This window comes from Eubalaena glacialis, chromosome 10, assembly GCF_028564815.1.
Source record: "Eubalaena glacialis isolate mEubGla1 chromosome 10, mEubGla1.1.hap2.+ XY, whole genome shotgun sequence".
In the NCBI taxonomy this organism is placed as follows: Eukaryota; Metazoa; Chordata; class Mammalia; order Artiodactyla; family Balaenidae; genus Eubalaena; species Eubalaena glacialis.
In genome coordinates, this window is record NC_083725.1 from 112,839,060 (window position 1) to 112,910,403 (window position 71,344).

At 46.8% G+C, this 71,344-nt stretch overlaps 2 protein-coding genes across 3 annotated transcripts; one reads left to right on the forward strand and one right to left on the reverse strand.

Moving 5' to 3' along the window:
* The first annotated feature begins 19,676 nt into the window (after positions 1–19,676).
* On the forward strand, positions 19,677–27,970 carry BEST1 (bestrophin 1). 2 transcript variants are annotated; one of them, XM_061203486.1, is made up of 10 exons: positions 19,677–19,828; positions 21,059–21,153; positions 21,750–21,983; positions 22,593–22,747; positions 23,148–23,225; positions 23,573–23,725; positions 23,945–24,025; positions 24,318–24,469; positions 26,243–26,887; positions 27,952–27,970. In XM_061203486.1, the coding sequence occupies exons 1-10, from the start codon at positions 19,677–19,679 to the stop codon at positions 27,968–27,970; spliced, it is 1,764 nt and encodes a 587-aa protein (XP_061059469.1). The 2 variants fall into 2 exon arrangements, with proteins under 2 accessions (XP_061059469.1, XP_061059468.1); XM_061203485.1 differs by lacking the exon at positions 27,952–27,970 and having other exon boundaries at positions 26,243–26,918.
* A 460-nt stretch (positions 27,971–28,430) lies between these two features.
* On the reverse strand, positions 28,431–30,992 carry FTH1 (ferritin heavy chain 1). The gene is made up of 4 exons (XM_061201862.1): positions 30,669–30,992; positions 29,287–29,433; positions 28,848–28,973; positions 28,431–28,751 (listed from the first exon to the last, which is right to left on the reverse strand). Exons 1-4 carry the CDS (start codon positions 30,780–30,782, stop codon positions 28,587–28,589), a joined length of 552 nt encoding a protein of 183 aa, XP_061057845.1. The 5' UTR covers positions 30,783–30,992; the 3' UTR covers positions 28,431–28,586.
* Positions 30,993–71,344: the final 40,352 nt, after the last annotated feature.

Genomic DNA, 71,344 nt, shown 5'->3' on the forward strand with positions numbered 1-71,344 from the left:
GGAATAATCTTCTGTCATTCACAGTTCCAGCCTCTGCATCCTTGGCTCTGATTTCTAGGCCTGAGGCTCTGCCCTCTGGGCCTGAGGCTCTTCCCTTTGAGTCATTTTTCCTTTTTCTTAAAGGCAAGCAAATGGTTGAAGCTGAGTAGTTTTATAAACCTATCTCCTGCCTGTAGAATATTGGGAGTCCAACAGCCTTCCTTCATTTCATTGCCTCTGTTCCTTTCAGTTCAAGCTGGCAGCATTTCTGCTAGTATAACATTCTCTAAGGCCTTATGGGTCTCCTTTGTATGTCACAGAGACTCACATCATTAGAGTCTCCCACAGATCTTTCCTGGAAAATATCATCTTTTATCCCTGGCTTCTGCTGAGATGGTTGAGTGGATCCATGGGTCATGCACCTAATATCCTCAACACCAGCAGAAGGCTGTCCAATGACACCCATGGCCTTCTCTCTAGAGCACAGTTTTCTAACAGTAAATCACCTAATTTAACATCTTTTGCAACCTGGATAGGCTGCAAATTTCCAAAACCAAGTACTGGTTCCTTTTTGCATAACAGTTCTTTTCTCAATATATTTTTTTCTACAGTTTACTATAATCAGCAAGAAGAAACCAGGCCACATCTTTAAAAGTTTTGTTCAAAATTGCCTCAGCTAAAATCCAAGTTCGTCACTTAAAATGCTGCTCTTCACCACTGTAGGACACAATTCAGCTAGACTTTTTCTACTGTATAACAGAGATCACCTCTCCTTCGGTTTCCAGTAACATTTTCCTCGTTTTGGTCTGAGCCCTCACTGGCAGAGCCTTAAACATCCATATTTCTACCAATAGTTTGTTCAAGGCAATCTAGGCTTTTTCTATCATGCTTCTCAAAATTCTTCCAGCCTCTACCCATTACCCAATTCCAAAGCCATCTCCAGATTTTTAGCTATCTGTTACAGCAGCACCCCACTCTCAGTTCCAAAAATCTGTATTAGTTTCTATGGTAACTGTAACAAATTACCACAAACTAGGTGGCTTTAAGCAACAGAAATTTATTTTTCACCATTTTGGAGGCCAGAATTCCAAAATTAGTGTGAGTAGGCCAAAATCAAGATGTTGCTAGGTCTGTGTTCCTCTGGAGGGTCTAGGGGAGAATACGTTCCTTGCTCCTCCCAGCTTTTGGTGGCTGCAGACATTTGTTGGCTTCACTCCAGTCTCTGCCTCTATTGTCACATTGCCTTTTCCTCTTCTGTACATGTCAAATTTCCCTCTTCTTCCCTCTTAAAAGGACACATGTGGGCTTCCCTGGTGGCTCAGTGGTTAAGAATCCACCTGCTAATGCAAGGGACGTGGGTTCAAGCCCTGGTCCAGGAAGATCCCACATGCCGCGGGGCAACTAAGCCCGTGCGCCACAACTACTGAGCCTGCGCTCTAGAGCCTGCGAGCCACAACTGCTGAGCCCGCATGCCACAACTACTGAAGCCTGCATGCCTAGAGCCCGTGCTCCACAACAAGAGAAGCCACCGCAATGAGAAGCCCCCGCTTGCCGCAACTAGAGAAAGCCCCACACGCAGCAACGGAGACCCAACGCAGCCAGAAACAATTAATAAATAAAATAATAAAATAAATAAATTTAAAAAAAAAAAAAAAAAAAAGGACACATGTGATTGCATTTAGGGCCCACTCTGATAATCCTGATAATCTCCACATCCCAAGATCCTTAACTTAATCATATCTGCAAATACCCCATTTCCATATAAGATAACATTTACAAGTTTCTGGGATTAGGACCTGATATCACTGGGGGGGACATTTTTCGTCCTATCAGAGTTATGTTCTTATGATGGAATATTATACAGCAGTAAAAAGGAATGAATATTTATATGACTCTTATTTCTCTCCCTTCTAGAATATAAACTCCATATGGGTAGGGTCTTGTTTTACTCATTTTTGTATACTTAGTCCCCACAGAGTGACCACCAGGTAAGTGGTACCCAATAAATATTTGCTAAATGATCTACTAAAATGGATAATAATGAAGAATAATACAGGTAAATAGAAATATTTATGGTATAACGTTAAGTGAAAAAGATGCAAAAAACTTAAATACCAAATAATTATTTTTATGTAAAAATATTCTGTGCTTTAAAAAAAAAAAAAGACGAGGATGTCAGTGAAAATGCAGTAGGGAACTCCAAGAGTTCATCTCTTCACAAAAGCAACTAATAACCTGCAAAACTGTCAGAATCAACTTTATCAGAACTCTGGAAACAAAATAAAGTTTACAGCAACAAGGTGAACACTTAATCAAGAAATAAGTAGCTAGGCTTCCCTGGTGGCGCAGTGGTTAAGAATCCACCTGCCAATGCAGGGGACACGGGTTCGAGCCCTGGTCTGGGAAGATCCCACATGCCGCGGAGCAACTAAGCACATGCACCACAACTACTGAGCCTGCGAGCCACAACTACTGAATCCCGTGCGCCTAGAGCCCGTGCTCTGCAACAAGAGAAGCCACCGCAATGAGAAGCCTGCGCACCGCAACGAAGAGTGGCCCCCGCTCGCCGCAACTAGAGAAAGCCTGGACGTGGCAACGAAGACCCAACACAGCCAAAAAAAAAAAAAAAAGTAGCTGAATTTCAGTAAGAGAACTTTATGATATTTTAACTTACCCTGGCCCATCCCCCACTCCCCAGCTCTGTGGTAGCCTTGAAGACAACAGCCTGCATTCCTGTTCCTAGCATTAGAGGGAGTGGAATGGACCTTCTACTGAAAGAACTGTGGTTGTTTGTTTTGACCTCTCTGGTGGTTCCCTGGAGGTCTGGCTCAAAGGGCTAACCTTATTTTTCCCAATTCAGAACTCTCTTAGTTACCTTGGGGGCATTTATTGAAAGTATATAAAGTCTATTGTATTAGATGCTGTCATCTGGGTAACATTTGGAGAAAACAACAAACAAACCAAAAAAGCTTAGGAAGAAAGGCTGGGGAATGAGATGCTCTAGGGATAAGGGTTTTGAAAAGCACCTACCTATTCATGGGACTAGAAGTCCACATGCCTGCCCAGGGCTGGAAGCATGCTCAGAAAAGACACGAGAAGACCCTAAGATCTCACCTCTAGCTGATCTTCAGGCTCTGAGCAAGCAGGAAATGAAGGCTAAAGCAGTTGTAAACTGCCTGGCTGAGTATTAAAGGTATGTCCCAAAATACATACAGAGCTCATCTGCAAAGACTGGGAGATTTTTATGGCTGTCGTTCCAGGCATTTAAGGAAATCTCTGTCAAATCACTAGCTGACCACTAAGCTAATGGACAAGACTTCAGTGGCCACAGACAACAAAAAATAAACTTTACAAAATTAGTTCAGAAACGTTAATCAACTAACAAACACTTTCTACTACAAGCAGCAAGAACAAGGCCTCACATGGTAAAGAATCTGATTTCCAGAGTTGTTACATTATAATACTAAAAATGTCCAGTTTAGAACCAAAGTTATGATGCACGCAAAGAAACAAGAAAGCACGACCTATACATGGGGAAAAAAAACTGTCCTTGAGGAAACACAGATATTGGATTTAGTAGACAAAGACTTTAAATCAACTATTTAAAATATTTTCAAAGACCTAAAGGAAACTATGTGCAAAGAACTAAAGGAAACCATGAGAATATCACACTAAATAGAGAATATCAATAAAGAGACAGAAGTTATAAAAAGGAAACAAATAGAAATTCTAGAGTTGAAGAATACTGATTGAAATGAAAAATTCCCTAGTGAAGTTCAACAGCAGATTTGAGCAGGTAGGAGAAAGAGTCAGCATACTTGAAGATAAGTCAATTGAGATTACCCAGTCTGAGAAGCAGAAAGAAAAAGAAAAAAAAGAATAAAAAAAATGAATAGAGCCTAATCTGTGAGACACCACCAAGCATATGTTATTAACATATGCATAATGGAAGTCCCAGAAAGAGAGGAGGAAGGGAAATGGGGGAAAAGAATATTTGAAGAAATAATAGCTGAAAACATCTAAATTTGATGCAAGACATAAACCACACATCCCAGAAGCTCAATTAACCCCAATTAAAATAAACTCCAAAAAGATGCACACCAAGACATATTCAATGGCAAAAGACCCAAAACACAAAGGGAATCCTTGAAACAGCAAGAGAAAAGTGACTAATCATGTGCAAGGGAACCTCAATAAGATTAACAGTTGATTTCTCATCAGAAACCTTGGAGGCTGGAAGGTAGTGGAATGAATTATATTGAAAGTATATTTGAAGTTCTGAAAGGAGGGGGGAAAATGTCAATCAGGAATTCTATATCTGGTGAAACTATCCTTCAGGAATTAAGAAGACATTCCCGTATACCCGGATGAGACTATAATTCAAAAATATACATGCATCCCTATGTTCATAGCAGCACTGGGAACACAATAGCAAAGTCATGGAAACAACCTAAATGTCCATCGACAGGTGAATGGATAAAGAAGATGTGGTACATATATACAATGGAATACTACTCAGCCATAAAAAAAGAATGAAATAATGCCATTTGCAGCAACATGGATGGAACTAGAGATTATCATACTAAGTGAAGTAAGTCAGAAAGAGAAAGACAAATACCATATGATATCACTTATGTGTGGAATCGAAAATATGGCACAAATGAACCTATCTACAAAACGGAAACAGACTCATAGACATAGAGAACAGACTTGTGGTTGCCAAGGGTCGGGTGGGGAGAAGGATGGACTGGGAGTTTGGGGCTGGTAGATGCAAACTATTATATTTAGAAGGGATAAACAACAAGGTCCTAGTGTATAGCACAGGGAACTATATTCAGTATCATGTGATAAGCCATAATGGAAAAGAATATAAAAAAAGAATAATGTATGGGTATAACTGAGTCATTTTGCTGTACAACAGAGATTGGCACAACATTGTAAATCAATTATACTTCAACAAAAAATAAAATAAAAAAAGACATTCCCAGATTAACAAAAACTGGGAGAGTTTGTCACTCAGACTTTCCTTACAAGAAATATTAAAAAGAGTGCTTCAGGCTGATATAAAAGGACACTAGACAGTAATTCAAATTCACATGAAGAAATAAAGAACACTGGTAAAGATAAGTACATAGGTAAACATAAAAGTCAGTATTAATGTGTTTTTAGAACACAACTCTTCTTTTTTTCCCACATGATTTAAAAGCTAACTACAGGGACTTCCTTGGCAGTCCAGAGGTTAAGACTCCATGCTCCCAATACAGGGGGCCCGGGTTCGATCCCTGGTCAGGGAACTAGACCTCACATGCCACAGTTAAAGATCCCACATGTCACAATGAAAGATCCCTCACACCGCAACTAAGACCCAGCACAGCCAAATAAAGAAATAAATGTTGGACTTCCCTGGTGGCATAATGGTTAAGAATCCGCCTGTCAATGCAGCGGACGTGGGTTCAAGCCCTGGTCCAGGAAGATCCCACATGCCTTGGAGCAACTAAGCCCGTGTGCCACAACTACTGAGCCCATGTGCCACAACTACTGAAAGCCCGCGCGCCTAGAGCCTGTGCTCTACAACAAGAGAAGCCACTGCAATGAGAAGCCTGCACACTGCAATGAAGAGTAGTCCCCGCTCTCCACAACTAGAGAAAGCCTGTGGGCAGCAACGAAGACCAAACACAGCCAAAAATAAATAAATAAATAAATAAATGTTTTTAAAAAAAGCCAACTACAATAACCATAAAACTATGTTGATGGGAATACAATGCATAAAGATGTAATTTGTGATAATAACAGCATAAAAGGCAGGGAATGGAGCCATAGAGGAACAAAGTTTTTGTATACTATTGAAACTAAATTGATATTAATTTGAACTGGATTCTTAAAAATTAAGATGTTAATTGTAATCCCACTAAGAAAATAACTAAAATATATTTAAAAAGAAACAAAAAAGGAATGAAAATTGTAGACTAGAAATCACCTAACATGAAAGAAGACAATAACGGAGGAATTGAGGAGCAACAACATCAAAAAAGATATGACATAGAAAATAAATAGCAAAATGGCAGAAGTAAGTCCTTATTAGTAATTACATTAAATATAAATGGACTAAATTCTCCAGTTAAAAGACATTGGTAGAATGGATTTTACTTTTATTTTTTTTAAGTCTTTTTTTTTTTGGCCACACCATGCAGCTTGTGGGATCCCCCATCAAGGATTGAACGCAGGCCCTCAGCAGTGAGAGCATGGAGTCCTAACCACTGGACTGACAGGGAATTCCCTAGAGTGGATTTTAAAAAACACATATGATCCAACTATATGCTGTCTACAAGATTCTTAGCTCAAAAGACTCAAATAGGTTGAAAGTGAAAGGAAGGAAAAAGATATTGCATGAAGAATATCTAGCAACAACAACAAAAAGAGATGAACCAGCTGTACTAATATAAAAAATAGACTTTAAGGCAAAAATTATTATGAGACATTATATAATGATAAAAGGCTCAATCCATCAAGAAGATATAATAATTATAAATATATAGTCATCTAACTTCAGAGCCCCAAAATACTTGAAGCAAAACTTGAAAGAATTGAAGGGAGAAATAGATACTTCAACAATAATAAAAACCTCAATATTTTAATTTCAATAATGGATAGAACTACAGTTGACCTTGAATGAAATGGGTTTGAACTGCATGTGTCCACTATATGTGGATTTTTTTTTTCAGTAAATATATACTATGGTACTACACAATATGTGGTTGGTTGCATCCGTGGATATGAAACTGTGGATATGGAGGGACAACTATAAAGTCATATGCAGATTTTTGACTACATGGGGGTTGGTGCCCTTAACCCTTGCATTGTTCAAGGGTAAACTGTACTACACAAAAGATAAATAAGGAAATAGAAGACTTGAACAGCACTATAAACCAACTAGACCTAACTCCATCTCACATAGCAGAATACACATTCTTCTCAAGTGCACAAGAAACATTCCTCAGGAGAGACCATATTTATACCACAAAACATCTCAATAAATTTAAAAATATTGAACTCATATGAAGTATCTTCGCCGACCATAATGAAATGAAACTAGAAATTAATAAGAAGGAAAACAAAATTTTGCATATATGTGGAAATTAAACACACTCTTAAATGTCCAATGGGTAAAGAAGAAGTCACAAGGCAAATAAGATGGGATAAATGAAAATGAAAATTCAGCATATGAGATGCAGTAAAAGCAGTTCTCAAAGGAAAACTTATAGCTGTAAACACTTATATTAAAAAGAAGAAAGATCTCAAGTCAATAACCTGAACTTCCAACTCTTTTTTTTTTTTATGAGTGCAAAGGAAACTTACTGAATCATGTAACTGAGTGTCTGGAAACAGAACTTGCTTCAGACATGGATTGATTCAGGGGCTACGTACTGTCCTCAAGACCCAGAGTCTTTCTTGTCCTCATCCTGGCTTGACTGTATTCTCAGGTTGGTGCTCCCTCTTGGTAGCAAGATGGTTATGGAGTCTCCAACCTCATACCTCTTACTCGAGTCCAGCCCTAAATTTCCAACTTAAGGAACTAGAAAGAGAAGAATAAAGTAAACCCAAAGTGAGCTGAAGGAAGAAAATAATAAAGATTAGAGTGGAAATAAGGGAAATACAGAATAGAAAAACAATAGAGACAATCGGTGAAAACAAAAGTTGCTTCTTTGAAAAGAGCAACAAAGCTGATGAACCTTTAGTTAGACCAAGAAAAAAAAAATAGTCAAATTACTAAAATGAGGAATGAATGGAAGGACATTACTATCAACCTTATGGATATAAAAAGGATTATTAAGAGAATACTATGAATAATTGTTTATCAACAAACCAGATAACCTAGATGAAAAAGATAAATTCCTAGAAACAAGCAGACTACTAAAACTGAATCAAGAAGAAATAAAAAACCTGAATAGACCTATAACCAGAGATTGAATCAGTAACCAAAAAAGAAAGTCCAATATAGAAAAGGCTAGGACCAGATTGCTTCATTGGTGAATTCTCCCAAACATTTAAAAAAGAATTAACACCAATCCTCCTCAAATTCTTGCAAAAACTAAAGGAATGTGCTTCCTAATTTATTCTATAATGTCAGTGTTACTTTGATACCAAAGCCAAGGAAAGAAATTTAGAGACCAATATCCCTTACGAATATAGATTCAAAAATCCTTAACAGGGCTTCCCTGGTGGCGCAGTTGTTGAGAATCTGCCTGCCAATGCAGGGGACACGGGTTCGAGCCCTGGTCTGGGAAGATCCCACATGCCGCGGAGCGACTAGGCCCGTGAGCCACAATTGCTGAGCCTGCGCGTCTGGAGCCTGTGCTCCACGACAGTGAGAGGCCCACACACCGCGATGCAGAGTGGCCCCCGCTAGCCTCAACTAGAGAAAGCCCTCGCACAGAAACGAAGACCCAGCACAGCCATAAATAAATAAATAAATAAATAAAATTAAAAAAAAAAAAATCCTTAACAAAATACTAGAAAAAAATTTCTTTTTTTTAATTGAATAAAAGATTCTTTAAATTCTACAGTGCTTTACAATTTGCAAAAGTTTCACACATATGGTTTCATATAATCCCATAATAACCCTTTCCCCCCCCCACCACTATAATGCCCCAAAATACTAGAAAAGTGAATCCAGCAACATATTAAAAGAATCATACTTCATGGCTAAGTGAGATTTATCCCAGGAATTACAAGGGTGGATCAACATATAAAAATTAATCAATGTAATGTACCATATTAACGGAATGAAGAAAAACAACCACATAATCATCTCAACTGATACAGAAAAATAATTTGATAAAACCCAACACCCTTATGAATGAACCTGGAGGATATTATGCTGAGTGAAATAAACCAGTGACAAAAAGACAAACACTGTATGATTCCACTTATATGAAATACTCAGTGTAGCCAGAATCATAGAGACAAAGTAGAATGATGTTTGCCAGTGATTGGGGGAGTGCGGAGTTATTGTTTAATGGGTTTAGAGTTTCCATTTCACAAGAAGAAAAGTGTTTCAGAGGTAGAGAGTGATGATGGTTGTACGTTATAAATATACTTAATACCACTGAACTGTACACTTAGAAATGGTTAAGATGGTATATTTTATGTTAAAGGTATTTTACCACAATAAAAAAAGGTGGGGAAAATACACTCTTTCATGATAGAAACACTCATAAAACTAGGACTAGAAGGGAACTTCCTCAGCTTGATAAAGGACATCTCTGAAAACCCACAGTTAATATCATACTTAATGGTGAAAGACTGAGAGCTTTCCTCCTAAGATCAGAAACAATATAAGGATGTCTGGTTTTGCCACTTCTATTCAACATTTTACTGGAAGTTTTAACTAGGGCAAGAAAAAGAATTAAAAGGCATCCAGATTGGAAAGGAAGTAGTAAAACTATCTCTATTCACAGATGGCATGATCTTACATATAAAAAATCCTTGCGACTTCCCTGGTGGCACAGTGATTAAGACTCCAATGCAGGGGCCCCAGGTTCGATCCCTGGTCGGGAACCTAGATCCCACATGCATGCCGGAACTAGGAGTTCACATGCCACAACTAAGGAGCCCACCTGTCTCAGCTAAGACCCAGTGCAACCAAAATAAATAAGTAAATATTTTTTAAAAAAATCCTAACGCAGGGCTTCCCTGGTGGCACAATGGTTAAGAATCCGCCTGCCAATGCAGGGGACACAGGTTCGAGCCCTAGTCTGGGAAGATCCCACATGCTGTGGAGCAACTAAGCCCGTGCACCACAACTACTGAGCCCACGTGCCACAACTACTGAAGCCCGCGTGCCTAGAGCCTGTGCTCCGCAACAAGAGAAGCCACTGCAATGAGAAGCCCAGGCACCGCAATGAAGGGTAGGCCCCGCTCGCCACAACTAGAGAGAGTCAGTGCACAACAACAAGACCCAACACAGCCAAAAGTAAATAAATTAAATAAATAAATTTATTTTAAAAAAATCCTAACGCAGAAACTATTGTACCTCATAAGTGAATTCAGCAAAGTTGTAGAATATAAGATCAACATACAAAAATCAGTTGTATTTCTATACTAGCAATGAACAATCTTAAAATTAAAACAACAATCCCATTTAAAATTGACAACAATTCCATTTAAAATAGTATCAAAATAATAAAATACTTAGAAATAAATTTAACAAATACACTGAAAACTACAAAACAGTGTTGAAAGAAATTAAAGAAGATCTTAATAACAGACATCCCATGCTCATGGAGTGGAAGACAATATTGAAAAGAAAGCAGTGTGATCTACAGATTCAATGCAATCTCTATCAAAATTCCAACTGCCTTTTTTACAAAAATAGGCAAGTTGATCTGAAAATTTATATGGAATTTCAAGGGACCCTGAATAGTCAAAACATTCTTGAAAAGGTAAACCAAAGTTGGAGACTCACACTTTCTGATTTTAAAACTTCTACAAAGGTACACAATAAAAACAGTGTGGTACTGGCATAAGGATAGATTTTTAGATTAAAGGAATAGAATCGAGAGTCCAGAAATAAGCCTATACAACTACTGTCAATTGATTTTCAACAAGAGTTTCAAGACCATTCAATGGGGAAACAATAATCTTTTCAAATAATGGTGCTTGAACAACTGGATATCTGCATGCAAAAGAGTGAAGTTGGGGGCTTCCCTGGTGGCGCAGTGGTTGAGAATCTGCCTGCCAATGCAGGGGACACGGGTTCGAGCCCTGGTCTGGGAAGATCCCACATGCCGCGGAGCGACTAGGCCCGTGAGCCACAACTACTGAGCCTGCGCGTCTGGAGTCTGTGCTCCGCAACAGGAGAGGCCGCGACATTGAGAGGCCCGCGCACCGCGATGAAGAGTGGCCCCCACTTGCCGCAACTAGAGAAAGCCCTTGCACAGAAACGAAGACCCAACACAGCCATAAATAAAAAAAAAAAAAAAAAAAAAAAAATTTAAAAGAGTGAAGTTGGACCTTTACCTCACACCATATACGAAAATTAACTCAAAATAGGTCAAAGACCTAAATGTAAGCACTAACGCTTTAAAACTCTTCAAAAAAAACTTAAGGATAATTTTTTTGTTTTTTTAAATAAATATTTTATACTTATTATAGGTAAAGTTTTATAACCTTGGATTTGGCAATGGTTTCTTAGATACAACACCAAAAGCACAAGCAACAAAAGAAAAAATAAACTAGACTTCATCAAAATGTTAAAATCTTTGTGCATCAAAGAACATTCTCAAGAAGGTGAAAAGACAATCCAGAATGAGAGAAAATATTTGTAAATCATATGAGATACATATACATCCTATAAGGGTTTAGTAATCAGAATATACAAAGAACTCTTACAGCTCAACAATGAGAACATCATCCAACTGAAAAATGGGCAAAGGACTTGGATAGACATTTCTCCAATGAAAATATACAAATGACAGGCACATGAGATGCTCAACACCATTTGTCATTAAGGAAGTGCAAATCAAAACCACAATGAGATACCACTGCACACCCACTAGGATGGCTTTATTTAAAAAAAAAAAAGAAAAGGGAAAATAACAAGTGTTAGAGAGGATGTGGAGAAATTGGAACCCTCATAGAGTGCTGGTAGGAGTGTAAAATGATACAGTCACTGTGGAAAACAGTTTGGTAGTTCTTTGAAAAGTTAACCATGGAATTACCATATGACCCAACAATTCCTCTCCTAGGTACATACCCAAAAGAACTGAAGACGGAAGTTAAAAAAAAAAAACTTGTACATGAATATACATAATAGACAAAGAATGGAAACAATCCAAATGTCCATCAACTGATGAATAAATAAATTGTGGTACATCCATACAACTGAATATTATTCAACCCAAAAAGGAATAAAGCGCTGATCCATGCTATGAAATGAATGAATCTTGAAAACATTATGCTAAGCGAAAGAAACCGGACACAAAAGGACAAATATGTATGATTCCATTTATATAAAAGGTCAAGAATAGGCAAATCCATAGAGATAGAAAGCAGGTTAATGGTTGCTAGGGATTGGAGAGAAGGATGAATAAGTGACTGCGTAATGGGTACTGAATTTCCATTCAGGATGACAGAAATGTCCTGGAATTAGATAGTGGTGATGGTTGAATAAACTAAAAGCTGCTGAATTGTTCACTTAAAATGATTAAAATAGTGAATTTTCTAGTATGTGAATTTTACCTCAATATTAAAAAAAAAAAGACTGGAACGAAATACATCAAAATGATACCTTTGCTGATTTGCGGGGTTTTTTGCTGCTCTATATTTTCCTAAATGTTTACAATAAACACTTAGTACAATAATAAATCTCCCTTATCTCTGTTGTCATCGTCTGAAGCTAGCCTCTCAAACTCTCACGTCCACGCAAATCTCCTGGGGACCTTGTTAAAATACAGATTCTAATTGAGTAGGTCCAGGCTGGGGCCTGGGAGTCTGGGAGTCTAGTTTATTTCATTTCTAAAAAAGCTTCTGGGCTTCCCTGGTGGCGCCGTTGTTAAGAATCCACCTGCCAACACAGGGGACACGGGTTCGAGCCCTGGTCTGGGAAGATCCCACATGCTGCGGAACAGCTAAGCCCGTGCACCACAGTTACTGAGCCTGCAAGTCACGACTACTGAAGCCCGCGCGCCTAGAACCCATGCTCCGCAACAAGAGAAGCCACCACAATGAGAAGCCTGTGCACTGCAACGAAGAGGAGCCCCTGCTCGCCGCAACTAGAGAAAGCCCTCGCGCAGCAACGAAGACCCAATGCAACCAAAAATAAATAAATAAATATATTTAAAAAAAAAAAAAAAAGCTTCCAAATGATGTTTTTGCAACTGGGCCACAGACACCTCCCAACCCTCCACTCCCACCCCCCAGGCAGCCAGGCTCTAGAATTCAGCAGCAGGAGGACCAGCACAGAAAGGACCATTGCTTCTGGATGCCCTCCCCGGGGAGCTTATGTAGTGCAGGACATACTTACACTAAAAATTATTCATTATTTATCTGGAATTCATATGTCACTGACTGTCCTGTAGTTTTACTTGCTAACTCTGGAGCCCCGGCCTGGGGTGGAGAGAAGTTGCAGCTGGGGATGCCAGGCAACCTGTGTCTGAGGCCCATCAAGGCAACTCAAGGCAGCTTGCTTGGCCGTCCTGTTGGCCCAGCAGACAGTCACCCCCATGGTTCACTCCTACCAGTGATCAAACCCAGGCCCCCTGCGTTGGGAGCCTTAGCCACTGGACCACCAGGGAAGTCCCGAGCTGAGATCATTTTTAAAAAGCACTTAGTGCACTGCCTGGCACCCAGTAAGTGCTCAAGTCATGGGAGAAACCATTGTTTCTTGTTCCCTTTTCCTCCCGCAATACCCAGCACAGCACGAAGCTCAGCTGGCATTTAGTGCTTGCTTGTGGAACTGAAACTCAGGAACCTGCTGGAACAGTGAAAAGACACACTGCTCTGACCTAGACCATGACGTGCTTATACGTCCCAGCTCCAACTCTAATTTCTGTGACTCGAGGCAAGTCAACTTCTGCCTCTATGCCTTGGTTTCTTTGTCTACAGCATGTGAAACTGCTAACATGCCCATTAGACAGATGAGGAAAGCTGAGGCTCCTGACTTGTGGTGAATGCATGACAGCATCCTGTGCTCTCACACCCAGTGCAGTTCTCTCGGGGAGCCCTGCCCTGGGACGCTCCTCTTCTTCCTCCCCTGCCCATTAGCCCCGGTCCTGAGCTGGTGGGCTGGGGGTGTGGTTGGCGTCTGTGTCTCACCTGGCTGGCCTCATGGGGGTAGAGTCCATGGGGACAGGGTAACTTGGAGATCCCAGTGTTCTCCCAAAGGCTGTGGTGAATCCTCTCGCCTTGTGTCTGTAGTTGGGCCAGCTCTGGCCTATTCCAGAATTCCTATTCTGGCTAGTCTGTTGTCTTTGGCAGGACTGGGCTTGGTGAAGCTGGACCTGGGCGTGTCCCAGCCTCTCCCTGCCTCTCCTGGTCCCTGTCGTCTTCCTGCAGGAATCAGAGCTCATGTGTTCATATCTTTGTATGTTGAGTCTATTTGGCCCTTCAGGGATCAGGGCTACCTGGCCCCAGGGTAGAGGTGTTGTCTGTCTTGATTCCAGGCCCCAGGCTGGCAGTATCCCTCCCCTCCTCTGTCCAGCTGTGCCAAGACCTCTTCTTTTCTTTCTTGGCTTCTGTCCTGTTTGTACTGTGATTGGCCCAAGAGAGGGGTGTGGGCTGGCAGGTGCCCTACACAGAGCCTGGGCAGCATCCAGGCCTGGCTGGCCCACCCCAGGGCCCCCTGCCACTGCCCCCAGCCAAGCTGGGTCCCCTCCTTCCTGCCCGGCTGAGACAGGGCCTGGAAGGGCACAGTGGCAGGCCCTCTGTGATGCTCCTGTTGCCATGGTTATCCTAGATAAGAAGGCCATAGCATTCTGCCTCTGGAACCTCCACCCATCTGACCAGCTCTGCTCTGCCTGCCGCCGGAGATGGCTCTCTGCTGGGGGGCTCGAGAGCATGGGCTCTACTGCAGTCAAAGTCTCTTCCGTGCATCCCCCATCCCTTGGGCCTCCCTTCAACCCCAACAGAGACCACTACCCTAACCAGTAAGACTCTCCCCCTCAGAAACTGACCTCCACTGGAGAGGCGATGATGGGTGGCGGAAAAAGCACAGATTCAAAATCAGAAGACCCAGATTCCGGTTCCAACCTGGCTCTTTATAACCGCATTACCTTGGACAAGGGGGGCTTTGGGAATTCCCTGGTGGTCCAGTGGCCGGGACTCTGCGCTTTTACTGCCAAAAGCCCGGGGTTCGATCCCTTGTCCGGGAACTAAGATCCCACAAGCCGCCCGGCCAAGGCCAAAAAAAAAAAAAAAGGTGGGCTTTGAACTTCAGTGTCGTCCTCTATAAAATGTGGATAATAATGCCATACTTAACTGTCCCTCAGTAATGCCTCTGTGACTTTTCACGGACTGTACCCCTGATGTGTAGTGCTCTTCCATCCTTCTCAACTCAAACTCCTACTCATGCTTCACGACCCAACTTAAATGCTCCCATCTCTGAAAAAATTTCCCTGACCTCTGTGCACTTGGCACAGATATTAGGTCTTGCCTCTCTGTGTTAGAGTTATTTAAGTGTTTTCCTGGTTTTTACTTAACCATGAGTTCTTTTTTTTTTTAATTTTTAATTAATTTTTATTGGAGTATAGTTGATTTACAATGTTGTGTTAGTTTCTGCTGTACAGCAAAGTGAATCAGTTATATATATATACATATATCCACTCTTTTTTAGATTCTTTTCCCATATAGGTCATTACAGAGTACTGAGTAGAGTTCCCTGTGCTATACAGTAGGTTCTTATTAGTTATCTATTTTATATATAGTTATGTATATATGTCAATCCTAATCTCCCAGTTTATCCCTCCCCACCCTTTCCCCCTTGGTAGCCATAAGTTTGTTTTGTACACCTGTGACTATTTCTGTTTTGTAAATAAGTTCATTTGTAGCCTTTTTTTTAGATTCCACATATAAGTGATATCATATGGTATTTGTCTTTCTCTGTCTGACTTGCTTCATTAACCATGAATTCTTGGAGGCAGGAATCAGATTAGGCTCAGTTCTGGCGTTGGAAATAGTTTGTTGACTGACTACTTTGCGGAATGGAAAGCAGAAGAGACCGACACTGATGGGGTTGGGCCCCATCCTTGCAGGGGTCAATCCTAGGGCCTTTGTCCGAGATGGCTTGAGTCAATCAGTGTTTGCTGTGGCCTTTCTGTGTGCCTGAGCCATGCCTGACTGGCTGGGGACATTTTCATGGCCAAGACCCAGTGGGAAAGACAGTGACATGCCTGGGGTGTGCCTGTCTTAGCAGTGGGGCGTGGCCAGGAGCAGCTGCTCATGGGGTGTCTCTGGGGATATCCTGGGGCATCTGAGAGGGAAGGGGGCTGGGGTAGCACAGTCAGCTGGTCCTGCTGGGATTTGGGGGAATTGCCAAGGAACCTGTGGTTCAGGGAAAGGGAGGGAGGACTCCAGTGTCTCCCAACTCCCTCTTACAGCTGCTTGTCAGGCTCAAGGAGATGAAGGTGCCATCCAGTGCCAGTTCCACCATCCACCCAGGCCCTGACCAGTGGACCAGGCTTTCCAGGCCAAAGCCAGCTGGCCAAGGGCGCCCTCCAGTGGCCACCACAGGGGAGGCAGGAACCTGACTCCACAAAGGCAGGTGGTTCATTTATTCCACCTAATTGAACATCTTCATGCCAGGTGTGGTGCTGGGCACATGTTTCAACTTTAACTTTAAAATATACTTATTGGGCTTCCCTGGTGGCGCAGTGGTTAAGAATCCGCCTGCCAATGCAGGGGACACGGGTTCGAGCCCTGGTCTGGGAAGATCCCACATGCTGCAGAGCAACTAAGCCCGTGCGCCACAACTACTGAGCCTGCGCTCTAGAGCCCGTGAGCCACAACTAGTGAGCCCGCGAGCCTAGAGCCCGTGCTCCGCAACAAGAGAAGCCACCGCAGTGAGAAGCCTGCGCACCGCAACAAAGAGTAGCCCCCGCTTGCCGCAACTAGAGAAAACCCGTGCGCTGCAACAAAGACCCAATGCAGCCAAAAAAGTAAAAATAAATAAAATAAATGTTAAAAAAACAATAAAATAAAATATACTTATTAATCATCTGGTAAATGGAAAGCTCTCTCTTGGTGTTGATATGTGCTGGGGGCGGGGGGGGGGGGGGGAAGAGGGAATACAGGGAAGGGAGAAATTCCCTCACAGCAGCGATCCTCAACCTACACCGGCAACTAGACTCACCTGGGGAACTTGAAATAACACCAACCACTGGGCCCCACCCAGACCAATTGACTCTGGAGGGTGGGGCAGAGGCACCAGGGGTTTGTAGATGTTCCCCAGGAAGAGTTAACAGACACGAGAACTCTCTGGTTTGGAGAGTTGACTAAAACGTTTCCCGTCCTTCATTCTCACCCAGCTGCTGAGGTAGGCATTATTCTCCCATTTCACAGATTAGGAGACTGAGGCTCAAGTGAACCTGCCCCTTTCCCCAGTTCAGTTAAGGACAGTGGTGGGAAATATGTCTCCCACAGCACAGGCAGCAGGGATGCAGCAAATACTTCTAAAAGATGGTCCCTGATCTCTGAAGAGACTCCCTTATAACAGTAATGGTGTGATTGTTTGCTGTGATGAGAAAAGTACCCAAGGTTGTTGTCAAATAATTTTTTTTCCAGACAGAGAATTATAAAGGCAGAATACTGTGCACAAAAATTGCCTGCAATCTCAGCACTGTTAACACTGAGGAGTATGGGGTGGGGGTGTGGGGACGGGTAGGAAAGGGAGGAGTGAAGGAGAGAGGGAGGGAGGAGGGAAGGAGCGGATTTATCGTAAGGCTCAAGGTCACATTGTAAATCAGGGCTTCGGAAGTGTGGTTCAGAGATCACTGGCATTATAATCTCCGCAGTGCTTGTTAGAAATGCAGCATCCCTCAGGTCTCAGAATCAGACTCTGGAGAAAGATCCTGAGAAGCTGCATGTTTAACAAACATTCCAGGCTATTCTTACAGCCACTGAAGACCAAGAGCCACTGCTGCTTCAAGCTTTCACTTAATACAAGAGGAGATACATCCTAGACCCCCATCACTTCTAGCGACTTAGGGGAGGGTTCTCACATATGGACTGATGTATTAAAATGTATGAAACCCGCCGTTGAGATATCAACCAGCTGCCCTTGGGGACCTGGGCACATACTTCCCTATTGCACAGGCTAGCTGGGAGCCAGCAGCAGAAACACTGCTGTGTCATCCCACGCCAGGCCCGACCCCCGCGCAGCAGCCCCCTTGCCCCCCTTCTCCTTCCATAACTAGAAACCAACCTCACTGGATCCTGCCAGCCAATCACAGCCCGAATAACCTATGATGTCACCAGCAGCCAATCAGAGCTCCTCACGAGTATATGCTGAATTCTGTCATCAGAATGAGGTGATGGAATTCTAAAGCAACGCCATCCTTTTCACAGAGGGACACTGAGGCACAGAGAGGAGAAGAGGCCCACGCAGGGTCACTCCACCAGGTGGCAGAGCCAGGACTAGAAGCCAGGACTTCTGACTGTGGTCCAATGTTCTTTCGGGTTCCCAAAGTGCTGCCAAAGCCCACAGGGCCTGGGCGGAGGCTCCCCTCTCTGGATGGCTCCTGGCACAGGAGATGAGGTCCAAGGCCCTGGCCCCTCCTCCCCACAGCTCTCCCTGCGAGACCTCAGGGGTCAGAAACAGATCCCTCAATCTCCAGAGTCCAGGGCCCAGAGGAAATGGCAGGGTAGTCAGGGCCCATGGTGGAGGGGGGGTTGCCCCCCATTTCAGCCCTGGTCTCAGCTCAACGCCCCACACCCCCGGAAGGAATTAGAGGCCGGGCTGTGCTGCCTGCTGCTTATGGGCAGATTACGAGAAGGGGGCCAAGACAAGGATTCGTTTGTGGAGGCCCTGGCTTAGGGAGTCAAGTGACCACTTAGTACACACGTGGGCAGTGCCAACCCCTAAGTGGGCAGGGGCACTGGCCAGAGGACCCCAGAGAGTCCCAACAGTCCTGTGGCCAGACCTTTTGTGGGATCGCCTGACTAGCCTGGAGCCCCAACTGTGAGTAAGGGTTACCCCAGAAGGCTGGGCTGGGACATTGAGGGCCTTTGGGGTGGATAACCTGCACATGTGCACATGATGGATACACACAGGCAGCACACGTGCAGGTGTGTGGACACCTGTGTGTCTGTGCAAAGGCCCTGAGGTAGGAATGAACTTAGGGAACACCAGGTACAGAGACAGCCAGTGTGGCTGCATCAGAGCAGGTAGGGGGAGGATGGGGTGCCAATCATTGCTTCAGTAAATTTTTATTGAGCACCACCTATGAGTACACAATAGGAGCTCCATTCCCAGGAGGGAATAGGCAGTAAACAAGCAGGTAGCCAGCAAAATATAATTGCAGTTATAACATGATAAGTGCTATGTAGAAAAATGGAGCAAGGCGAGGGGAAGAGAGGGCCTGTGGTACTAGGATGTTATTTCCAGGTAGGGTGGTTGGGGATATCTTTTCTGAGGAGGTGATCTGAAGTGGGAGTGAGCCATACAGTTAGATTAGGACGAGCATCCCCCAGGAAGGAGGATCAGCAGGTGGAAAGGCCCTGGGGCCACCGTTCAGTAAACATCTCCACCAGCCAGGCTCTGTTCTGGGCACGGGGGACAGGGCGGTGGCCAAGGCTGACCATGCCCCTTTCCAGTTCTCACTCCAGGGTGGTTGATGGAGCTTGGGGAGCTACTGAACGTGATGGGCTCATAACACAGGAAGGAGCCCAGCATGTGGACATTTCTGTTGTTGCCTTTGTGGTACAATTTAAGGGCACAGACCTCTCTGTGTCTTCTGTGCCAAGGCTATGGACAGTCCCTGAGCTCACTTTCCTGGCTTCTTGGAGGTCACCTCACCGCCCGCCTCCCAGTGTCCGGATGGGAGAGCTGAGGCCCAGAGCAGGGAAGGGTCCTGGATAAGGTCACTCCTGAGTCCTGGACAGATTCTGAAGAGGTCCCTGCTCCTTCCTGGCCCCCCCATCAGTATCCCTCTCTGTCTGTTCACCAGCACCCAAGCCCACCTGCTGCAGCTCAGTGCCTGGCCATGACCGTCACCTACTCAAGCCAAGTGGCTAATGCCCGTTTAGGCTCCTTCTCCCGCCTGCTGCTGTGCTGGCGAGGCAGCATCTACAAGCTGCTCTATGGCGAGTTCCTCATTTTCCTAATCTGCTACTACATCATCCGCTTCATTTACAGGTATAGGGGGACAAGCCAGGGCTTGGAGCTCCTGGGTGCCTCCCAGCCATCTAGAGGGCCAATGCACAGAGACCCATAAGGCTGAGCTGGGCTTGTGGTCAAACCGTGGGGCCTGAGGCCTGGGGGCTGGGGAGGAGAGAAAAGGAGGCAGCCTTGGGGGGCAACTCTGTGCAGGTCGGAGCATCTCAAACACCCTTTCCTCAAACCGAGGGAGGGGCCTTGGAACCCAGGCCTTATCTAGTCCCACTCAGTCAGCCTGTTTCCCTGAATCCCACATAGTCTCACAGGCCCATATCATACTTTTTTTTCCCCAATAAAAATGTTTATTTAAACAATAAAAGACAGCTAAAACCACAGAATATATGATAGCATTTTTAATGGAAAAAGCATTAATGATGGCAATGCATTGAAAAATATCAAATACATAAAACTCTTGAGTTCCTAATGATAATACTAATAACAAAGCACATTCATTTTCTTTGGTTGTTACTAGGGTATCGATATACTTTAAAAAAATTAAGACTTTATTTTTTAGAGCAGTTTTAGGTTCGTAGCTTAACTGGGCAGAAGGTACAGAGAGTTCCCATATACCCCACCCCTCCTGCCCCATCCACTCAGGCCTCCCCCACTATCAACATCCCACCCCAGTGTGGGACATTTGTGATCACAGATGAACCCACACACACGGACACATCATTGTCACCCAAAGTCCATAGTTCCCATTAGGGTTCACCCTTGGTGTTGTACATTCTATGGGTTTGGACAAATGTATAATGACTTGTATCCACCATTACAGTGTTGTTACAGAACAGTTTCATTGCTCTGTGCTCTGCCGGTCCATCCCTCCCTACCAGATATTTTTTTTAAAGACCAAACACTCCTTATTTCAACCTGCTTTCAAACAACTGTCTTCTGGATCCTTTAAAAAGGTCAGCGGTGCCTAAAACTGACCCCTCCAGCAGGACCTGCCTTCCTCCACCTCATAGAAAACCTCCTGAGGGTTTCTCCTCCAGGCATGGAGCAGAGGCCCCACTGGGGTTTCGGGGCTGCGGGAGAAAGAGGGGGACCTGGCTCAGGCTAGAGGAGGGGCCCCAGGCAGGCCAGTGAAAGGGATAGGGAGGAGGTGAGGCTGCCACTCTTCTACCCTGGGCCTGGCTGGACCTGGGACCGGTCTCAGTCATCTCCTCCCAGTGTCTACACATCTTTCCCCCCACCCCTCGCCTCCCCCAGGATGGCCCTCACGGACGATCAGCAGGTGATTTTTGAGAAGCTGACTCTGCATTGCGACAGCTACATCCAGCTCATCCCCATTTCCTTCGTGCTGGGTGAGCTCCCGCTTCCGCGTGTTGGGGTCCCAGTGGCTGCTCCAGGCTCCAGGCTCCAGGCAGGCAGATCATGAAGAGCTAGCTGGGGAAGGCCAGTGGCATGTCAGTGCCTCTCGGTGGTTCAGGGAAACAGGGAGCCTGCAGCCAGAGGGACTGAAGTTAGACATTAGGAAGGCTGTCCTGCTGTTAGCACTCAAGACCCCACTTTCTTTTTTAAAATTTATTTTATTATTATTATTTTAAACACCTTTATTGAAGCATAATTGCTTTACATTGCTGTGTTAGTTTCTGCTAAGACCCCACTTTCTGAGGGCAGCGCCGACATTACAGTAGTCTCTGGAGCCTTGCGCAGGAGGGGAGGTATCTGGTGGATTTCGGGGAAAGCAAGCGGGGCCAGAGAGAGAACTGAAGTCTCTCGCGCCTTCATGCGAGTCTCTGATGGTCTCCCCTTCCCGAGTGCCCTCCAGGAGGGTTGGTGCTGGGCCCAGCCCCATTAGAAAGATGGAGAAACCGAGGCGTCGCCCTCGCTGGGCTCTGGCCGCAGCGTGGGCCTTCGCCCCTCGCGCCCCCGCCCCCCTCCCGCCCCTTCTGCCCAGGCTTCTACGTGACACTGGTCGTGACCCGCTGGTGGAACCAATATGAGAACCTGCCATGGCCCGACCGCCTCATGAACCTGGTGTCGTGCTTCGTCGAGGGCAAGGACGAGCAGGGCCGGCTGCTGCGGCGCACGCTCATGCGCTACGCCAACCTGGGCAACGTGCTCATCCTGCGTAGCGTCAGTGCTGCGGTCTACAAACGCTTTCCCAGTCCCCAACACCTGGTGAAAGCAGGTGGGCGGGGCCGGGCGGAGCAGTGGGCGGAGCCAGAGGCTGACAAGGGCGGGGCCGGAGCTGCAGATGGGTGGAGTCAGAGGCCCCAGGGCTGAGGATTGGGTGGGACCAGGAGCGGGGTGGGGTCGAGACCTGGGATGGGGGGGGGGGGAACCTGAATTGGGCGGGGCGAAGTCAGGGGTCTGAAGGTGGGGAGAGGCCAGGAACAGACTCTCCGAAGACAGGGCTTTTAGATAGGGCTAAGGACTCTTGAGGGATGAGGGAAGAGTGAGGGTTGAGGGCCAGAGTGGGGCTTTGGGAACTGGGAACTGCCCTTCCCCTTCCTGTTCTCTGGTTTCCAGGCTGTACGTCAGCAGTCTCACTCTCTGGCCTTGCCTGACCTGATCCTGGTGAATAAGACAGATCCCTCTCACGTGCTCAGCCCAGAGCAGCACATAGTAGACACGCAGTGATAAGTTGTTGAAAGAAAGAGGATGGCAAAGGCGCTCTGAGGTCCCTGTGGGCTCAGCAGGGACTTAGTTTGAACTCTGGGTCCCACCCAGCAGGGCCTGGCCAGCCACCCCTTCTGCAGGTTCCCCTACCCACTGTCTTCTCCACTCTACCCCGCAGGCTTTATGACCCCCTCGGAACACAAGCACTTACAAAAACTGAACTTGCCACACAACTCATTCTGGATGCCCTGGGTGTGGTTTGCCAACCTGTCAACGAAGGCCTGGATTGGAGGTCGAATCCGAGACCCTGTCCTGCTCCAGAGCCTGCTCAACGTGAGCCCGCTACACACGTGGGGCTGCTGCAGAGCGGGGAGGGTCATGCCCCACGTGGAACAGGTTTTCTACAAAGAGAAAGTTTGAGCCTCTGAGGGTCTTCCCAGAGCCGGCCTTGGGACTGTAGGATCTTTTCCAACAGGATTCCATAGCCCAAGATGGCCCCTTTCCAATTTCCCCTCCCCTCCCCTCTCTAAAATGAACCTCTGAGATCCTGGTTCCTTTTTGATAGTTGAGGAGGCTGAGGCACAGAGAGGTTAAGTGAGCTGTCCATGATCACACAGCCAGGGCTGGACCATGAGCACGAGACCCTGGTATCTGGGGAAGAGCTGGGGGGTGAGCCTGGGAGAGCAGGTGATGGTCAAAGGCCCAACCTTCCCTCCTGCCCCCACTACCCTAGGAAATGAACACCTTGCGTACTCAGTGTGGACAGCTGTATGCCTACGACTGGATCAGTATCCCACTGGTGTACACTCAGGTGAGGACTAGACTGGTGAAGCTGCCCCCTTGGGAAACTGAGGAGGACCCGGGAAACAGCCTATGATGGGAAGGGCTCACTTAGAGGCTGAAGAAGAGGCTCACCCTGGGAGTCAGGTCTGGACTTTGCAGGTTGTCTCTAGTGCCAAGTTCAAAGAGTCCAGGTTCCTGCCTGGTCCAGGTGGTGGAGGCAGTGTGATCATCCCCATTTTAAAGAGGAGACCACAGAGACCCAAAGTCACACAAGTGTGCAAGTCAGAGCGAGACCTGTCCTCCCAGCCTAGGGATCTTCCTGACCCCACGGTCCCCACCCAGCCCATTTCTGCCGACACCTCCTTTCCCTCCCAGGTGGTGACCGTGGCGGTATACAGCTTCTTCCTGGCTTGCCTGATTGGGCGGCAGTTTCTGAACCCAGCCAAGGCCTACCCCGGCCACGAGATGGACCTCGTTGTACCCCTCTTCACATTCCTGCAGTTCTTCTTCTATGCTGGCTGGCTGAAGGTGAGCCTCCCCGGGACAAGGCCAGCTGTGGCCCAGGGAGTCACGGCCAGTTAGGAGAGGAGGGTCCCTATGTAGTGGCTTTGGAGACAGTGGTCAGGCAGGAAGGGCATCACTGAGGGGGGTGGAGAGGTGGACATGGCAGGAGCCAAGGTTTAAGGGTGGGAGCAAGGCTGCAAGGGGTCCCGCCTGGGGGTTTCCAGAGCCTCACCTACCCCCAAGGTGGCAGAGCAGCTCATCAACCCGTTCGGAGAGGACGATGATGACTTTGAGACCAACTGGATTGTCGACAGGAGTTTGCAGGTATGAGGGGAGGAGGAGAGCCTGTCCCACGGCCGCTCCCCAAACTGGACCCGGGGAGGGGGCCCTACAGTTCCGTAGGGAGGCCTCACAGTGAATTGCCCCCCAACCATTTACTCACAGGATTCTCAGCCTAACTTTTGAGGCTACAGGCTGCATCAGTCTCTCCATTTCACAGGAAGGGAAACTGAGGCCCAGAGAGAGAGGAGTGACCTCTCTGAGTCACCTGGCAAATTCATGGTCCTGCTTGGGCTGACCTTTCTGTTGGACTTCTCCCTCTGTCCCTGACGACCAGGTGTCCCTGTTGGCTGTAGATGAGATGCACCAGGACCTGCCGCCGATGGAGCGAGATATGTACTGGAACGAGCCAGAACCACAACCCCCCTACACAGCCGCTTCTGCCCAGTCTCGTCGGCCCTCCTTTTTTGGCTCCACCTTCAACATCAGGTGGGAAGTGCCAGGGAACCACTTCGGTGGGTAGAAAACCCCAAGTGCAAGGGCCTAAGAACTTAGAATAGCATTAGTTAATGCATATTGGGTGCCTATTAAGTGCTGGGCGTTGTACTAAGCTCTTTACATATATTAGCTATTCCCCCCACACACACACCCCCACCCCCCCCCACCCCGCTCCAATAACCTTGGTTTGTTATCTCCAATGTTCAGATGATTAAGTCCAGGTTCAGAGAGGTTAAGTCAGTTGCCCAACCCAAGGTCACATAGCTAGGAAGCAGCACAGGTGGGCCAGGTATGTCTGGTTCCAACTCCACACCCTTAACCCTTACCTTGTGCTGTGTAAGGACTCAAAGCTATAAGGGCTCTTAGGTAGTCTCCAATCTAAGCCCCACCCCCTTATCCAGAGTTGGAAACTGAGGCTTAGAGAGAGAAGGGACTTACTCAAGGGCAGTCAGTGATTAGTGATGCAGCTGGGATGTCAGGGCCGGGTTCCTGACTCTGGTTCAGAACTATGTTTTCTGATAAGCCAGGGTGTTGGGATGGGGAGTGGGAGTGGGGTTCCCTGGGCAAGGGAGCAAGCAAGAGGCTGGGTCATCACAGGTACCTTATGAGTAGACTTCTTGCTACAGAGTACGGGCCTCAGGTCAGCCCACAGCAGCCACATTTTCCCCCACATGGGTCCTCTTTCCCTGATTTGGCTAGAATCCCTTTTGAGCTGTAGCTGGGCCACAGCGGGCTGACGGGGCGCCCCCGACAGCTCCCTCTCCCTAGGATGACAGAGTGGAGAGGACTTTCGAGAGTGTTTGCTGCATCTCAGGGTCTATCCCATCAAGGTTTTCTTCCACAGTATTAAAAGCACTGTTCTCTTTTTAAGAACCGAATAGCCTATTAAGCTGTAATTATAATTAGCTAGAGTCTCTAGTTGGTGTGAGGAAGGTTTGGATGAGTGATCAAATGATCAAGGATGGAGGCTTGCTTAGGTCAGAAACATTGCTGGAGGCCGCCTCTGAGTTTTCCATGGTTTGTAGCCCAGCTTCTGGGGAAGGAGGATAACAGAGAATAATAACACACAGACCTTGCCTCCAAAAAACACACGATTTAGTGAGGGAGTTCAAACCCAGGGCCCAGACTCTGGATACAAGGTACAAAGTACTGGATGCCTGGGCAAGGGACAGAGTATAGAACAGAGATCACCTCTGGCTGCCTGAGAGCTGGCCTCCAGCTGGACCTGGAGCTGGGCCTTGAAGCATGGGGAGAATTTGGACATGGGCAAAGGTGGCCTCATTCAGGGGTGGGTAGGCTTTCTCTTGCAGAGTAAAGGCTTTAGGCTCCCAGGAAGCCAGACTTCTCTCCGGGGGGGATACTGCTCCCCAGTGGGAACCACAAATCCCTGGTTTACTCAGAGTCACTCCTGGGCCTCACGTGACCATCCATACCTGGGGGAGAGTAGTTCAGATTGCCTGGAGTGAGGGGTTTTAAAGGGAAAATGCGGGTGCTGAAGAGGAAGCCCTTAAATACCAGGCTAGGGAGTTTGGATGTTAACATGGGCAAGAGGGAGCCACAGAACAGTGAGGTGAGCTCGGCCAGGAGGGATTAATTGAGAGGTCCAGGATGGATCTGCAGAGAGGTGAGTCAAAGGCGAGGTGAGAAAGACTGTGTGTCCTGGGCCTTGGGCCAGAGGGAGAGAGAAGAGAGGGTAAGGGAGAAGTCAAGTCAGGCTTCAGGCCATTGGCTGCCCGCTAACCCGAGTCTCCTGTTTCTTTGCAGTCTGGATAAGGAGGATATGGAGTTTCAGCCAGATCTGGAGGAGAAGGAGGAGGAGAGGGCTCACCCTGGCATCACTGGCCGTTTCCTAGGGCTGCAATCCCATGACCGCCAGCCCCCCAGGACAAACTCAAAGACCAAACTACTGTGGCCGAAGAAAGAAGTCCTTTCCCGTGAAGGCCAGCCCAAGAACCCCGGGGGAGCTGGACAGGACACCAGTGATCAGGAAGACAGCAAGGCCTGGAAAGGGGAGGATGCCTTCCAGTCTGCTGTACTATATGGGAGGTCAGGCTACCACAGTGCCCCACAGACACCCCTCAGCCACACCCCTATGGTCTTCCCACCTGGACAGTCAGCACCCTCAAGTCTTTGCAAAGTCTCAGGCATAGATGACACTGTCAAAGACCAAAGCCTTCAGCCTGCAACTCCCAGGTCCAAGAAGAGTTCTGAATTGCTCCCAGAGAGTGCTGGGGCCTCAATGGAGCACCCGGAAGTGAGTCACATGAGGAGGAAAACTGTTGAGTTTAACCTAACGGACATGTCAGAGGCCCCTGAACATCTCAGAGAACCGCATTTGGGACAGTCAACAAGCAACATACACACTATACTCAAAGATCGGGGCGATCCCTATTGGGCCTTGGAAAACAGGTCTGTCCTCTACCCAAACCAGGGTCACTGAACCCCCCAGCCCACCAGAGGTGGTCCCCACCAGCTTCCCTTGCTCTGAAGCCCACCCTACTTCCAGAGTTTTCCTATGGTCCTATGGCTGCCAGGGCATGCCCAGCACTGGCTTGGGGCACGCACCTGGCCGCCACAGCAGGGGCTCTAGGGAAGTGTTGGCGACTTTTGCTTATTTCACCCAAGAGCCTGACTCACCAAGACTTCTCTGGGGCCCAGGTACAGGAAGATGAAGTTGCACCGACAAGAATAACACCGAAGGGCCACTAGGCCAGGCTTAGATAGGCAGACGTTACCAGTGGGCCCAGCTCACTTTAAGCAGGGGTGGCAGACACAGAAACACAGGCAGAACTCGGGGCTCTAGACTGTAACCCAAGAACTCAACTTACTGCCCAGGCTTAGCTGGGAGGTCGCATATGAGCACTCTCCCATAACCAATGGTGGTCCTGAAGCACTCCTGGAAAGGGTGCCACACTCCTGGGAACTGGCAGATAAGGTGGGGGCAATCCAGGTCCCTTGGGGTATCTTACTGCTTTGGGGACCTCACCAAAAGACTTTTGAACTTAAATGAGCTCTTCATGCATCTTTGAGGTCAACCTAAGGCTGTCACAGTACCACCAGATGTTTGCCTTTATTCCAGATTTCTTAGACACTCACTCACCCCATTAGATCCACCCCCCCACCCCACCCCCCAATCACGATGTGAAAGGGGAAGTGTAACTTCTCATTTCTAATGATTCTCAAGCAGTTATTCTGAGGTCAGAATACCTAGCTTTGTATTGAAAACTGAAAAAGGCCTACCACCTGTCATACTTCTAAGGGCTAGACTGAAACTTTCACAAATCACTGTGGCTGGTTTAAGAAACAATGTTAATGTAGTTGGTTAGCAAGGACCCAGACGGCTCCACAGTCTTCTAACACTACTCACTGGTTAATATTCACGATGTCTCAACCTTTTTCCTCCTACTGCAGCTATTCTATTGAAATGAAAGTATCTTTCCATACTCATGTAAACTTTCTCAAATTCTCACTAGGGATGAAGCACATTCCTAGCCTGTTTCCCAAGGGGGATGCTTCACCAGCCTGGTCCTACCTGCGTGTACACCAGCAGGACACTGATCCAGTCATAGCCATACAGCTGTCCACACTGAAGAATATGTCCCTACGACAGCCTGAATTAAATGGTTACCTTAATGGAGAACAAGAATCAGTAGCTTCAAGTCTACTTTAAGCCTTAAAATGCTTTTTGTACACATAAATTGAGAAAGCCAGAACTGCTGGAAACATATAATACACCTAATTCAGAATCAGGAATCCTTAAGTCCTATCTGAATTCAAAACACCCCAGCCTTGTTATCTTTCCCAAACTAACGAATTTAATAAGTAAATACAAATCCTCCTAAGCATTTCACTTTGATTAGTGTGACTAAACCATGGTGGCACTTACAAATTTAATAAAGATGGCCTAGATACATTTCTAGCCCATCCCAAGAACTCAAAGACAACAGATGGGTACCAAATTACTTTATTTGAAGGAATGAGACTAAGGAAAGGACTTGTAGATGTTTTGGTACAACTTACAGAAAAGGTAAAGGTAACCCAAACATGCATGCACTGCCTTGGTGACCAGGGAAGTCACTCCTGTGGCTACGGGAAGCCAGCCTAAGGCTTAGCTTTCATTATCACTATTTCCCAGGGTGTGCTTGTCAAAGAGATAATGTGCCATGCCAGATTCAGGGGCCCCCATCGTGCGCAAGTTGGTTACGTGGTCACCCAGTTCTTTAATGGATTTCACCTGCTCATTCAGGTAATGAGTCTCAATGAAGTCACACAACTAGAAAAGAAAACAAGGAAAAAAGTTATTGGGAAGCTTCCCCAACCCCTAAGGCAAATGATTTCCTCCATTTACTCCCAGATTGCCAATACTCACATGGGGGTCATTTTTCTCAGTGGCCAATTTGTGCAGTTCCAGTAGTGACTGATTCACACTTTTTTCCAAGTGTAGCGCACATTCCATTGCATTCAGCCCATTCTCCCAGTCATCACGGTCTGGTTTCTGAATGAAAGGAGATTAAGTCAGTGCATCTGCAACCTCTACCACTTAAACCACAAATCAGCAAACATCTAATGTGCAACAACCGCGCTTGGCAAAAGGAACAGCCAAGTTCCCCCGACAACCGTTTCCAATTTACTATCCTTGCCCATTACTGTCTGCCAACTTTAGCTTAGGTGGTAGGCCCGAAAGAGCGCAAAAGACAAAAGCCCAATGTATCCTCATCTGATAAGGGCAACTGCTAGGCTCAATGATTTCTGACATCAGAGAACTGCTAGACAGATGAGGCACGACGACCCTAGGATCTTCCGTTCACCTTGATATCCTGCAGGAAGATTCGGCCACCCCGCTGGTTCTGCAGCTTCATCAGTTTCTCAGCATGTTCCCTCTCCTCATGAGATTGGTGAAGAAAGTATTTGGCAAAGTTCTTCAATGCCACATCATCGCGGTCAAAATAGTACGACTGAAAGCGGTACATGAACATGTTAGGGATTCCCAAAGGAAGGCAGTCTGCTAGCCTAGCCTTCCTTCTCGAAGCCCAGCAAGAAAGGGTCTGAGCATAGCAAGACTAGAGCAGAGTGTGTTCCTGGATTGAACACGACAGTAATTAGTTTTTACTCTGAAACACAAAAATGAAACTTGGTCCTTGAGACTGAAAGTTTGCTACAAGGAACCGTTAGAATATCATGGGAATTGCCTCCACCATGGAACATCTTAAGCATCTGTGTAAGTGCAAAGTAAAGTTCTTACAGCCCCTGTCAAATTTGGTTGAAGAGATATTGGAGTATTTACCCTGCACTGTTAGTGCCTTCTCCCCCTCCCTGAGTAATCCATGTTAAAACTTGAGCTACCAACTTACAGCAGGCTGATAGATTTGTAAAATTAACCCACTAGGCAAAATAACAGTTGTGGACAATGTCAACGTATGTAAATATGTTACCAGTGGAAAACAAAAATTTGAGTCCATTTTACACCCTTGTTGTATTCAGTTGTTCCTGAAATGGAATAACAATCATAGAAATCCAGGCGTATTCCAAACCCATCCGGAACACGTCTATTCTCGGATGATTTGCAAAACGTAGTAAGACAATTTTAAAACTCCTACCACACCGCTTAAAACCAGGATTTTGGGAAACTGATTCCACCGATTACTGCATGGAAAACTTTCAGGCCCCGTAACTGTTGGTGGACTGTATCCAAGAACTAAAGGTTCAATTACGCCACAACCCTTAGACACAAAAAAGATAAAGAGTACGGGTGGCAGACAACTCGGTGTCGGCTGAAAGGAAGATTTCTAGAGAGATGCTTCAATTCAAGTGGGACTTAGAGATAAGCAAAGCAGAGAGGTGGAGGCGGCGGTTCGGCCCACGAGATAAACCACTTCGCACCAGCCCCCATAGTTGGACACCCATTACCCAGCAGGCTCCGCCAAACTCAGGGGGATGGGAACCGGACCTCAGCACCGCCCCCCCCATCACGTGATCGGATGCAGACGGGATGGAAATGCAAAAATCCACCTTCCTAACTGCAGGGTCGTACTGGTGGCAAGTGTAGCAACCCCGGGAGAAAACTCAGGTCTCTTTAAAAGGGCGCACGGAGGCGGGAGGGCTCTCCCAGTAGCCACACCCCCGCCCTGCCGCCAGGGAGGCCGCGCCCGTCCCCCGTGGGCCCGCCCCCCGTGGGCCCGCCCGCGCTCACCATGGACAGGTAGACGTAGGAGGCGTAGAGCTCCAGGTTGATCTGGCGATTGATGGCGGCCTCCGAGTCCTGGTGGTAGTTTTGGCGCACCTGCGAGGGGGACGCGGTCGTCATGGCGGCTGCCTGAGGTGAGGCGGTGGCTGCGCAGCGCTGTAACGGCGGCGGGGACCTTGGGGCGGTCGGAGGGCGCTGTGAGGTGGTGGCGAGGGCTGGCTCTGAGCAGCCGGCCGGAGCGGGGGACGAGCGCCGGGTTCCGTCCAAGCACTGTTGAAGCAGGAAACCGCGGCAACTCTCCGCGAGGACTGTGGCGCAGGTGACTATTGCCCGGCTCTTATAGCGGGAATGGGCGTCAGGCCCGCCGCGGCCAATCACGCCGCCCGCCCGCCGAGCTGAGCCCCGCCCCTTCCGGTGGGCGCGCGGCCCCGCCCCGCTGGGGGGGGTGGAGAAGGGGGGGTGGGGGTGGAGAAGGAGGGGTGGGGGTGGAGAAGGAGGGGTGGGGGTGGCGGTGCGGGATCTGGGTGGCCTGGAGGCTGCAGCTTGTTCCGTGGAGCGTGGCGCTCGTTTCGTGGGGTTGGAGAGAAAGCCTGAGCGGGGGCAGGAAGCCCAGCTCGGAGCCCTGACCCCGGTGGCGTCCTGGGTGTTGAAACTGACAGGAAACTGCCCCTGGCCCCTGGGGCGACAGGGCGATTCCGAGGTCCCAGAAGGCACCCTGAGACTCTTGGCCAAGGGCACGTTAAAAATCAGAGCAGTAGAGCCGCAGTTGCCACACCCCGAGGTGATTACTTCATGATGCAAATAGGGAACCTGGAGGGTGAACGTGGGCCCGAGGAGGCCGAGTGAGTCAGAGGTCGGGCTGGGAAAGGGCTCAATTTCTCTTCCTCAAAGCTTAGAAAGGGACCGAATGCAGGCGGGGTGGGGCCCACGGCCCGTCGCGGGTCGGCCCCTCTTCCGGCTCCGGCGACCCGGTCCGTCTTTTGCTGAAAGCAAACATGGCTCCTCGTGCATTTGATACAACAAAGGCTGGGCGGGCCGTGTTTCCCGAGAGACTGCGGCGACCGCCTTCCCGAGGGAACCGTGGGGATGAGCCATTGAATTCTGAGGAAATCGCCGGTAGCTTAAAGCTCAGAGACCAGGGGTTAGAAAATAGAGAAGAAGCCGCTTGGGTCTGGAAAGGATGCCGCGAGGCCATTTTGAAAAGGTCTCTTTTATTGGCTCCAGTCCCAGGAGCCTCGGGCTGAGCAGGCCCTACAGGGAGCCACCCCCAGGTTGTCCTTGGAGAGAAGCTAATGGCGCTGAACGAATGTTGCGCGACAGATGCCTGGGACCCTGGGGAGGGGGGGTACACGGGGGCACTGCGTGTGGCTTGCAGTAGTGTCCCCAGCACTGAATGGGTGTGAATTCGTGGATGGCAGAACTGGACAGAGCCAGGCCGAGCGCCTGCGCCCTAGTCTGCTCTCCTCAGGGTCACTATTCTTAGCCAGGTTCTTCAACACATGGGTGGGCGACCTACCCAAGTACCTTTTCCGGATGTTCACAAACATGCAACTGGAAGCTGGACTTCCAAACCTTTAAAAGACATTTTTTTAAAATTTCAATTAAAAAAAGAAAGAATGAAGAAGAATGTATGTCTCTATAACTGAATCACTTTTCTGTACAGCAGAAATTAACATTGTAAATCAACTATATTTCAATTTAAAAAACTTTAAAAAAGGAACTTTACTAAAATATTAAGTTGCTGATGGAATTATGGCAGTTTCTCTCTTGCATCTGTTATTCATGTCAAAATGAACATGTGTTACTTTAAGGGAAAAAATTTTTAATGGGGCTAGAGCTACATATGATAAAGTAAGCAGAAGGATGGTGGGAGAATACAGACAAGGGGTGCCTTACCCAGTCTGGGATAGGAAGTCAGGGAAAGCTTCCCTAACAAAGTGACACTTGAGGGGGACTTCCTGGTGGTCCAGTGGTAAAGAATCCACCTTCCAATGCGGGGGATGTGGGTTCCATCCCTGGTCAGGGAACTAAGATCCCACATGCTGCAGGGCAACTAAGCCCGCATGCCACAACTATTGAGCTCACATGCCACAAACTACAGAGCACACTCTTTTTGGAGCCCGCGCACCACAACTAGAGAAGAGAAAACCCGCTTGCCGAAACTAGAGAGAAGCCCGACAGCCGCAACTAGAGAGAAACCCGAGCAGACTGAGGGCCATAATGAAAAGATCCCGTATACCTCAGCAAAGATCCCGTGTGCCGCAACTAAGACACGATGCAGCCAAAAAAAAAAAAAAATTAGGAAAATAAATAAGTAAAATAAATAAATATTAAAAAAGAAAAGAAAGTGACATTTGAACTGTCACTTAGTTCAAGGAAAAGTAAAAGAAGGAAAAGTAAAAGAAAGGTGAAAGGGAGGAGGGAGATGAGGAGGGAATTCCAAGCATATGTAAAGGTATAAGGTGTGGAAATGCATGGCTTGTCCAAGGCACCTTAAGAAAATGTGTTGGCCTGAAAGTAGAGTCCATGTTGGAGAAGCCTGGAAGGGTAGTAGAGGGGCAAGGTCAGGAAGGGTTGTGTGTCGTAAAAAGGGGTTAAATCTTATCCTGGAGGACATGGAGACCCTAAAGGATTTCTCGCCAGAGAAACAACCACGTCAGTTTTGTTTCTAGAACTCTTACACCGAATCAACAGAAAAACTATAAGGGTAAGAGTATGGCAAAGTTACCAGATGCAAAGTTTTCCTACGTGTCAGTAACCAGTTAGGCAATGAAATGAGAGAAAAAATTTCTTCATTTACAATGGCAACAAAAGCTTAAAGTACCTAGGAATAAAGTTACCAAATGTGTGAAGAAAACTATAAATGTTTACTGCTGGACAGAAAAGAAAACTTGCATAGATGAAGAGACACCATGTTTCTACATAGCCAACCTCAGTTTTGTAAAGAGGTCAGTTCTCCCCAAATTAACTTATAAATTCAGTGCAATTTCTGTAAAACTCAGTGGTCTTTTGGAACCTTGACAAAATGATTCTAAAGTTCATTTGGAAGAGTGTGTAGAAAAGCTGATAAGCATTTGGGGAAAAAAAAATGTTATGAGGTTAGATTTGTCCTCCCTGATATAAAAAAAAACAGTAGTATAAATATGATATTATAAAGCAGTTGGTACTGGCACAGGAAGAGGTGAGTAGATCAATGCAACAGTCCTACCCCCATATGAATGGGAACTTGGTACATGCTAAAGTGGCATTTCAATTAGCAGAGAAAGAATGGGTTTAACAAATGATGTTGAAACAATAGATAGTCATGTGGTGAAAAATGACTCAGCATTTCAAAAATACGTTCCAGATGGACTGAAGATCCAAGCCTTAAAAAAACAACAAACAAAAAAAACCCTATAAAGTCATTAGAAGAATATACAGAAAATTATCTTTTAGAATTTGGGGGTAGGGAGTGTTTTTCTGAGGCTGTCATAAAAAAGAAGCCAGTTGGCAGATAAGACTACTTGAAAATCTGGACGATGGCAGAGCAAGGACCAACTATTGAACTACACCAAAGAAAAAGTGAAGTCCAAGTCTTCAGAAAACAAAGAATATGCCAAAGCAGAGAAAATCGATGACACTACAATTCCTGAAAGAGCTCCAAAATGAAACAATATTGCAAAACAATGTTACTAGACTGCCTTGGTTATCAGGTGCATTTGATTACAGGAAAGAGATAAATTTAGAACAGAACTGGCCCCTTTGGCAGTGGGAGTGAAGAGGAAAATAGGGAATCCAAAATTTCTGGGACTTGTAGTATTGAAGTTAGAACTCTTTGTCTTTTTCAACCAGTAAAAAATAAAACCAAGAAATACTTTGAGTAACAAAGGCTGATTAAGATGAATCCTCAGGGTAATGACCAAATCAAGGGCATGGCTGTCACACAGTTTGTTAAAATTTTTGAGTGGATTAAGGTAGTTTCTAGGAAGTCCTTTCAGTTGGACCAAGCGCTCGCCCGGGGCGGGGGCGGGGGGGGGGGGGGTGGGGGGGTGGGGCGCCAAGAGCAAAGGGTGTGGTCCCACCAAAGCTTGATGAATTCAAAATACATGGAGTTAAATCTTTGAGAGAGGCATATCTAGAAAAATATTGTGGATATAGTTATTGGAATATGAAGCTAACTGGTATCAAGTAGGTAAAAAGCCAACAAAATTGTTCTTTTCTTTGCAAAAATGAGTGATTTAATTTTTTAAAGTAAAGGTATAATTAACATAAACAAAATGCAGAATCTTAGGTGTTTCATTAAATGTGTTTTGACACTTGAATACAGCTGAAACAAGATGCAGAACATTTCCATTATCCCAGAAAGTTTCTTTGTACCCCTTTCCAGTAGATTTCCCCCATACCCCTCAAGACAAGCACTCTTCTGATATTGATTAACTTTGCATGTTCTAGAATTTCATATGGATGGAATCATACAACAAAAATGAAAAGCTGTAAGACAAAAGATGCCGTAAACAAAGTTAAAATACAAATGACAATTAAGTTGGTATTTGTAGCTTGCTAAGTAGTGAAGATTAATAACCATACTATACAATATATATTCGTATGTATAACCGTATATTGTAGACATATAGATCACTTTTGGATCGTCTTCCCTGCTGCTGTATACTGTAAGCTCCTGGTGGGCAGGCATTAGTTCTGTCTTCTGCATCCTGCACTTCAAGCATTTTGCAAGATGCTTGTAACTTGGTCCTCAGTATTTGTTGAATGAATGGATGGATGTATGATTGAATGTGGAGGATAGTTTTAAGTCAGACAAGAGGGCTGGGTACCTGTTGGGAGGTAACAGCCCTAGTTCTCAGTGAGTAGAAGACACAGAAAGCAGATTTGAGCGATATGGAGAAGACAGAACAGACAGGATGAGGTAGCTGATTGGATAGCTGTGGAGGGGGGTGGTAAGAGGTGGGGGCAGGTGGGCAAGAGAGCCCCCAGCTTTCTGGCCTGGGCAGCTGAGTTGCTGCTGCCATTCACTGAGGATGGGGGCACAGAAGGCAATGCAGTTTGGGGGGAAGGTTGTTGAAGGCGGCCAGCTTGGTTTTGCACTGGATTTGCTGAGTTTCAGGGCCTCCAGGACATCCAGGTGGACAGAGCCAACATGAAGTTGGACCCACCGGAAGGAAGTTGTTCTGGTGCAGAAAGGAGGTTTCTTGGCTCGGTGCTTGGTTAAAACACATGCAGCTGCAGTGACCATCACGGCAAAACTGAGGGTCAGCTTGGGATGTAGAAGGTCACTGGGGGAGGCCGGCTGGGAAAAATGAAAGGGCAATCTTGTGCTGGGGTGTGTGTGTGTGTGTGTTTGCTTGGGCCTGTTCCACACCTTCTGGGAACCCTGGGGTATCAGAACTGCCATCTCCAAGCCGCTAGATTCTTCCGAAGCCCTGGCGTGATCTTTGGACCTCTGTTGACCAGGATTCTGCCTCCCTCCCCTCCAGCCCGGGCTCCTCCTGACTCTGACGAGTTGGGGAGTTTGGCTGGCCTCCCTGGGAACAGCCGCCTCTGCGGGAGGAGCCTCAGGCTAGGGAAGAGCCAGGCCTGTGGTTTCTGGAGGACACCAGCTCATCCGGGAAGGGGTAGAGGTGGGGGAATGGGGTGGAGAACTGCTGCCCCACCGTGACTCAGCACTCTGCTGGGCTGGAGGGGTTGGGCTTGGGCTCCAAAAGTGCTCTGTCATCCAGGGGAGGGGAACGTTGGAGGGCTTTACTATAGGGTAAGCCACATTTGGTAGTGTGGCCAGGTGTCCAGGCTGGACCTGGAACAGAGGGATCTAGTTCACCCACCCAGGCCTCAGATAATGTTTTTGCAGGAAAGGGAAGGTGTCACTTTTCACACCCATTTCTTTTTTGTTTGTTTATTTGTTTTTCTTTTTTAAAATATTTTTTTCTTTTCTTTTCTTTTTTGTTTTGGCCTCGCTGCTCTGCTCGCAGGATCTTAGTTGCCCGCCCAGGGACTGAACCCATGCCCTCAACAGTGAAAGCGCAGAGTCCTAACCACTGGACCACCAGGGAATTCCCTTTTCTTTTTTTCTGTGCCTGTTTCTTCCTCAGTGCTTTCCTGCCTCACAGTGAGTTCTCAACAGATGCTGGGTCTCTCTTTCCTTTCTAGGGATTGTTGCTATGGGGTTATGATTCCACAGCTGGAAAACCATAGGCCTTGGAATGTTAAGGCTCAGAAAGGACTTTAGAGTTTCCAAATCACTGTATTATACAGATAAAGAGTTGAGAGGCCCATAGAAGGCCAGGGCTTGCCTAAGGCCATCATCACTGGCAGAAACACAAGCTGAAAATAAAGGACGAGACACATGAGGGCATATGGTGTGGTCGTTAAAATGGATAAATGTGTTGCTGGAAAGTGTATATGAAATGATATTATATGAAAAAGCAGAGCCCAAAATAGTTCATTCAAAGCTGATGACAATGAAGAAGAATCACCAGGCTGGAAGCATAGAGGAGGATTGGGAGAGAATGGGTTAAGTGATGTTTTCACTGAAGAGCTGGTGTTTTAAGTGTCTGGGATTTTCCCTGGAGTTAAGTAAAGTGAAGTGTGCAGGAAATCAGAGTTCAGAAATTGGAAAAAATAATACTGAATCAGATTTGGGTGCGTTTCTGGATGATGCAGCCGTGATTCAGAGAGCTTGTCCTTAAGGCATTTCTTGAAAACCCAGCAGTGTAGGTACTCAGGTTTCCCCTTTTCCAGGAGGTTAAGGTCCAGAGCCACGACCTGGGATGTTTGAGGATAACTGAGAGTGGAAGGCCCACTTTTTACATTTATTTATTTATTTATTTATCTTTTGGTTGCGTTGGGTCTTCACTGCTGCGCACAGGCTTTCTCTAGTTGCGGCGAGCAGGGGCTACTCTTCGTTGCAGCATGCGGGCTTCTCACTGCGGTGGCTTCTCTTGTTGCGGAGCACGGGCTCTAGGCACGCAGGCTTCAGTAGTTGTGGCACGAAGGCTCAGTAGTTGTGGTGCACGGGCTCAGTTGCTCTGTGGCATCTTCCCGGACCAGGGCTTGAACCCGTGTCCCCTGCACTGGCAGGCGGACTCCTGACCACCGTGCCACCAGAGAAGCCCGGAAGGCCCACTTTTTAAGGCAACTCAGGCCTTACCGCATCCATGGGAGTTCCCTCTGGGAGAGCCCAGCACACCGCACCTCTGCCAGAGACTTTATCCCATGGACCCTGGCTGTTGTTTGCTTGTCTGCCTTCCCACTGGACTTTGAGCTCCATTTTAACCTGTGTCACCAGACCCTAGCACAATCCGGGGCCCTTCCGGTTCTAGCAGTTTGCAGCCCTAGGGCCCTCCTCTGGAATCATCAGGCCCAGTGGAATAATACCTAGTCTCTGCCTTCAGACTGTAGGCTCTGGAAGTAAGGATCTGGCCTTTGACGGTCTCTTGCTATATCCTTCCAAAGGACCCCCTGGGTGTGTGCCCACATTCTGGAAGCTTCAGTGAGGTCACCTGGCCTTTCCGAACTTTGATTCTTATATTTATTTACGGTCTCTGGAGCTAGTCCTCCCCCATGCTACCCTGGGTGTCCCCCCCCACACACACTTTGGGTGCCCTTGTCACCACGATTGGTGTTGCACCCCGTGAGCTGGTACCCAGCCATGCGGCATGCCCACGTCACCCAGTCCAGGCTCAGCCATGCCCACCCTGGCCAAATCAGGAGAGGCCTGGCTCAGCAAAGGGCAGCCTCAGAGAAGGGGAATGAGTAGAGTGGCGTGCTTGCTTTGGCCAAGCTGGGCGGCCAGGAAGTGGAGACTGGTGTCTGCCTCTGCTCTCGCCATGTGGATGCGCATTTCACCCACACCCAGGGGAGGCGGCACGAGCACAGTCCCACGTCTGCTGGGGGAAGTTGAGGATTGAGGCAGAAGCTTGAGCTTCAGGCTGCACTGAGCCGGGGGTGGGGGAGTGGGGGACAGGACACAGAAGCTTGTTAGGAATCTGAGAGGCCAGCGTCCCGGGGCAGAGGGGAGGCTGAAGTGAAGGGCAGCTGGGGACTAACCAAGCTGGGAGGCAGTAGAATGTAGCGGGAGTGAGTGACTCTCTGACTTTCCCAGGAAGGTCCATAGGTGTGTGCGCTCCAGGCAAGCTAGTTTTTCCGGCTGAGCAAACAGATGGGGCCCAGTGGCCAGCAGAGGAGAGTCCTGAGTGTTGCAGGAGAGGGTCGGGACCCAAAAGACCTCACCGTTATCGTGGAAGAGGCCCTAGTCAACCTTTGGCTGTTACCAGTGTCCCTGGCCCTGTATTTCCTGCCTGCACTACCAGCTGCAGCCTGGCCCTTCTCTAACTACCATCGTTCCAGGACCCCTGTGGGTACCAAAATCCGAGGATGCTCCAGTCCCTTGTATAAAACAGTGTAGTATTTGCATATAACCTATGTACATCCTCCCGTATTCTTTAAATTGTCTCTAGGTTACTTATAATACCTAATACAATGTAAATGCTATGTAAATATGCCAGGCACACGACAAATTCATTTTGCTTTTCAGAACTTTCAGGATTTTTTTTTTTTTTTTTTTTAATATTTTCAATCCAGTTGGTTGAATCTGTGGACATGGAACCCACAGATATGGAGGGACGATTGTAGTCTCTTTTCTGCCTGTCCCAGCTTTATGAAATGCAAAGGTAAGCACTTCACTCCTCCGCTTAAAACTCCTCCCAGGCTCTCCTCTGCCCTTGGGATAAAAGTCCAGGTCTACCGTGCAGTGAGAGGCCCTGCTCATCTGCCAGCCACTCTCCTCCTGGGCCTCCTCTTCAGCTATTCCCCACAGCCCAGTGGCGGTCCCCTTGGACTTGGTACATCTGGTCCCTCTGCCCGGACTGCCCTGCCCCGACTTTTCTGCCTGAAAACAACCCAGCCTTCGACACCCAGCTCACATATCCTCTGTGAGGCTTCCCTCAGCTACGCCTGCAGAGGTGAGAATTTCCATTCTTGGTGCCCTCCAGTGCTCTGAACATTTCTCTGTGGCCACAAGTACTGCAGTGACTTGTTTTGTACCCGCCTCCCACACCGGAAGGGGAGCTCCTGCCCTATTCATCTTGGCAGTGCCTCCCCTTCTCCACCTCAGTACCCACAAAGCGCCAGGCTCCCAGACTACTGAGAACTGTGTGTTGGATTCATTTAAGAGCCCAGCTCTTACTCACCTTTCCTGTTATTGATGGATAGGCCTCCCCACCCCTTGCCTCATAGGTTTGCTTTTTCCATCTTTACTTAGGTAAGACTAGCTCTACCTACTCTCCACAAGGAAGACACAGAATACTTGAGCTTCTCTGGAGTCTGAGGACACTGAGAACACTACAAGGCAGAGTGGTCTGTGACCAGCTGGGCCATGGAAATAGTGACACCATGGTCACAGGCTCCCTGCTCTGCCGACCGGTTCCCTTTGCCTGCGTCGGTGGCCACAGAGTGTTTCCTTGACTGGAGGAACTTGTGGGAGGTCACAAGGGGCCAGGGAGGAAGAGTAGAAGGATGGATTCTCTCTACTAAAAAATGTGCCACGCAATTTTGTATGGAAATACAAAAGACCCGGAAAAGCCAAAGCAATCTTGAGAAAGAAAAACGGAGCTGGAGGAAGCAGGTTCCTGGACTTCAGACTATACTACAAAGCTACAGTAATCAAGACAGTATGGTACTGGCACAAAAACAGAAATATAGATGAATGGAACAGGATAGAAAGCCCAGAGATAAACCCACGCACATATGGTTGGTTACCTTATCTTTGATAAAGGAGGCAAGAGTATACAGTGGAGAAAAGACAGCCTCTTCAATAAGTGGTGCTGGGAAAACTGGAGAGCTACATGTAAAAGGATGAAATTAGGGGCTTCCCTGGTGGCACAGTGGTTAAGAATCTGCCTGCCAATGCAGGGGACACAGATTCGAGCCCTGGTCCAGGAAGATCCCACATGCCGCGGAGCAACTAAGCCTGTGAGCCACAACTACTGAGCCTGTGTGCCACAACTACTGAAGCCCACGCACCTAGAGCCCGTGCTCTGCAGCAAGAGAAGCCACTGCAACGAGAAGCCCGTGCATCGCAACGAAGAGTAGCCCTTACTCCCCGCAACTAGAGAAAGCCTGCACACAGCAACGAAGGCCCAACGCAGCCAAAAATAGATAAATAAAATAAATTTATAATAAATAAATAAATAAATAAAAGGATGAAATTAGAACACTTCCTAACACCATACACAAAAATAAGCTCAAAATGGATCAAAGACCTAAATGTAAGGCCAGACACTATAAAACTCTTAGAGGAAAACATAGGCAGAACACTCTATGACATAAATCACAGCAAGATCCTTTTTGACCTACCTCCTAGAGAAATGGAAATAAAAACAAAAATAAACAAATGAGACCTAATGAAACTTAAAAGCTTTTGCACAGCAAAGGAAACCATGCACAAGATGCAAAGACAACCCTCAAAATGGGAGAAAATATTTGCAAACGAAGCAACTGACAAAGGATTAATCTCCAAAATATACAAGCAGCTCATGCAGCTCATGCAGCTCAATATCGCAAAAACAAACAGCTCAATCCAAAAATGGGCAGAAGACCTAAATAGACATTTCTCCAAAGAAGACATACAGATGACCAACAAATACATGAAAAGATGCTCAACATCACTAATCATTAGAGAAATGCAAATCAAAACCGCAATGAGGTGTCCCCCTTTCAAACAGCCCTGCCTTTTGTAATTCTTTGGAATCACTAGGTGGAATTCAGCAGCTCTAATTTTTTTCCAGCTTGCTCATCTGTCCAACTGTCCTTTCAGTACTGTGGGTGTGTATGTGGTGGTAGTGACAGGAATCCAGAAATTTTGCGTTTTCTGGAATTGGTGATTTCTCTAAGAGCCACACCTACTTCCTCACATCCATCCCCCCCCCCCCACCCCACTTCTGAGTACTGGATCCAGATTTTCCTCTCGGGAGACGTCTCCTCCCCTTCAGCCCCTGCCCTGTACTATGGTTAGAACGGCCTCTGCCCCCCACATTCAGAGGGAGACACATATTCTGTCACTTGCAACACATTTTCCAGTCAATTTACCTTTTAAATCACCTAAAGGGCAACTAATTCCTTCATGGGTCACAGAATTTTCAAGCCAGGAAGTTGGTTTTGAGACTATCTAATCTAATACTTTCATTCAGCCACTCAAGCAACATTTTAAAATGCCGGCTTTGGGCCAGGCCCTAGATGAAGAGACTGAGACCTGGAGAGAGGAGGGACCTGACTCAGGGTTTCACAGAAAGTTTGTGGCTGAGTCAAGGACCAGAACCTAGGCCTTCTGGGGCTTCCCTGGTGGCGCAGTGGTTGAGAGTCTGCCTGCCAATGCAGGGGACACGGGTTCGAGCCCTGGTCTGGGAAGATCCCATATGCCACGGAGCGACTAGGCCCGTGTGCCACAATTACTGAGCCTGCGCGTCTGGAGCCTGTGCTTCGCAACAAGAGAGGCGGCGATGGTGAGAGGCCCGCGCACTGCGATGAAGAGTGGCCCCCACTTGCCGCAACTGCAGAAGGCCCTCGCACAGAAACGAGGACCCAACACAGCCATAAATGAATGAATAGATAAATAAATTAAATTTTAAAAAAAAAGCACTGTATGCTTCTCATTAAGAATAAAAATGGGAAGAATAAAAATGGAAAATTATCTATAAGAATAAAAATGGAAAATTATCTATAAAAAAAAAGAACCTAGGCCTTCTGACCCCCAAGCCAGCATTCTCTAATTTTGCTCCTCTGCTTCCTGAGATTAAATCCCAGTGGCAGTGTTTGCACATGGACATGTGAGTGTGAAAAAGATGGAGGACTATATGCTAAGCAGTGGTCACTGCTTTCCGGGCAAAGCAGAGGCGGTAAAGGCTGCAGAGAAAGAGACAGAGAAGAAGGAGAAAGGAGAAAATAAAGAGCTGTCCATGATCAAAACTACATTTATGGGGGGCTTCCCTGGTGGCGCAGTGGTTGAGAATCTGCCTGCCAATGCAGGGGACACGGGTTCGAGCCCTGGTCTGGGAAGATCCCACATGCCGCGGAGCAACTAGGCCCGTGAGCCACAATTACTGAGCCTGCGCGTCTGAAGCCCGTGCTCCGCAACAAGAGAGGCCTTGATAATGAGAGGCCCACGCACCGCGATGAAGAGTGGCCCCGCTTGCCGCAACTAGAGAAAGCCCTCGCACAGAAACGAAGACCCAACACAGCCATAAATAAATAAATAAATAAATAAATAAATAAATAATTTTTAAAAACCACTACATTTATGAAAAATTCAGCACACATATGTACATGAAAATCACACACACGAAAATCACACACACACACACACACACACACACACACACCCCTTGCCTTGTAGAGAATGACTAAAGGAAACAACTGAACAATTCACTTATGCTTTCAGTACTGGGCTGAGCCATGGCAATACAGTGACAAGTGGGACTCCGTGTCTGCCCTCAGGGGCTCCAGCCGTGTCTGACAACGTTCCCTGTGAATGTCTGTAATGACCACCTTGCCTGCCATACCTGCTGGCTGCAAGGGCTGCAATGAGCCCAGATGTCACCTCCCCGTGGGGCCCCGGGGCAAGCAAGCAGCAATTAGTAGCTGTGGAATGGGGCCTGTTGAAACATTGCCCAGAACTGATCAGAGCAGATTCCAGATGCCCCGTGTTTCTATCCAGGAGTCAGAGGGAAAGGGAAGCTGTTATCAAACCAATTAGGCACCTGTGGAGGGGCCGTCAAGGATCCTTGCCCCCGACCCCCCAATCTGGTTCACCCTTGTGTTTCTTCTTTTTTTTTTTGGCCGCGCCTTGTGGCATGCGGGATCCTAGTTCCCCGACCAGGGATCGAACCAGTGCCCCCTGCAGGGGAAGCGTAGTGTCTTAACCACGGGACCGCCAGGGAAGTCCCAGACACACCCTTAACCGCTCCTCATCCCCCTTCCACGACCCAGATCACTCATCCCTCGGCTCCAGCTCGTCCTCTGCTCATCACTCCACTCTGTTTGTCCGGGGTCCATCATGGGCTGTCTCACCCGGGGGTTTAGTAAGTGCTTATGGAACAGGTGAATGGAGTTTGGGAATTCTGTCTGCTTACCCAGGTTATCCCTAGGAGGGTATGGAGGGCATAAGAGGGAAGAACAAAAATGCTGGGTCCAACTGCACAAACACTCCCACCCCAAGCCCAGCTTCCTGGACAGCCTGATACTCTCTGCCACATCTAGGGAAAGGGATGTTTCTGAAAAGTTCCCAGATTTCAGATAGGCTCTCGTCACTGTTAGTGTAAGATCAGAGGGCATGAGTACAGTTGCCTCTTGGCCAGCCCCTATGAAAGTACTCCAGGGAAAAACACTCTGGAGGCTTCCGAGGTTATACCTGAGGTAGGATATAGATGGGCCCCTGGGCTGGACAGCTGGTGTTTGTCAAGTGGAGTAAAACTTAAGTTTGTTCTCCCCCAGACACTCTAAGGACAAAGCTAGTGGCAGAAGCTGAGCTCTGCTGGAATAAAGAGATAAAGTGACCACTCTTGAGGTCAAGGAAAACTTCCCTGTCTGCACACGCACGGGAAGGCTCCTTGGGGAACAAAAGGGGAGGGGGTGCCACCCCATAATAAGTGTGGACATACCCCCACAGGCCTCTGCAGTGGGATCCATCTTAGCGAAAAGTTGCGCATGCATGTTGGGGAGAGCCCTAGGACAGGTCAGGTGTGAAAAAAGAAACAAGATAATTGGCCAAAGGTAAACAAAGACCAGAAGGACTGTCCTATGTAAGTGATTTAAATCACCCCGTTACTGTGCTCCTCATTCAGGACACCTGCACTACTCTCCGGGTGTGTATTTCTGCCTAGCTTCTGACTTACAGAAATAAACTGCTTCTCTGTGTGCTCTCCCATACTTTGTGCTGTGTCTAATAATAAACTTTGTACCTGTTTTTTACATTTTTTTGCCTCCTTGCAACATTCTTTCAAACCAAGGAAAGAGCCAGAGCTACTTTGCTTCTAGCCTCTAGCCCCTGGTGGCCTAGTGGCTAGGAGTCCTGGTTTTCATCCAGGCTATCCAGGTTCAATTCCTGGGCAGGGAATTGAGATCTCTCTTCAGGACTGCTCACTGCTGTCTCTCCGAGATCAGATGGATGAAAAAGCTGGGAGGTCTACATCAGTCAGGATGATTTTGATTTCAGGCAATAAAACCCAAGCCACACTAGCTTAGCAACAAAAGGGATTTGTTGGCTCTTGTAGCTGAGAGATCAAGAGAAGATGGGTTTCAGGCATGGTTCCATCAGGGCTCTGCCCCTATTTCTCTGTGATTCTCTCTGGGATCTGATCCCATCTGTGGAGCTTCATCCTCAGGCTATCTTACAATAGCATCCAGTGTTGCAGATCTTCTTCTTCCAGAGGTAATGTTAGACATACCACCACCCCCCACCCCCGCCCACCCACCCTTCCCCCCACCCCACCCCAGCCCTTCCATTTCACAAGCATTGTCTGATCGGGTCTCACCTGAGTCAGTTGGAGTGTCTGATTCTAAATAGCTGCTTAAGTAAACCTAGAAGATGGAGTTGGTGAGTGTTTCTAAGTGGGATTTTGGCCCCAGGGCTCACTGGAGACAGGAGGAGTTTCTCCAAGTGCTCTCTTGTCTGGTTTGCTGGTATCATTTTACCAAATAATACAGTTATCTTAGAGGCAGGACATTGGAGCTGGCGCACCCAGGCCTGTGCCCTACAGAGTTCTACCACCATGTGTCTGTTTGAAGACCTATGAGGGGCCCAGCACTCTGATTTTGGAGGCTCCACTGCATACCACAGCAAATACATTAAAATGTACCTACATGCCTCATTCAACTTAATGGAAAAGTAACTTAAAAAATAGTTGAGCTCAATTGCAATTGAATAGGTGACAGTGTCACAGTTTATAAACATTTACTTTTATTTTTTTATTTTATTTTTTTTATTTTTTTTTTATTTTTTTTTTGGCTGTGTTGGGTCTTTTCGTTTCTGTGCGAGGGCTTTCTCTAGTTGCGGCAAGCGGGGGCCACTCTTCATCGCGGTGCACGGGCCTCTCAGTATCGCGGCCTCTCTTGTTGCGGAGCAAGGCTCCAGATGCGCAGGCTCAGCAGTTGTGGCGCACAGGCTTAGTTGCTCCGCGGCATGTGGGATCTTCCCAGACCAGGGCTCGAACCCGTGTCCCCTGCATTGGCAGGCAGATTCTCAACCACTGCGCCACCAGGGAAGCCCTATTTTTTTATTTTTTATTTTTTTGGCCATGCCATGTGGCTTGTGGGATCTTCATTCCCCCACTAGGGACTGAACCTGGGCCCTCGGCAGTGAAAGCACGGAGTCCTAACCACTGGACCACCAGGGGATTTCCAACATTTACTTTTACTGATTTTGCTATTTTCTTTTTGAATTTAGGAACCAACACATTTTCTTGGGCCTTTGCAAAGCTCATGAGCACTAGGCCCGGGGCTTGTGGTGCTTATTATGGAGAACCAACTGGGTGGAGGCTAGTGATGGTGATTTGTGTGCATGCGCCTGAAAGGACACCAGGCCTGGAGCCAGACCTGCGGAAGTTGGTCCCAGCTCTGCGGCTAACTAGCTACATGACCTTAGGCAAGTTGCCAACCTCTCTGTGGTCAATTGTCAATTGGAGATAAGGACGCTTGCATTTCTTCACTGTGTACTTCCTGGAGGAGCATTCCTTCCAGCTAGAAGAGCAGAGGGGATGAACTGAGAGTTACTTTAGAGCCACGTAAACCCAGTTCCTTTGGGATCCGATTAACAGACACAAGTTCACTGTCCTCTCTAAGCCAAGCTCCCAACAGGTTCTGAAGGGGTGAGCTTGCTGAGTTCACAGCTGTGTTCACAGTGGTCCAGGCACATGACTTAGCATCAGCAGGGACATGCGGTAAGGGACGGTGGGATTCGGGAGAGCGGGCTGAGAGCCCGAGAGCCATGTAAGAGCCCAAGAATGGAAGTGCCCTTTGCTTGTGGAGGAAGGTAATAGATCCACACGGAGTTAATTCTGCAATAACTGGGGAAGGTCTGGGGCTGCAGAGGTGAAAGGGCAGGGCTGCACCAGCATCTTAACCCCAGGGCAGTCACTCCCTTCTTTCTTGGATTTGCCCCTGGCTGCTTTCACTGTGCACCAAGGGTACCATGCGTGGCCTGGGGCAGAACAGGGTGGGATCCCCTTTGGAGTTCAGGTGTGGGGAAGGTTAGGTTAACCAAGGCTAAGGATCGGCCTCTTCACCATAGGAATCACTTTTTAAAAAATTGTGGGAAAAAACACATGACATAGAATATCTTTTTCCATCCCTTCACTTTCAGTCTGTATGCGTCCCTAGGTCTGAAGTGGGAAAAAGATATTCTATGCAAATGGAAATCAAAAGAAAGCTGGAGTAGCAATACTCGTATCAGATAAAATAGACTTTAAAATAAAGACTGTTACAAGAGATAAGGAGGGACACTACATAATGATCAAAGGATCAATCCAAGAAGATATAACAATTATAAATGTTTATGCACCCAACATAGGAGCACCTCAATACATAAGGCAAATGCTAACAACCATGAAAGGGGAAATCGACTAACACAATAATAGTAGGGGACTTTAACACCCCACTTACACCAATGGACAGATCATCCAAACAGAAAATAAATAAGGAAACACAAGCTTTAAATGACACAATAGACCAGATAGATTTAATTGATATTTATAGAGCATTCCACCCAAAAGTGGCAGAATACACTTTCCTCTCAAGTGCACATGGAACATTCTATAGATCACATCTTGGTCACAAATCAAGCCTCAGAAAATTTAAGAAAATTGAAATCATATCAAGCATCTTTTCCGACCACAGCGCTATGAGATTGGAAATCAGTTACAGGAAAAAAACTGTAAAAAACACAAATACATGGAGGCTAAACAGTGTGCTACTAATAACCAAGAGATCACTGAAGAAATCAAAGAAGAAATTAAAAAATATATAGAAACAAATGACAACGAAAACACGATGACCCAAAACCTATGGGACACAGCAAAAGCAGTTCTAAGAGGGAAGTTTATAGCAATTCAACCTCACCTCAAGAAAAAGAAAAATCTCAAATAAACGATCTAACCCTACACGTAAAACAACTAGAGAGAGAAGAACAAAGAAAACCCAAAGTCAGTAGAAGGAAAGAAATCATAAAGATCAGAGCAGAAATAAATGAAATAGAAACGAAGAAAACAATAGTAAAGATCAATAAAACTAAAAGCTGGTTCTTTGAGAAGATAAACAAAATTGATAAACCCTTAGTCAGACTCATCAAGAAAGAAAGGGAGGGGGCTTCCCTGGTGGCGCAGTGGTTGATAGTCTGCCTGCCAATGCAGGGGACATGGATTCGAGCCCTGGTCTGGGAAGATCCCACATGCCGCGGAGCAACTGGGCCCGTGAGCCATAATTACTGAGCCTGCGTGTCTGGAGCCTGTGCTCCGCAACAAGAGAGGCCGCGATAGTGAGAGGCCCACGCACCGCAATGAAGAGTGGCCCCCGCTTGCCACAAATAGAGAAAGCCCTCGCACAGAAACGGAGACCCAACACAGCCATAAATAAATAAATTTTTTTTAAAAATGCAAACCTTTAAAAAAAAAAAAAGTCTCCCTCCTTTAAAAAAAAAAAAAAGAAAGAAAGAAAGGGAGAGGTCGCAAATCAATAAAATTAGAAATGAAAAAGGAGAAATCACAACTGACACCGCAGAAATACAAAGGATTATAAGAGACTACTACAAACAACTATATGCCAGTAAAATGAACAACCGCAAAGAGATGAACAAATTCTTGGAAAGGTACAATTTTCCAAGACTGAACCAGGAAAAATTAGAAAATATAAACAAACCTATCACAAGTAATGAAATTGAAACCAGAATTAAAAATCTTCCAACAAACAAAAGCCCGGGACCAGATGTCTTCACAGGTGAATTCTATCAAACATTTAGAGAAGAGCTAACACCCATCCTTCTCAAACTCTTCCAAAAAATTGCAGAGGGAGAAACACTCCCAAATTCATTCTACGAAGCCACCATCACCCTGATACCAAAACCAGAAAAAGATATCACAAAAAAAGAAAATTATAGACCAGTATCACTGATGAACATAGATGCAAAAATCCTCAACAAAATACTAGCAAACAGAATCCAGCAGCACATTAAAAGTCTCAAACACCATGATCAAGTGGGATTTATCCCAGGGATGCAAGGATTCTTCAATATATGCAAATCAATCAATGTAACACACCACATTAACAAATTAAGGAATAAAAACCATATGATCATCTCAATAGATGCAGAAAAAGATTTTGACAAAATTCAACACTGATTTATGACAAAAACTCTCCAGAAAATGGGCATAGAGGGAACCTACCTCAACATAATAAAGGCCATATATGGCAAACCCACAGCAAGCATGATACTCAATGGTGAAAAACTGAAAGCATTTCCACTAGATCAGAAACAAGACAAGGATGTCCACTCTCGCCAGTCTTATTCAACATAGTTTTGGAAGTCCTAGCCACAGCAATCAGAGAAGAAAAAGAAATAAAAGGAATACAGATTGGAAAAGAAGTAAAACTGTCACTGTTTGTCAATGACAGGATACTATACATAGAAAATCCTAAAGATGCCACCAGAAAACTACTAGAACTGGGCTTCCCTGGTGGTGCAGTGGTTAAGAATCTGCCTGCCAGTGCAGGGGACATGGGTTCAAGCCCTGGTCTGGGAAGATCCTACATGCTGTGGAACAACGAAGTCCGTGCGCCGCAACTACTGAGCCTGTGCTCTAGAGCCTGTGAGCCACAACTACTGAGCCCACATGCCACAACTACTGAAGCCCACACACCTAGAGCCTGTGCTCTAGCAACAAGAGAAGCCACTGCAATAAGAAGCCTGCACACTGCTACGAAGAATAGCCCCCGCTCGCCGCAACTAGAGAAAGCCCGCGTGCAGCAATGAAGACCCAATGCAGCCAAATATAAATAAAGTAATTAATTTTTAAAAAAGAAAACTACTAGAACTAATCAATGAATTTGGTAAGGTTGCAGGATACAAAATTAATGCACAGAAATCTCTGGCATTCCCATACACCAACAACAAAAAACCAGAAAGAGAAATTGAGGAAACACTCCCATCTACCACTGCAACATAAAGAATAAAATACCTAGGAATAAACCTGCCTAAGGAGGCGAAAGACTTGTACTCAGAAAACTATGTAACACTGATGAGAGAAATCAAAGATGACATAAACAGATGGAGAAATATACCATGTTCTTGGATTGGAAGAATCAATATCGTGAAAATGACTATACTACCCAAAGAAATCTCCAGATTCAGTGCAATCCCTGTCAAACTACCACTGGCATTCTGCACAGAATTAGAACAAAAAATTTTACAATTCGTATGGAAACACAAATGACCCTGAATAGCCAAAGCAATCTTGAGAAAGAAAAACGGAGTTGGAGGAATCAGGCTCCCCGACTTCAAACTATACCACAAAGCTACAGTAATCAAGACCGTATGGTATTGGCACAAAAACAGAAATATAGATTAATGGTACATGATAGAATGCCCAGAGATAAACCTACGCATATATGGGTACCTAATTTACGAAAAGGAGGCAAGAACATACAATGGAGAAAAGACAGCCTCTTCAATAAGTGGTGCTGGGAAAACTGGATAGCCACATGTAAAAGAATAAAATTAGAGCACTACCTAACACCATAAACAAAAATAAACTCCAAATGGATTAGACTTAAATGTAAGACCACACACTATAAAACTCTTAGAGGAAAACACTCTTTTATATAAACCACAGCAAGATATTTTTGACCCACCTCCTAGAGTAATGGAAATAAAAACAAAAATAAATAAATGGGACTTAATTAAACTTAAAAGCTTTTGCACAGCAAAGGAAACCATAAACAAGACAAAAAGACAACCCTCAGAATGGGAGAAAATATTTGCAAATGAAACAACAGACGAAGGATTAATCTCCAAAATATACAAACAGCTCATGGAGCTCAATATCAAAAAAACAAACAATCCAGTTAAAAAATGGGTGGAAGACCTAAATAGACATTTCACCAAGGAAGACCTACAGATGGCCAAGAGGCACATGAAAAGATGCTCAACATCACTAATTATTAGAGAAATGCCAATCAAAACTACAATGAGGTATCACCTCACACCGGTTAGAATGACCATTATCAAAAAATCTAGAAACAGTAAATGCTGGAAAAGGTGTGGTGAAAAGGGAACCCTCCTGCACTGTTGGTGGGAATGTAAATTGATACAATCACTATGGAAAACAGTATGGAAGTTCCTTAAAAAACTAAAAATAGAACTACCATATGACCCAGCAATCCCACTACTGGGCATATACCCTGAGAAAACCATAATTCAAAAAGAGACATGTACCACAATGTTCATTGCAGCACTATTTACAATAGCCAGGACATGGAAGCAACCTAAGTGTCCATCGACAGATGAATGGATAAAGAAGATGTGGCATCTATATACAATGGAATATTACTCAGCCTTAAAAATAAACGAAATTGAGTTATTTGTAGTGAGGTGGATGGACCTAGAGTCTGTCATACAGAGTGAAGTAAGTCAGAAAGAGAAAAACAAATACCGTATGCTAATGCATATATATGGAATCTAAAAAAAAAAAAATTGGTTCTGATGAACCTAGTTGCAGGGCAGGAATAAAAAGGTAGACATAGAGAATGGACTTGAGGACATGGGGTGGGAGGGGAAAGCTGGGGCGAAGTGAGAGTAGCATCAACATATATACACTACCGAATGTAAAATAGTTGGATGGTGGGAAGCAGCAGCATAGCACAGGGAGATAGGCTCGGTGCTTTGTGATGACCTAGAGGGGTGGGATAGGGAGGATGGGAGGGAGGCTCAAGAGGGAGGGCATATGGGGACATGTGTATGCATATGGCTGACTCACTTTGTTGTGCAACAGAAACTAACGCGGTATTTTTTTTTAAATTAATTTATTTTTGGCTGCATTGGGTCTTCGTTGCTGCGCACGGGCTTTCTCTAGTTGAGGCAAGCAGCGGCTACTCTTCATTGCGGTGCGCCGGCTTCTCACTGCAGTGGCTTCTCGTTGCGGAGCACAAGGCTCTAGGCGTTCGGGCTTCAGTAGTTGTGGTTCACGGGCTCTAAAGCGCAGGCTCAGTAGCTGTGGTGCACGAGCTTAGTTGCTCCACGACATGTGGGATCTTCCAGGACCAGGGCTCGAACCCGTGTCCCCTGCCTTGGCAGGCGGATTCTTAACCACTGTGCCACCAGGGAAGTCCCACTAACACGGTATTGTGAAGCAATTATACTCCAATAAAGATCTATTAAAATAAAAAAATTTAAAAAAAAACGACATGAATTTATCGTTGTTTAAAGTATACGTGAAAATACTGTTACCTAAATGCACATGGTTATACAACAGATCTCATGAACTTTTCATCTTAAATGACTGAAACTTTACACCCATTGAATAGCTCCCTGTTTCCCCTTCCCCCCAGACCCTGGCACCCACCGTTCTACTTTCTGTTTCTATGAGTTTGATTACTCTAGGTACACCACATAAGTGGAATCATGCAGAAATTGTCTTTTTGTGACTGGCTTATTTCACTTAGTACAGCATCCTCCAGGTTCATCCACGTTGTGCAGATGAGAGGGTTTTCTGCTTTTTTTAAGGCTGAATAATATCCCATTGTGTGTCTATGACACATTTTCTTTATCCATTCACCTATTGATAGGCCTTTAGGTTGCTTCTATTTCAGGGCTATTGTGAATAATGCTGCACTGAACATGGGAGTGCAGACATCTCTTTTTTTTTTTAATATTCTTAATTGTATTTATTTACTTAGACTGAGCTGGGTCTTCGTTGCGGCGTGCAGGCTTCTCTATTTACGGTGCGTGGGCTTAGTTGCGGTATGTGGGATCTTAGTTCCTCGACCAGGGATTGAACCCGGGCCCCCTGCATTGGGAGCGTGGAGTCTTAACCACTGGACCGCCAGGGAAGTCCCGCAGATATCTCTTTGAGATCCTGTGTTTCATGTAGCATAATGTCCTCAAGGTTCATCCATGTAGCATATTGCAGATTTTCCTTTGCTTTTAAGGCTGAATAATATTCCATTGTATGTATAGACCACATTTTGCTTATCCATGCATCCATCAGTGGACACTTGGGTTGCTTCCGTGTTTTAGCTATTGTGAATAATGCTGCTGTGAACACAGGGTCCCTTCGAGACCCTGCTTTCAATTCTTTTTAGTATATACCCAGAAGTGAAATTGCTGGGTCATATGGTCATTCTATTTTTAATTTTTTGAGGAACATTCCTCATTCCTTTTATGGCTCCAAAGTATTCCATTGTGTGGATATACTATTGTTTATTCTGCTGGGACTTATTGATGGGCATTTGGCTTTTTTTCCAGGCTTAGGCTATTACAAATAGAGCTGTAATAAGTAACCTTGTCCCTGTGTCTTTTTGTATTGTTTGCAGTGAATCTTTAAGACAGATTCCTAGAAGTGGGATTGCAGGATCAAAGGGCAAATACACACGTAGGTATTGCCAAATTCCCTTCCATCAGGACGGTTACACTCCCACCAGCAAAGTGTGAGAATGCCTGTTTTCTCACAGACTAGAGAAGAGAGTATTTGTTAAACTTTTGGATTTTTGCCAATCTGATCAGCAAGAAATAGTTCCTTGGAGCAATTTGCATTTCTTTAACTACAAGTGTGGTTGAACATCTTTTCGTATAGTTTTGAAATATTTATTTGCTTTTCTTTTTCTGTAAACTGTTTATATTTTTAGTGCATCTTTCTCACAGATAGTTGGCCTTTTAATTTGTATTAGAAGCACTTTATATTTATTCTAAGAATGTTAACTCTTTTGTGTTGTAGTTGTGAATCTTTTTTTTTACCAGTCTGTCATTTGTCTTTTAGATTTTTATTTATTTATTTAAATTAAATTTTTTTTTTTGGCCGTACAAAAACGTCAATTCCATGAAACTTACTAATCTTTCCCCTATTGCTTCTGGATGTTGAGTCAGAATTAGGAAAGATTTCTCTGGTCCCAAATTATAGAAGGATTTACCCATGTTTCTCTTTTAGTGCTTGGATGGTTTCATTTTTATACTGAAATCTCCAGTTTTTTTGGAATGTGTCCTGGTAATACAAGAGGAATGCCACCAACTGTTTCTGATTCCACAAGGCTCTCTAGTTATCCTAACACTAACTGTTTTTGTGTGTGCGTGTGTTTTTGTTTGTTTGTTTGTTTTTTTTTTTTTAGGCTGCGCCGTGCAGAATACGGGATCTTAGTTCCCTGACCAGGGATGGAACCCATGCCCCCTGCATTGGGAGCGTGGAGTCTTAACCACTGGACCGCCAGGGAAGTCCCTCCTAACACTAACTGTTAAGTCACCCATTCTTTCCTCACAATTTGTGATGCTGCCTTTATCATATACAAGCTTTCCATAGGCAACGGGGGCTGTTTCTGGATTTTGTACTTTGTTGTCAAGGGGAATCACTTTATCTCATTCACCACTGCTCAGGACCCTCCTTGCCAAGATCATCCTTGGGGAAGGCTCCCACCTGACAACAAAGCCCTTTCCTCCAGGCTCAGAGGTCAAGCTATGGAGGCAAATGCTCTGAGAGGGAGATCTATGGGAGCCAAATTCACACTAACCCAGACTCTGCAGATAAAGAGGTGTTTCTGGAGAATGACCTTCAGAGAGGAGAGCTCTCTGGAAGTAGGTGGTCCCTATTCTGCCCCTGGGGAAGGGATGGGTGGGACCAAATATTCTATCCTTACTACAGAGCTGGGGCCGGGAGAGAATCTAGTGCTTGGCTAATGGTGGCCCCACCATTGATCCTCCAATGGTGAAGGATCATTTCTTTAAACAAAAGACAGAACAACCATTTATCAGCTATCCACCCACTCATCTTATCAATATTTACTTAACTTCTACTTCATAGCAAATACCAAGCTCTGTGCTGGGGGGGGGAAGAGAATCAACACACTGTTCTTGCTTCTTTGGGGAATTAAGAACAGATGTTCTGAGAGCTAAAAGCATCACGAAAAGAAGCGTGGGTCTTGTTTTCTGAGCAGTGGTCAACACATCTGCTTCAGTAAATCAATGTCTCTTGTCAAAACTCTGCTGGCCAGAAATACAAGTTCTAGGAGGAGGAGAGGACCAGGGGACAAGGCTTTAATGATAAGTTAAGCTCTCACCTTCTTTTAAAAAAAATTATTTATTATTTATTTATTTATTTTGGCTGTGCTGGGTCTTCGTTGCTGCGCGAGGGTTTTCTCTAGTTGCGGTGAGCAGGGGCTACTCTTCGTTGCGGTGCGCAGGCTTCTCATTGCGGTGGCTTCTCTTGTTGTGGAGCAAGGGCTCTAGGCGGGTGGGCTTCAGCAGTTGCGGCACACGGGCTCAGTAGTTGTGGCTCGCGGGCTCTAGAGCACAGGGTAGGGCCGCAGGAAGTGGAAGCCATGGTACACCTCCTCCCACACCCGGACACCTGCATGACGTCATACCTGCTCCACTCACTGCACAGGGTCTCTGGGAGGGTTGATGTGTGTGTTGACACCGTATAAAGTGACTTATAGGCAAGTGCCCCACAATATTATGATTGTTCATATGCCCTAGATTTTGCGACCTCTCTCCCCACCATCAAACAGCCATTCCTGGCTTAGTAGTTCTGACTCCTGTGCTTCCCTTAGCCCTCCAAGTTGACCTTGAAGTCCCAGGTTCATAGAATCAGACATTGTTTAAGAGTTAAAGTGACCCTAGAAATCCTGGTATCCAGTGACTCTCAGTGTTGGAAGCACTTTGGTTTAGTAAAGAACAATGGTGGCTGTGGGTCCTGTTTGCCGGCCCCGCAGCTCTTGTTGAGATTTACTTTCATGGGAAGCGGGGGATGCTACGGAAGCATGTCCCGCCCTCAGATGTGTGTGGAGGGCGGAGTTGCCCAGGTTGTGTGGTTCTAGCCCAGCCTGCCCCGAGTATGGGCCTCCTCCAGATCCAGGACCACCGGCTCTCCTGGATGGCCCGGTCGGGCCTGAGAACCTGAGGCTCAGCGTGGTTGAGGGGTGGACCCGGCCACCTGGGGTAGCCCGGTCCTCTGCTGGGCTGCAGCAGAACCAGGCTGTTCCTTATTACAATAAAATGACTTCTGCCCACTTCTTGAGCCCCGGGAAGTTGCGCCCACGTCATCTGAGCGCCCCCTGCTCTGACGCGCCCCCACTCCCACTCTCTCCATCTCCTTCTCCTGAACACTGCTCCCTGTGTCCCACATGCCATGCTTTCCAGCCTCCTCTGTGTCCTGGCCCCTCACCAGCCCCCTCCCCTGCCTGCCAGAGGGGTGCCAGGTGCAGAGAACAGAGGGACAGGTGTCTCCCTGACGTGGGGTCTGGGCCTCTCTTCATGTTGCCCACGGTGGCTGGAGGTGAATGGCCTTTGAGGGACCCTAAAGAGAAAATGTCAAAAATCTCCACAAAATGATGAAGCCAAGTAGACATCACCCTGTGATTTGGGAGGGGTTCGAATGATTCTCCCTCCCCCTCCATGTAATTATTATGATTATTTTCATAAAGAAAACCAAGCCTATGGGATCAGATCTCATAGTCCTGATGTCTGGAGTTAATTCAGGGGCCATTAGCTAAAGGGACGAGAGGGTGACACTGGGGCTCGAAGTTCCTAAGCCCATCTGACCTGCTGAGACCCCTGAGCATCTTCCTGACCATATAATAAAATAAATTGTCATGAGCCAAGCCAGTGACCAGGCAGCCCAGAGGCCAGTGGAGGAAGGAAGCCAGCTTTGGGGCCCAGCTGACCCATTAGGGAAGCATGCCTTGGGGGGAAGTCTTGGCCGGGAGTCTGGTGGGAGGTTAATCAGTACGTTGTCTGGCTCCACATCTCCTGGGAGAAGAGGTGGGGGCCCCTGTTCCCTCGGCTCTAAGAGGTGTTTTGGACCTACCTTGCCGATAGGACAGTTTCGGTTCGTAAGTTTGCAATGTGTTTGTGTGTCCGAAGAGAAGGAAGTTGAAGCCTTTGCATCCAGACAGGAAGTTTCATCATACCTGGCACATGGGAGCCAGCGGTCCAGTACAGGGAGTGACCAGTGACTCCACGAGGCACTAAAAAGAGAACGCAAGGCTGTGCTCCATCCTGAAAGCCTTGGGTTACTATTGAAAACCCAGCTCACTGTCTGGAAGAGGAGAGGATACCCCAGCAGAGAGCTCTGCTTGGTCAGAATGCCACTCAGTGTAAAGGTGTAGAAACTTCAGGCAGATAAATTCGATTTCCTCCCTCCATGATCATCCTTGCAAGGATCAGACAAAAGGGAGAACAACCTGAGATTCCCCAGAGATCCCCCTGGATCTCCCAGCTCCGTCGTATTCAATGCACACCAGGACTTCCTTATTTGCTGTTCCCCCTGGCTGGATGCTCTTCCCCCAGATCTTTGCTGGACCAACACCTTCTCAGCACTGATGGCTTAGCTCCTAGAGGCCCTCCCTGACCCCTACCCAAGGTGGCCCATCCCCCTAGGAGCCAGCCTCTCTCTAAGCCATTACTGTATATTCTTTATAGTCGTTAATACTATTTCTGTTTAATATACTTCCCTTTTCCAGCCTCCACTGACTAGAATGTGAAGCCTCTGAGAGCAGGCCCTCACTGTGGTGATCACTGCCGTATCCCAGTGCCGAGAACTGTGCCTGGCACCTGGTGGATGTTTAGTTGAATTGGTGGGTGGTACTTGGAATAGATGGGGAAAGGAAGGAGGTGGCTTGGAGACAGAAGGGGTCATGTAGGGGGGCGATGGCCTTTCCTTTCTATTGGCTTTCTTCTTCATATGCCTCCTGAGGGGCTGATCATGTGAAGAAAGAAATACCTCACCAGTCTCTCTCCCTTTAAGCGCCTTCACCAACAAGGAGGCTGACACTCCCCCTTGGGCTGGGGTCTGGCAGATGGACCACCCCCCAACAGAGGTGTTTCTGGGGCAGCAGGATCATACCTGCCACTGTTCTTTAGCTAAACCAAAGAACTTCCAGCACCATGAGCAAATCCATTAGAAATTCTTCTCTGTGTGGGGCGGGCACCCAGGATAAAGTGCGGTGGGCCACTTTGACTTGCTGAACTTTAAAAGTAAGCGGCACAGGTGGGAACAGGTTGAAGGAGCCAGGTTTCCTTCTATTTGGTCTGCCTACAAACCAAACCTTCTAGCATCCAAGGACCCCTTAACTCTGCCTTGTGCTGATCCTAGCTGGTGGGTTCCTTAGAGGCAGCATCTGAGATTGGGGTTTTTGCACGGATGATGTGTTGTGGGAGAACCCACAGGATGGAAACTGGTAAGGGAGTGGGGGAAGCAGGATAGGGCAGGTGAAGAAGCCAAGCAGAGTTGTTTTTGGCTCAAGTCTGACTTCAGCCTGATCCCATGGGGGCCCTGGAGTGTGAATGGCCCCACAGAGCTGTTCCACCTGGACGCAAGGGGGCGGACCTTCGTAACTGTGAACCACCCCGTCATCGGCTGCCGGCCACCCCTTGGGGGTGTAATGACCAGGTGGCTCCTGGTCAGCCAAAGGCGATTCTCTGGGGAAGGGTGCAGCTATGGGGGGGCAGCAGCCGACATTCACAGCTCTGGGGCGTGGGTGATGGGGATCTGGGCGGGGCATCTGTAGAGTCTCCTACGGCCTCCAACCGTGCCTCCTACTGCCCTGGATGAACCACACCCCTCCCCCCAGGTGCCTTGGCCTCTGCCACCTCCCCTGCCTCCAAGGTCCCCTTCCTGCTCCTCTGAAAGTCCTCCTCAAATACCAACATCACACCCTTTGATTCTTACAGCGCTTATTGACCTGAGTCACATCCTCATCTCCTTCTCCTACACTCCCGTCTTATCTGGTGTGTGGGTCACATCTCCGCATGCCCTTGGAAGCAAGGACCACCCCCATCTTCCCCTCTGTGTCTCTAACGGGGCCTCACACAGACCTCGGCATCTATGAAGTGACTCAGAATGGAAAACAGGACTCAGAGGACCCTAAGCTCAGGAGCCCGCAGTCCAGGGTCTGTCCAAGGTCTCCGGGTTGTCTGCAGAGCTGGGATTCGAGCCTGTGACACCACTCGAATCTCCCCTGAGGCCAAGTCCAGTTGAGAGGACATAGTTTCTAACTCACACACCTGGTCTCAGTGTTTTGTGTTTCTGGGTGCTAGGCTTCTCGGGATTGTAACCTTTGCTCTCCTGGGTCAGAAAGCTCTACCTTTGTGTGTCATCTTACTGAAGTTGATTCATTGCTCAGAAAACCTGTCAACCAAAACTCCCAGGGGAATTTAGGGTCTATGCATATTGCGGAAACCTCAGAGGCCAAGTGCGTGGGATTTCCAAAGGAAGTGAAAGCTGGCCTTCAGCGCCAGTTGGGACATCCAGACCAGCTGGCCACAGCCCAACCCCAAAGCTAACTTTTTGCCCTGGAACCCAGAACAAGCTCATTTTCCCTGAGCCAAAGCTCACAAGCCTCCCAGAAGACAACGGAACTGGGTCACTTGTCAGTGGCACTGCCGCGGTGTGTCCCCTAAGGGTCTGGGAGGCGTTGGAAAGACTCTGGCCATGGACTTTCCACTTTGAAATCAAAGACTCTCTCTCTCTCTCCCTACCCCCTCCTCTAATGAGCAGTTGCCCTAGGACCCTGCCCTAGGCCACCCAGGAATGGACAGAAGGATAGACAAAAGACAAAAAAGACACTCCTAGGACAACTCAGAGGCCAGTGTTGTATCTGTTCCCTAATGGTGCTAAGAAAGGATGTGCCCTTTAATAATAATTTTTAAAAATATTTATTATTTGGCTGCGTCGGGTCTTAGCTGGGGCACGCATGATCTTCATTGCAGCATGTGGGATCTTTCATTGCGGCGCGCAGGCTTCTGTCTAGTTGTGGTGCGTGGGCTCTAGAGTGCGCGGGCTCAGTAGTTGAGGCGCACGGGCTTAGTTGCCCCACGGCATGTGGGATATTAGTTCCCCGACCCGGGATGGAACCTGCATCCCCTGTATTGGAAGGCTGATTCTTAACCACTGGACCACCAGGGAAGTCCCTCAATAATAATTTTGAACAACAGAGAAGGCAGCAGCTGGGGTGTCCCTCTAAGCCAATCTGGAGAAACAAAATAGTGCAAAGAAGGATGTTATTCAGAGCCACAAACGGCCTCTTCTGCTCGGTCTCCCCGTTGGTCCCTGGAATTCTTCTTCCCACCCTCAGGCACCAGCCTTTCTGCCCTGCAATTGTGTATGAGGGGAATAGGATAACTGGCCGCCTGACCGTGCCTGGCCAATTGGCTGCAAATTGTAGGTCACAGAGCACAAGGGGCTCCAGGCTCAGAGTGATATTCCCCAGACCCTTTGGGGTCTTCCATTTGCTACCATCCAGGGGACCAAAGATTTTTCTTTCCCTCAAACCATAAATTTAGACTCAGGGCCTTTCTTTCAGGAGGGCTTATGGGAGGTTGATAGGAAGAGGACCTGACAAAATATGGGGTTACCCGCTTCCCCAGGGTAAGTGACTCCTAGATCAAGACCTATAGAGTCTATTTGTGTTTATCTGACTTGGACAGTTGGTTGGGATGAAAAAAGAGAAAGCGATTTTCAGCAAGTGTATACTCCTGGGCAATAAAAAGGAAGACACCATTGATAACACAACTGGGATGAGTCGCAATGGTGTTTATGCCAAGCGAGAGAAACCAGTCTCAGATGTTTATATACTGTGAGATTCCATTTATAGGACATTCTTGAGGATAGAACTATAGGGAGGGAGGACAGGTCAGTGGTTGTCAGGGGGTTATGAGTGGGGCAGGGTACTGGATAGCAGGAGAGCGGTTTGGTTGTTTTCGGGAGGGTTGGATAATGGAACTGTTGTGTATCTGACTATGGTGACGGTTACGTGAATCTATACAGGTGTAAAAATTCAAAGAATCGTACACCAAAATAAGTCAATTTTACTGTAGTGATACTTTTTAAAATAAAAACTTAAAAAGTTAATGATGATAGTGGCTGACATTTGCTTCCCATGTACCTGATTCTGTGCTAAGTGCGGTATATACATTGTCTCATTTTTTTCTTCTCAATAAACCCATTTGGCATCAGGTCATGCAACTTGCTCAAGGTCATGTAGTAGGTGGAAACTTGAACGCACATTTGTCTGACTCAAGAGCCCGTGATCAAACCAGTGTGTGGTGGTGCCTCTTTTGGGGGGTAAGAGTGGGAAATGATCACACAGTGTCTGAGACCCTGGTTTGGAGAGAACGCCAGCAAGAATCAGGTTCTCTTATTTTTTTATAGTTTTTTTTTTGGCTGCGCTGGGTCTTAGTTGCAGCATGCGGACTTCTTAGATGTGGCGTGCATGCGGGATCTAGTTCCCCAACCAGGGATCGAACCGGGGCCCCCTGCATGGGGAGGGCGGAGTCTTACCCACTGGACCACCAGGGAAGTCCCAGGTTCTCTTCTAATGGAGGGAAACTGTTGGGGGGTGGGGAGGGTTAGCCCTGGTTATAGACGGGGCCGCGGGGTTGAATTTACATCCATCTGCTTCAGATGGCTCTTCCAGACCCAACCCCATTTCTCTGGTTCTCCCCCAGGGTCGGGGGCTGGGAAGCTGAGTGGAACCACTGTCCACTGGAAGCCACACCCACCGTGAAGGAAAAATGAGATTGGAGAGGTTAGAGCCCTCTGCCCAGGGCCAGGGATGGAGAAGCAGGGATTGGGAGATGAGGGGTATTTTTTGTTTTCTTTGTATTTATATGTTCCCTAAACTGACTTCTTTTCCTATTTTGTTAAAGAATGTTTCATTTGTTGAACCACACAGGTGGGTGCGGGACAGTGGATAGATAGGCTGTCTGTAAATTACTGAAATGGTTCTTTGGGAATCAGTGGTACTATAGAGCCCTGTAGGGTGAGTGGGAGTTACTCAGCGCAGGCCAGGTATGAAGTGTTCTAAGAAGAGGAAACACAGATGCAGAGGCCCGAGGTTGAAGTGGAACAGCATGTATGTAGCAAACTGAAGAGTTCAGTATATTTCAGGAGAGCCGAGCATCAAGCTGAGCATGGAAGCCAAGCCGGGGGTGGAGGTGGGGTGCTGGGCCATGCAGGACTCCTGGGCTGACCAGAGGACTTTGAACAATTCTAGCTGGATACTGTGGCCTCCTTTCTTTGTTTGAAAAGGAGATTCTCAAATGTTAGTCGTGCTTGCAAGACATACCCACACACCCAACTGAGACTTGCTCCTGGAAGAAATCAGGATTGGGAGAGAGCTGAAAAGGGAATGACGTGCTTGCTGACACCTAAAATCAGCTCAGATCTCACCTACAATCGCGCACTTGGCACCAGTGAGAGCCACACCCTTTGTTTAAAGCAGGGGTCCTCAAACTTTTTCTCTAAATGACCAGAGAGGAAATATTTTAGACTTTGAGGGTCACTTGCATCCCTGTGGCATATTCCTCACCCCTTCCTTCCTTTTTTCTTGCAATCATTTAAAATCATTCTCAGTTCTGGGTTGTATAAAAAGAGGCCCAGGGCTGGATTCGGTGCACAGGCTGTAGGAGAGAAGAGCAGACCCCCAAGAGAGATAGGAGCCTGTGATGTCTCAAGGGGTTCCCTGGTGCTCAACTTCTTCTTCTTTTTCTTTTTAAATTTCTATTTTACTTTGGAGTATAGTTGATTAACAATGTTGTGTTCGTTTCAGGTGTACAGCGAAGTGATTCAGTTATACGTATACAAGTATCTGTTTTTTTTCAAGTTCTTTTCCCATTTAGGTTATTACAGACTACTGAGCAGAGTTCCCTGTGCTGTAGAGTACGTCCTTGTTGGTTATCTATTTTAAATATAGCACTGTGTACATGTCAATTCCAAACTCCCAATCTGTGCCCTCCCCCACCCTTCCCCCTGTAACCATAAGTTAGTTCTCTAAGCACTTAGCTTCTGAGCACAAATAATCATCCCCTTCCCAGCCACGAATGGCCCTTCACCGCCTCTGTTTTTAGGCTCCTTCCACAGCATAATTCCTTATCCCCCATGATTCCGGGGGGAGACTTGGCCACACCTCCTTTGCTGATAGTTTCACAGCATCAGAGACTCTCAGAACCCGTTGTTCAGGGACCCACCCTTGGGGTAATCCTTTGGGCTAGGTCAGCATTTCAGCGCCAACATCTCCCTCTGGACCCCACAAGTTCCTCTTCTGATGTCACTCCTTCCCTTCAGGGCCTCTCCGTGCCTTGGCCTAAGGCCTCACTGTCCCTCCTTCCCCACTGAAGAGTAGCCACATTGAGATCACCTTATGACTCCCGATCTCCGAGGGCTGCCATCAAGCCTTCCCTCCCTCATGTCAGGAGATGGAGTTCAATGACCCCTCTTCCACCTTGGGTGTGAGTGGCTCTTCCATCTGAGGTGGAAGGGGTGTTCTAGGTCTTCTAGGGCAAGGCTGTAAGAAGCCTTGCAGGTTCTGATGGAACCTGTTTTTTCTTTTTTTTTTTTTCTTTTTGGCTGCACCGGGTCTTAGTTGCGGCACACAGGATCTTCATTGTGACATGCAGACTCTTAGTTGCGGCATGCGTGCAGGATCTAGTTCCTTGACCAGGTATTGAACCCTGGCCCCCTGCATTGGGACCGTGGAGTCTTACCCACTGGACCACCAGGGAAGTCCCAAAACCTGTCTTTGGACACTTGTTTAGAGTGGGGCCAGCTGCCTTGAAAGAAGTTCGACAATCCCAGGACCACCATGCTGTGAGGAAGCCCAAGCTAGTCAAGCAGAGAGAACACATGGAAAGAGAGATGCTCGACATCCTCCAGCTGTCTTATTTATTTCTCCAAAATAGATCACTCTTTTAATATAAAAATACCCCCCGAAATTCATGAAATGTGTGTTAGGGGATAAAATCAATATAATTTTAATACTATAACCATGTATTCAACTTCACAATGTCTCTGGTGGTTAGGTTTTGGCACACATGTTGTGATAAGTGTTATACTTAAATCCATATTGTAACAAACTGGGTTACAATGGGGTTCTAACGTAACAAACTGGAATGCTGCAGAGTCAAGGTGAATTGTCCATGCAATGGCACAAATGCAATTTCAGTATGCCTTGTTAGCATACATGTTGGCTCTGTTTGGGGTTTTCCTTTTCATCCGGTTATTACCATCTAGGAGAGACATATGGTATGCCAATGGCACAGCTTATTAAGGTGTTTGAGGAGAAAATATTAAGAATGTGCACAGACAGTATTTAACTCCATAAGAGCACAAATGATTACCAGGTAGTTGCTATTGTCTTTTCCCCTTGATAATCATATATAACTCATAGTATTTGTGGAAACAACATTTTAAAAATACCAATGTATTATCATTTTTATTTTTTTAAAATTTTTATTAGAGTATAGTTGATTTAAAATGTTGTGTTAGTTTCAGGTGTACAGCAAAGTGAATCTGTTATACATATACATGTATCCACTCTTTTTTAGATTCTTTTCCCATGTAGGCCATTACAGAGTATTGAGTAGAGCTCCCTGTGCTATACAGTAGGTCCTTATTGGTTACCTATTTTATATAAAGTAGTGTGTATATGTCAGTCCCAATCTCTCAATTTATCCCTCCCCTCCTTACCCCCTGGTAACCATAAGTTTATTGTCTACATCTGCAACTCTATTTCTGTTTTGTAGATAAGTTCATCTGTAGCCTTTTTTTTTTAGATTCCACATATAAGTGATATCATATGATATTTGTCTTTCTCTGTCTGACTTACTTCACTCAGTATGACAATCTCTGGGTCCATCCATGTTGCTGCAAATCTTTTTTAATGTAGTTTTTTTAGTTTGTTTTTATTCTTTTTTACTGAAGTATAATTGACCTACAACACTATGTTAGTTCCAGGAGCACAACACAGTGATTTGCTATTTCTATACATTTCAAAATGATCACCACTAAACCTAGTTACCATCCATCACCATACAAAGATATTACATAATTATTTATTCCCCACACTGTACATTTCATACCTGTGACTCATTTATTTTGCAACTGGAAGTTTATATCTCTATTCTCCCTCACCTATTTCTTTCCTTTCCTCACCTCCCTCCCTTCTGGCAACCACCTGTTTGTCCTCTGTATCTATGACTCTTTCTGTTTTGTTATGTTTGTTCATTTGTTTTGTTTTTGGATTCCACACATAAGTGAAATCATATGATATTTTGTCTTTCTCTGTCTGACTTATTTCACTTAGCATAATACCCTCTAGGTCCATCCATGTTGTCACAAATGGCAAGATTTCATTGTGTTGTTGTTTTTTTTTTCCGCCACACCACGCTGCTTGTGGGATCTTAGTTCCCCGACCAGGGATGGAACCTGGGCCCTCGGCAGTGAGATCACAGAGTCCTAACCACTGGACCGCCAGGGAATTCCCCCAAGATTTCATTCATTTTTCTGGATGAGTAATATTCCATTGTATACCTTCTTTATCCATTCATCTGTTGATGGGCACTTCGGTTGCTTCAGCCTCTCTGTGTCTTTTGATTGGAGGATTTAGTCCATTTACACTTGAAGTAATTATTGATTGGTATGTCCTTATGGCCATTTTGGTAATTGTTTTCTGGTTGTTTTTGAAGTTCTTTTTTGTTCCCTTCTTCTTCTTTTGCTCTCTTCCCTTGTGATTTGATAACTATCTTTAGTGCTATGTTTGGATTCCTTTCTCTTTTTTGTATATCTATTATACTTATAGTTTTTTTTGGTTTGTGGTTATCGTGAGGTTTATATATAACAACCTATATGTACGTGATTATTTTAAGTTGACAGTTTCTTAAGTTTGAACACGTTGTAACAACCCTGCATTATCACTACGCCCCCACCGCTGTGTTTAATGGGTTTTATTGGTTGTTGTTTTTGTTGTTAATTAATTCATTTATTTATCTATGTATTTATATTTGGCTGCGTTTGGTCTTTGTTGCTGCACGCAGGCTTTCTCTAGTTGCAGTGAGTGGGGGCTACTCATTGCGGTGAGCAGCCTTCTCACTTTGGTGGCTTCTCTTGTTGCAGAGCATGGGCTCTAGGCACATGGGCTTCAGTACTTGTGGCACGCAGGGTCAGTAGTTGTGGCTCACGGGCTGTAGTGCACAGGCTCAGTAGTTGTGGCGCACGGGCTTAGTTGCTCTGCAGCATGTGGGATCTTCCCGGACCAGGGATCAAACCCGTGTCCCCTGTATTGGCAGGCGGATTCTTAACCACTGCGCCACCAGGGAATTCCCTAATGTTTTTGACATCATATTTTACACCTTTTTGTTTTGTGTATCCCTTAACTACTTATTGTGGATATAGATGATTCTTCTAGCTCTTTTAGCTATCCCAGCCCAGGAATCAGACATTTAAGTAAAGACAACTTCGGATGGCTCCAGCCCACACTGTGATGTCAAGAGACCCCGAGTAAGAACTGCCCTGCTGAGCCCAGTCAACTCCCAGATCATGAGAGATAATAAAAAGTTATCCTTTTAAAACTCTACATTTTGGGGTGGTTTGTTACACAGCAAATGGCAACTGAAACACCACCTGAAAGTGATGTCTCATCAGGAAGTTTTCTGTCTCACTCAGGGATAGGGTTTAAATTCTCTCTTCTCTAGTCCAAACTGGAAGATTTTTCCTTAGCTTTGCAGGTCAATCTCTGGTCCTCTCACCAGAAAACCGTAAGAATTTTTCGCCTAAGTCTAGTTACTCTAAACCAGGAGTCCTCGAGCTAGTCAGCTGTGGCAGGTACTTTTTGTTGCCTAACCCAGAGTCATTGCCCAAACCTTTCTTCCTGTCCCCCTCTCACTGTAAAGCCTGGGACGGCCAGATACACAGTCTGGGTTTTCTGGGGAGCACTTTATAACCCCTCTTTGGCCAATAATGTGAGGTCAGCTGTTGGGTTCTTGAAAACGGTCTTTGCTTGCTGATAAGGGGGAAGCTGGGGGAAGAAGCTGCCTGATATCACCACCTGCTTCCTGCTTCTGAACATGGTGTGAGGATGTGATGTGATGTGTGGGGCTCCTGCAAACATCTTGAAACCATGAGGGGAAAGCTAAGAACCCAGAGCCCTGTCATCTTCTTTATGAGAAAAATAAACAACTCTTTCGTTAAAACATTGTTGGTCAGGTTTTTTACTTTTTGCAGCTGAATGCATTCCTAACTGTGACATCAGTCATGTCCACTTTAGAGACCAAAAGGTCTCATTTTTCCCTATAAAGGGGCTCTCCCTTTGGAGTCCCCCATGTTGAGTTTTTGTCTCCCGGAGCTGAAGACTTGGGGTACGGCTGATGTGTGCTCTCCCCACTGCAGAGCTTAACGGCCTTCCCTAGCCCTTAAGACGGGGCTCTGGTCCCAGCTCTGCTACTAACTGACTTTGTGTCCCTGTATCTCAACCAACTCCCTGAGGGCAAGTGCTCGGGGCCCTCATCCGTGAATAGGACACTGTGTTCATAGGGACCCCGCTGTCCCCAGGTCCCTGGTCTCTGAGCATCTCAGAAGCACAAGTAATCCTGGGCCATGAGGGGCCCACATCCAACAACAAGTGCCATTCTGGGAGCCTCCAACTTAACGGGTCTTTGGGAAGGAAAACCCGAGCCCCTGTTGGGCTGAGAGCTGCTCAAAGCCACGTGGCTTCCTGAGAGCCAGGTGCAGTGGGGGGAGGGGGCAAGATGAATCAGAGCAAGAGCCTGCCTTGAGCCACGCAGAGTGAGGGAAGGATCCAAATTCCTAAGCTCCCAGATCTGCTGCCGGCTCTCTCCGACTTGCTTCCCGCTGCTGGGCCGGGGCAGCGGGGGCCAGGCTACACGGTGGGGACGCCGATGGTGAGCTGGAAAGCTGGAGTCCTGGCCTCTGGAACGGCGTGGTTCAGGGTTTCTCTCTGGCTCCCTGGGAGGCTGAGCTGCCAGGGAGTTCCGACCACCCACCATGCTTCCCGGCCTTCCTGGAACCTTCTGTAGAGTCAGCCAGGAAAGGATCTGCCCGTGGGCCCCTAGAGCTGCAAATCCTCTCTCCTCCCTGCACCCGGGGAGACTCTCCCACCTGGGTGAATGCCTTCAATTACAATACAGCAAATAGGAGGATGATTGTGGCTCAGTGAATGCTGTTAGGGTTTCAGGCAATTTTTCCAAACCTTATCTCATTTAGTTCTCTCAACAAGTCTAGGAAGTACTCTGTTGGTATTACAGATGAGGTAACAGGAGCAAAGAGGCTGAGTGACCTCCAAGGGGTCACACCAGCCAAGCAACGACAGGGTCACAATTCCCACTCGGGCTTGTTGACCTTAACCCCCACTTCAGGCTGACCGTCCATCACCTGGAGAGTAAAACCCATGCGGCTGGGCACACAGGGCCCTACGGGGGTGATCCCCACAGGCTGTCATCTCTTGAAGCAAGGAAGATGTTGGGGAGAGCCACCCAAGGGGCTTCAACTGAATCTGCAATGTTTTAACATTTTATTACTTAGAAACGTAAGAAGCAAATACGATACAATGTCGAGATTGGACAAAGCTGGGTGGTGGGTTCATGGGTCTCTTTAACATTGTCTGTGCTTTCCTGTAAGCTTGAAATATTTCATAATTAAAACTGTCCTTCTGTGGGGCATTGTGGTGGGGTGAATAATGTTCCCCCAAAGATGTTCCAGTCCTTATCCCAGGACCTGTGAATATGTGACCTTACATGGCAAAAGGGGCCTTGCAGATATGATTGAGTTAAGGATTTGGGGATGGAGGGATATCCGAGTGGGCCTGCTGGAATCACAAGGTCATTCATTGTGAGAGGGAGGCAGGAGCCTCAGAGTCAGAGGAGACATGAAAATGGAGGCAGAAGTTGGAGTGATGTGGTCACAACGAGCTGATGAACACGGGCAGCCTTTAGAAACGGGAAAGTCAAGGAACTGATTCTCCCCTAGAGTCTCCAGGAGGATCGTTTCTAGCCCCTGTAAGACTCCTTTAAGACTTCTGACCTCCAGAGCTGTGAGGTAATGAACCTGTGTTCTTTGAAGCCATGAAGTTTGTGGCAATTTGTTGCAGCAGCAAAAGGAAATGAATCTGGGCATGGTCAGCAATGACGTGAATTGGTGGTGATACAGTTTCTCAAAGCAGGAACAAGAAGTCCAGGAAGGGCCCCCATTCCCACCCAGGATGGCACAGCTGGCCTTCCTGAGTCCTGAATCCCCAGTCCTGGGCTTCCCCTAGAGTCCAGTCAGCTCTATGTATCTTCAGCAGGAAAACAAGGAGGCCAAAGGCTCATGGAACCAAGAGCCCTGACCTGAGTGGTCAACATCAACACTCTCATGGCCTCAAGTACCCAATTCCTCCCGGGCTCCCGGTGCCAAGGTACAAGATGCTCCTGGTCTGGGGTTTAACTGCCTAAGCCTTCTCTTCTGGGTCTTGCAAATGAAAAGACTGATTTTCCAGCAGATGGACACCCAAGAGCTTCTGATCCCTCCCCTTGTCCCCTTAACTTCCTTGTTCTCCTGCAGCCCTAGAGGTCACGGGGCAGAGAGCTGTGTCTTCTGACCTCCGCGCCAATTTGACAACTTTTGGTGAGTGCTGTCTGCAGTGGTGCCGAGTTCTGGGGGGAGATGGGATGAGGTCCTTCTGGAGACACCCTGCTCCAATCACCTTAGGAGCTTACAGTCTAGTGGGGGAAACTATAACATATAACTGGAGAGCCGTAGACCAAGGTGGCCTGTGAGTATAGCAGGAGGGAGGGGTCCGAGATTCCACATCTGTTCATTCAGATACTTGTTAAGGATCCAAAATCATTCCCCATCTGCCCATCTGGACTCGAAACACCGAAAATGTGATCCTTTGCCTCGAAGGCGCAAAGAATCTTACTAGAGAGACAAAAACACAGACAAATAAAAAATGTCCTAGCAATACCAGGTAGTATCAGTAAGGATGTGAGTGCCCTTACATTGCTGGGACGACTATGGGCACTCAGACAACAGAGAGCAGGGAGGGCTCTTCAGGGGAGGTGGGACTCAAGTCGGGTCCTGGAAGACCCTCAGGACTTGTGCTGGGAAAGGCCTAGAGGCAGTCTCAGCCGTGGGGATGAAGTGGGAGAGCTGAGGGGAAAAAGGACAGTATGAGCAAAGGGACGAAAGTGCTGACAGCAAAAGGTGTTCACATTTTGAGGGGGTCAGGACTGGCTGGCGTTAGCTGTTGGCAGAGGTCAGGTTTTGTGTTGGGAGATAAGCTGTGTACATTAGAATAAGCCCATGTCCAACCCACGTGTGCCTTTAACAGCATATCAGTGCCCCTGAAGGACCTTCACGGGTGCGTCTGTTGGGGCAATGCAGGACCTCAGGTATCCCAGAACACCTGGCAAGAGCAGGTGCCCTGGACAAACAGGATGAGGAGGACATGTCTGATAAGGTGGGACAGTCTTATACTTAAATGTGCTCAAAGACATAGTCGGGGACGGTGGGGGACGAATTAGAGGTCAGACAGGAGGGGCTGAAGTGACAGGGTTAACTGGAAAAGCTGAGTAAAGGAGACTGTTCCCAGGAAATGAAAGCGATACCAACAAGGATTCATGCCCCATCCCCTTCCCTGCAGAAGAGAAATTGATCAGAGCTCCAGCAAGGAGCAGCCAGATCTGTCTCGTTGCTTACATTCAAATCTGACCAAAGGACAATTTAGAGCCACTGTCGCACAGTCGGGGGGGCTGCCCTCGGAGTGGCTGAGCTTGCCCGGAGGATGGGGGGCTCAGGAGTCAGTGTGGAGGAAGCAGGTGAGGACAGGGAGGGAAGGAGAAGAAGTGACTGCACAGAACCAGCTCCAAGGTGGGTTTAGGATGAAAGGGTTAGAGAAAAAAGAAGGGCAAAGAAAGGACAGGTAGATAAGGTGTCTTTTTGAACATGAGACAGAAAGAGATAGAGAGAAGAGATAAAAGCTGGAGGCAAGAGCGAAGGATGGAAGAAAACATGATGATGATGAACAGAACCAAGATGGGCTAAAAACAAGATGATAATGCAGAAGGCAAAGGATCTGAGAACAATGGGTCATGGGAGAGGAGAACAGAGCCCAGGACAGAGCCAGCACAGGCTGGGAAGCGGTCATACTGCCGCCCCCCTGATTCCGTTACACAAAGGGGACTAAGAGATTCTGCCAAAAACAGTGACAAGCGCCCTCTGTGTGGCTGGGCTGGGAACTGCAGCTCTACAGTCAGCGGAATGCTCACTTAATAAAAAGTTGTGCTGCACAGCAAGCCCTAATGAATCAGGTGGGCTTTCTTGCGGAGCAAGATGTTTGAGGTCTTTCGCTCCAGCAGGGATGTGAGGTAACCAGGCCACCGCGATGACTGCAAGTCTTCATCCAGGCGATTCTGGATGCTGGAATGTCAAATTGCAGCGTTTGTTACAAAGATGCTTGAAATAAAAGTCACAGCCTTATTCAGGTACCTGTATTTTATAGTTTCTGGAGTTGTACTTGATCTGGATAGGCTGGTAATGTACCTTACAAGAGACAGTATGATGCAGTGGTTGGGAGTGCAGGCTCCATGCTCGGTGGCTTGGGTTTATATCCCCGCTCTGCTACTTATTAAAAGTGAGAACCGTGGCCTTGATTTTATGATCTGCAAAATGGGTACA

Coding starts and splice junctions, on each gene's coding strand:
- FTH1 (XM_061201862.1), bottom strand. CDS start 30,782: ATGACGACCGCGTCCCCCTCGCAGGTGCGCCAAAACTACCACCAGGAC. Junction 29,434..30,668: donor CCTACGTCTACCTGTCCATG/GTGAGCGCGGGC, acceptor TACCGCTTTCAG/TCGTACTATTTTGACCGCGA. Junction 28,974..29,286: donor TCTTCCTGCAGGATATCAAG/GTGAACGGAAGA, acceptor CCTTTCATTCAG/AAACCAGACCGTGATGACTG.
- BEST1 (XM_061203485.1), top strand. CDS start 19,677: ATGACCGTCACCTACTCAAGCCAAGTGGCTAATGCCCGTTTAGGCTCC. Junction 23,726..23,944: donor TCTATGCTGGCTGGCTGAAG/GTGAGCCTCCCC, acceptor CCTACCCCCAAG/GTGGCAGAGCAGCTCATCAA. Junction 24,026..24,317: donor TTGTCGACAGGAGTTTGCAG/GTATGAGGGGAG, acceptor CCTGACGACCAG/GTGTCCCTGTTGGCTGTAGA.